Below are 72,089 nucleotides of genomic sequence, written 5' to 3'. Positions count from 1 at the left end.
ATAGATTTGTTTAATAAGGAGCTCACGGCTTCAAACAATTTTGTCGTTAAAGTGCAATTCCATACATGAGAGCTCAATTATAATATAAGTAAAATGCTTGACTATTGAAATTGTGTTTAGTTTTTAACTTCTTTTTTATTAGTATTATGTCTTTGACTCTGTTATGGTGAAATTCTATTTATAGTTGTGTTTGTAATATAATGCTACAGCTTTATGATGGGTGAACCATCGTTACAAGAGCCGAATGAGAATGCTGTTGTAGATGAACCAAAACTTCAGCTTGGTCAGGAATTCGAATCAATAGAGGAGGTATATTACTTTTACAATGAGATATATGCAAAGACTGTTGGTTTTAGCGTGAGAATGGGTTCAACTAAGAGAAGTAAGGCGACTGGAGAGATTACTTGGAAACAATTTTTATGTTCCAAGGAAGGAAAAACATATGAGACTTATGAGAACTCAAAACGGCAACATTCATTGACCATGGAAGAAAGGAATTGCAGAATAAAGCGTGTGGGTTGTAAGGCAAGGTTGAACATCATCTTTAACAAGGCAAGCAAAAAATGGTGTATAAGTGACTTCGAGGAGGCTCATACACATGAACTTACAACCCCCAAAGAGTACATTTATTGCCATCACACCGCAAGCTTACAAAGGCAAAGAAGTGTCTTATGGAAAAGCTAAGTAGTGTTAATGTTCGAACAAGTCAGCAATTCAAAATAATGGAGACTGTGGCAGGTGGTATACAAAATGTTGGATGTATTGCCAAAGATTTGAGAAACTTTGAGAGAAATTCGAGGGAAGAACTGAAGGGACATGATGCAACTATGCTACTTGAGTACTTAAAGTCAGAAAAGGAAAAGAAGCCATCCTTTTATTTTGAAGTTGACCGAGATGAAGAAAATAGGTTGAATCGTTGCTTTTGGGCTTATCCTACCTAAAAAAAAAGCATATTATTTCTTTAATGATGTTGTTGGGTTTGATACCAAGTACAACACAAACAGATATCGCATGATCATCTTTGCTCCAATCACATGCATCAACCATCATGGCCAGACAATTATATTTGGTTGTGGACTTTTAAGTGATGAGAAAATTGAGTCTTTTATTTGGTTACTGGAACAATGGCTGAAAGCTATGCCTAGTGGTCCACCGAAAGTTATAATTACTGATCAAGATCCAACAATTGTAAAAGCCATCGCTCAAGTTCTTCCACTTACACTCCACTGTTTTTGTCTTTGGCATATCATGTTTAAATTTCGAGATAAACTTGGTCCTGTGATTGCTCAAAGTTATTATGGACTCTTCAAAGCCAGTATATATAACTCCGGGACTAAAGAAGAATTTGAAGCAAGTTGGAAGAATGTTGTGCAACAAAGCAAACAAGAAAATCATGTGTGGTTGAACACAATGTATGAACTACGAAGTAAATGGGTCCCTGCATTTTGCAATCACATCTTTCATGCAGGTATGCAAAGTAGTCAAAAAGTTGAAACTAACCACTCTGAAAATACCAAACAGAACAATATTGTACTATAATCAATAGAATTGCTTAACAATTAAATCACTATATCAATGAGGACACAGAAATTGCTAACGCAGTGTAAACCTCTCCACTGAGGAAACTTCACTTCGTGGCTTTTAACGTAGCCAACACGAAAGATCAATCCAATATGAATCAAATGTGTTTACAGTATACAAGTAGTGTTGTTCATAACAAACACATTCACTTAGCAACAAATGCTAACTTGATTTATAACTGATCTAACTTTTACTTAATCATCACTCTATCAACAAGAGCCAATCAACCAATCTTCCTTGATCTCAATGTCTCCCTGATCTTGAGAATGAATTATGAACGTGAGAGATTATGCAATAGAATACATGAAACGAGCAGAGAGAGTTTTCTGAAACTGATTTGAACAAAAACGACCAGTTCAAGAGAGGACAATTTTATGCATGAAAACCCCCCTTCTAACTTCAGTTTCGAAACCTTTTATAAGGGAGGAAAACTCCCCCTCAATCAAATCTTTTCTTAATTATCAAATAAGATAAATATGGAAAGATGTTAAAACTGAAATCAACACTTCCTATTTATCTGCCATGCATGTCAAAAATCTTTAATGCAAATGTGTATACCAAATCAATTTAAATCATCTAGCATGATATGAAATGAATACCACTTATACTCAAGATTAGTGAGAGTGATTCACGTAGATTTCCTCTTGATGATCCGATCTTGCAAACTTCTTTGATTTTTCTTTAAACCTCCGAACAAGTATGAGAGATACTCTCCTAGTGCTTTGCATTTTCTAATTTCCTTGTGGCTTTGGGAAAGTCATGTGTTGAATATGGATAGTCCAATGTACTTACAATCTCCCCCTTTGGGCATTCCCATTCAACACATGACTTTTTCATCTTTGAATCCTGCATGCATGTTAGATTTCACAGATAACCACTAATCAAGAACAAAAAGATGCAACTTGGATTAAGGAATCAGTTTCCATCCTTTTCCAAATCCAAGTTGTCAAAAACAGATATCAAATAAAATAGTGATAATAATAAGCATCCCAAATAGTTTGTGCTTATGCACTTACAACCCAAAACGCAAAAATAAAAATTGTCCAACAGAAATTAAAATGCAGAAACATAAATAACAAATAAAAAAATTGTTTACTTCTCCCCCTTTGAATGGGAAGGCCCAACGAACTCCTTCATAAGCTTGGTGACATTGTCCTGAAACCCCTCACTGTCCATTGAATCCGAGCTCTCCTCCGGTGCGACTTCTTCCGGGACTACGGCGGATGGACCGGGAGCGTCAAACCCCGGAGGGTGGCGCTGCAAGTTCCGGATCTCCTTGGTGAGGTTGGTCAGGGCATGATGAGTACGAACCAGAAGAGAGTGCATGTCGTCCATGTAGGTAGTGAGGCATGCAATCTGCCAGTCAGCCACCAGGATCTGGTCACGGAGACTATCCAGAGAAACAGGAGGATGAGGAACATCAGAAGGTACACCAGAAGAAGATGGGTGAAGAGGAGGACTCCGACTTCGTTCACGATGCACGCCGGGATGGAGAATGCCGGCTCTGGCAGCGGCCTGACAGCCCTCCTCTGGAGGAGGAAGGCGTCGATGTCCACCAAGACGAGTAGTTTGTTTTGTGCGAACCATGGCGAGAGAAATAGTATGTGAACAACCCTAGTAACTTAGACAAACCAGAGTGAAATCTGAAAGAGAGATCATGGGTTATATATAGCAAACCAGTAGGGTTAGAGAAAATCAAGAGACATATCGGTTGGAGATATCGTTTCCAAGAAGAGTAATTATGACAATATATGTTACCGAGATACCCGCATGCAAGTAACGTCTCCCCCTCAACTTAGGCTTAATTAGTAAGGAAGGTAAATGGAACCAGATGGCAATCAAAGAAGGAAACGAAGGGACAATAGATTCCCACAATCAGCAATTATAACACACAATCGTTTCCTTGGCTAAGTATCAAGGTAATGAATGCAGTTGTCATATCGAAAAGAGAAAATATAGCATAGTGGAAACCCAAAGAGCACTAATCAATTAATAAAAGGAACATATGTCAAGGTATCATCCACGATGTATTCCATCAACAAATAGAATTGGTACTCATTATAGACATGAAAGAGTAAACTGGTGAACAAAGTGAGTATGAGCAGTACATGGGGTTTAGAAACATGTTCAGTGAAAGGGAGAAGAAGTGAAGAAGAAGAACTTCACATATAGACTGAGCTCAGGAGATCTCCTAGGAGAAGTAGGAAACATTGTTCCCAGATACTTATTTTAGTTGAGTCATAGACTTCTTTATTTTGTAAATAAGAACTCATGTAACAAGACCCGTCTCAGTAACTCCCAGACCAGACGATCTTAGGGTACTAAGCATAACAAGGATGCTCCAAGAAGAGGGTCTCGAGTTGTTGTTTGAATTTTCACAATTTACGTACAAAAGTCACCTACCGACTCGTTTCTTGCAAACCTTGGAAAGTTCACCACAACCAAGACCTGATTACTTTGAGTGAAGGGATACATATATCCATTCTCGTTTCTTACAAATCCTTGAAAGTTCACCACAACAAGGACCTGATTACTTTGAGAAGAGGGAATGAACCATCTGAGCATATTAAGCAAGACTCCTACTTCACCTATTCTCCCTTGACAAGGAACACGAAACATGCCACCACATAAAGCTATAAGTGAGGTGCATAGCAAAGTTACGTGATTCAGTGGCTAAACATGAGTACACAATTTATTTGTCCAGAATAAGGCATGGTAATCAAGGATACATAGCTGAATACATGTGCATTTCACTAGTGACTGTGGTCAAAAATTACTAGGATCACAATTTTCTCAATCAACAGTGGACAGTCATTCTTGTGCCTTAATGCTTAGAACAGATTCCTAATGCATTTCTCAACATCTCAAACCTAGCAGTGTCAAGAGGCTTAGTGAACAAATCGGCAAGTTGACTTTCAGTGGGCACAAAGCTTAACTCAAGTAAATCTTGTTCAACTAAATCCCGAATGAAATGATATCGAAGATCTATGTGCTTAGTTCTAGAGTGTTGAACATGATTTTTGGTGATGTTAATAGCACTTGTGTTGTCACAAAAGATGGACAACTTACCTTGAGGAATACCATAATCCTTGAGCATTTGTTTCATCCAGAGCATTTCAGTGCAGCAGCGACATATTCAGCTTCAGCAGTAGATAGAGAAGTGCAATTTTGTTTCTTGCTGTGCCAAGCAACAAGATTGTTCCCAATGAAGAAACAGCCTCCAGAAGTGCTTTTTCTATCCTTTAAGTTTCCTCCCCAGTCAGCATCAGAATACCCTGCAATTTCCACGTTAGTGTTAAAGGTATAGAGAATGCCACCGTTAATTGTACCTGAGATATATCGGATGATTCTTTTGACAACTTCCAAGTGTGATTCTTTGGGATTTGCTTGAAATCGAGCACACACTCCCACACTGTATGAAATATTAGGTCGACTGGCAGTTAGATACAGCAAGCTTCCAATCATGCTTCTATATAGAGTGGAATCGATTGATTTTCCATATAGATCCTCGCTCAGCTTTGTAGTGGTGCTCATGGGATTGTTAACCACTTTCTTGGATTCAAGGCCAAATTTCTTGATGAGATTCTCAGCATATTTGGTTTGAGAGAGAAAAATACCTACATCAAGTTGCTTTACTTGCAGTCCAAGGAAAAAGGTTAGCTCACCACACATGCTCATTTCAAATTCACTTTCCATGACAGATTGAAATTCATTGACAAGATATTTAGATGTAGAGCCAAAAACAATGTCATCAACATACACCTGAGCTATGATAAGATCATTTTTCACATGTTTTACAAATAATGTTTTATCAATTGATCCTCTTGTGTACCCTTTTCCCACCAGATGAGTGGAAAGCCTTTCATACCAGGCTCGTGGAGCATGCTTCAATCCATACAAGGCTTTCTTGAGTCTATAAACATGATTCAGATTATGTGGATCTTTGAAACCTTGAGGTTGTTCCACATAGACTTCTTCCTACAACACCCCATTCAGAAAGGCAGTTTTGACATCCATTTGAAACAGTTTGAACCTTAGGTGACAAGCAACAGACAAAAGTAATCTTACTGATTCTAATCTTGCAACAGGGGCAAAAGTTTCATCAAAATCAAGACCTTCAACCTGTGACTAACCCTGTGCCACTAACCTAGCTTTGTTTCTGATTACATTCCCTTTTTCATCACTTTTATTTCTGAAGATCCACTTGGTGCCTATTACATTACAGTTTCTAGGTCTTGGTACCAAGTACCACACATCATTCCTAGTGAATTGATTTAATTCTTCCTGCATAGCACTAATCCAGTCATCATCTAGTAGGGCTTCCTTGATATTCTTTGGTTCAATTAGGGAAACAAACCCACACTGAGATATGACATTCATCATGATTTGATTTTCTGTGATAAAACAAAGTAAAGCATTACCTCGACTTACCTCATCTACACTTACATGTGGAGCAGCTTGGCTTCTTGTTTTGAGACCATCTGAGATTTGTCCAATAACATCTTGACGAGAGTGATCTTTTTGGACTTGCTTGAACCCTCTTTTCATTTGAGGAGCTGGCTCGAAGATGTTGTCAGCATTCTCTTCCAGTTCATCAGTAGCTGATGTGTCTTCTGATTCTGAGCTGAGAGGAGATGATGTATCTGTAAAAGCTTCCTCCTATCTAATGTAATCATCAATAGACACGTTAATAGATTCCATAACAATCCTAGTTCGTTTGTTATAAACTCTATATGCCCGACTATTAATAGAATATCCAAGGAAGATACCATCATCACTTCGTGCATCAAATTTTCCGAGTTGCTCTTGATCTCTCAATATATAGCAAGGGCTTCCAAACACACGAAGGTGGCCTATGTTTGGTTTCTTACCTTTCCACAGCTCATAAGCTGTTTGGTCAGTTCCAGGTCTCAAAAAGACTCTATTGATGGTGTAACATGCAGTACTGATTGCCTCAGCCCAGAAATTCGAGCTTAGACCAGCAGAATGCAACATTACTCTTGCCATGTCTAACAACACTCTATTTTTGCGCTCAACTATTCCATTTTGCTGTGGAGTGATAGGGGCTGAAAATTCATGGGAAACACCTAACTCATGGAAGTAGTTAGCAAAAGCAGCATTTTTAAATTCAGTTCCATTATCAGACCTTACTCTTACCGAGCACATATTTGTGGACTGTTTTTCAATTATCATTCTCTGGTTTAAACCCTTAAAAGATTCAAAAGTTTCAGCTTTGTCTTTTAGGAAATTAACCTAAGTGTACCTGGAGAAATCATCAACTATCACAAGCATGTATTTCTTACCTCCAATGCTCTCTGTTTGAGCTGGTCCCATAAGGTCCATATGCAGCAGTTCCAACACTCTTGTGGTAGTAGCAGAGTTTATTGTTTTATGAGGAGATCTGGTTTGCTTTCTAATTTTGCATCCTCCACATATCTTGTCGGTCTTACCACTTAGTGCTGGTAAACCTCTGACACACTGCTTGGTGGATAACTTGAGTAGATCCTGATAGTTTACATGTCCCAATCTTCTGTGCCATATTTCGAAGGTCTCTTCGGCAGATCTCACAGACAAGCAAGCCTGTATATTTAGAGGTTCATTAGATTGAATGTGATAACAATTATCTAATGATCTCTTACCTCCCATAATATTTTCACCCTTTTTATCAAGGACCACACATCTTTGCTTGTTGAACCAAACATCCTCATAATCATCAGCCAAGTGACTGACACTTATTAGATTGGCAGTTAAACCCTCAACATACAAAACATTTTTTAGATTAGGAATTCCAGGAGTATTGACTGTTCCTCGTGCAAGAATTTTGGCTTTCCTTCCATCACCAAAGGTAACTGAACCAATAGTGCTTTCATCTTCGAACGAGGTGAACCAAGCTTTATCCCCAGTCATGTGTCTGGAGCAACCACTGTCCACATACCAGAAATCCTTTCGCTTATCTGCCAATGCAGTGAGTGCTACCAGGCAAGTTGCCTCAATATGTGTTGGAGGATTATCTGTACTTACATTTGTCATGAGACAGATAGCATTAATAGAGTCAGTAGAATCAGTGTGATTAGAATGATGATTATTCAAATTCTTTCTAATCCAGACATGTTTATCTCTAGTTTGCATGTTTGCCTTAGTAATCAAGTTAGCCAATTTATTGATGAGTTCTTTCTGCTCTTTAAGTTCACAATGCAAAGATTTTACAGACAGCTCTTCCTCACCAGATGGGATTGATTTATGTTTCTCATTACATCTAGGTCTAATATGTCCCAGTTTACCACAGTAATGACATGTAGGAATAAAAGACGTAAAAGTTGAGTACCTGTTATGATCAGTTGGAATCCTCTGATTCATCCTTACCTGAGTGACATTCTTAGAAGGTTTTGGTTCCTTGTCAACCCTCGTGATAGTGTCCTTGATGACCTTGGTGATTGGATCACTTTTCTCCACTTCTGGATTGGATTCTCTCACAAAGCGTGTACCTTTGGAGCTTTCTCCAGAATATCCAAGTCCGAATGTATCATGGTGGGCTTTTCCAGAGCTGAATAACCTAGATGCAGTTCCAGAACTTATCTCAAACTTTGTGAACTTCTCTTGAGTGGACTTCAGTTCTTCCTGCAATGATTCATTTTCAATTAGCAGGTTTAAGTTTAGAGCATGTTGTCCTTTTACCTCAAGTTCAAGAATCTTGATTTTGTTTTTCAGTTCAGCACATTCTATCTTCCAAGTCTGGGGACTTTTGTCACTCTGTGAGTTATGTAGCTCGTCAGTGAGCTTGTTTCTTTCTTGTTGCCAAGTGTTTTGAGAAGTCCTCCACAAAAGCTCCAACTTCTCATTCTTAGCCTTCAGCATCGCAATTTCATCTTCCAAACCTGCATTTTTGAGTAATGTGGCTTTTGATGCTTTATAGAGTTGTTTGCAGCGGACAGTAGTCTCGTCATCTGAGAATCCTTCATCACTTTCAGACTCGAGTGAAAGAGATGACACGAAGGCTACATTTTCAACCTCTTGATGTTCATCATCACTCCATGTCGAGAGAAGGGATTTGTTGTTGCTATTTCCATGCTTCCTGTTACCACAATCAGTAGAAATATGGCCCTAGCCACCACATTCATAGCATTTTATTTTTCCAGACTTATTTGCTCTAAAATTTCCTTTAACGTTGTTATCATTGTTAACAAAAATTTTCTTGGGAGCATTGAAATTTTGAGAAGAGGACTTATTTCTAAGGAACTTTTTGAACTCTTTAGTCAGAAGAGCAAGATCAAGTGATTCATCTTCCTCTTCTGTCCCTTTCACAGCCTTGAAGGCCACACCTTTGGATTTCTTTTCAGGTTTTAGCCTTAGTTCATAAGTTTTTAGATTTCCAATGAGTTCATCCAAAGGGTATTCATCAATGTCAAAAGAATCCTCAATACTAGTGACTTTAGAGTGAAACTTTTCGGGTAAGGCTCTAAGAATTTTCTTGACAACCTTATCTTCATCAAAAGGGGCACCTAGACTACGACATTGACCTGTAATCTTTAGAATTCTACCATGAAAGTCATCCACAGTTTCATCATCTCCCATGGTCATAGTTTCAAATTCATAGATCAGACCTTGTAGTTTTTGTGCACGTACCATTTTGTTTCCTTCATATGTAGTCTGTAGCAGATCCTAAGCTTGTTTTGCAGTGTCGCAGTGACTAATTCTCAGCTTTTCACGTTCAGAGAGAGCAGTGAAAATGCTATTTTTTGCTTTGAAATCAGCTTGAAGATTGCGTACCTCCACATCAGTCCAGTCCTTCCGTGGCTTAGGAATAGAGACTGATGAGCCCTCACCTTTAGCTAGAATTATAGGTGTCTTCCAGCCATTTTCCACAATGTTCAATACATGTTCATCTTGCGCATACAAGTATGATTTCATGTATATCTTCCATTGAGTGTACTTTTCACATCCTCCATCAAACCATGGAGGACTATTAACAGATCCACCAGCAGCCCTATCTCGATATTGTTCCATCGTCCCTGCGATCTACTAGAATATTCTAGAACCTGCTCTGATGCCAAATGAAAATACCAAACAGAACAATATTGTACTATAATCAATAGAATTGTTTAACAATTAAATCACTATATCAATGAGGACACAGAAATTGCTAACGCAGTGTAAACCTCTCCACTGAGGAAACTTCACTGCGTGGCTTTTAACGTAGCCAACACGAAAGATCAGTCCAATATTAATCAAATGTGTTTACAGTATACAAGTAGTGTTGTTCATAACAAACACATTCACTTAGCAACAAATGCTAACTTGATTTATAACTGATCTAACTTTTACTTAATCATCACTCTATCAACAAGAGCCAATCAACCAATCTTCCTTGATCTCAATGTCTCCCTGATCTTGAGAATGAATTATGAACGTGAGAGATTATGCAATAGAATACATGAAACAAGCAGAGAGAGTTTTCTGAAACTGATTTGAACAAAAACGACCGGTTCAAGAGAGGACAATTTTATGCATGAAAACCCCACTTCTAACTTCAGTTTCGAAACCTTTTATAAGGGAGGAAAACTCCCCCTCAATCAAATCTTTTCTTAATTATCAAATAAGATAAATATGGAAAGATGTTAAAACTGAAATCAACACTTCCTATTTATCTGCCATGCATGTCAAAAATCTTTAATGCAAATATGTATACCAAATCAATTTAAATCATCTAGCATGATATGAAATGAATACCACTTATACTCAAGATCAGTGAGAGTGATTCACGTAGATTTCCTCTTGATGATCCGATCTTGCAAACTTCTTTGATTTTTCTTTAAACCTCCGAACAAGTATGAGAGATACTCTCCTAGTGCTTTGCATTTTCTGATTTCCTTGTGGCTTTGGAAAAGTCATGTGTTGAATAGGGATAGTCCAATGTACTTACACACTCATTCTTCATATCATTTGTTTCAGTGAACAATTCTTTATTGGATTTTGCTACAAGGATTAAAAGGCGACTTAGACAACAAAGGCATGAAGAACTGATTCGTGATCATGTTGATAGTAATGAAATTCCAAAGACAAGGACTTACTATCCCATAGAAAAGCAAATGCGTGAGGTGTACACAAAAGAAATATTTTTGAGGTTCCAAGATGAGGTTGTCAAGAGTACTGCTTACTTTTTTTTTTTTTTATTCTTAAAAAAAAAAGGATCAAAGGGTTTCACTCCTGCCCCCATGGTGACTCGAACCCATCACTTTGTACATAGGTAGTGGGTGATCTAACCACTGAGCTAACACCACTTTGTCAAGAGTACTGCTTACTTGAAATGTGAAACTTTGAAGGGGATGAAAATGAATGAGTGTATACTATTTTAAGGGCTGCAGATGATGAACAAAGCTAGAAATTGCGACAAATTGTTCATGACAAAGTATCTGGTTTTGCCAAGTGTACTTGTGGAGGCTTTGAGGTTGAAGGAATTGCATGTAGGCATATCATTTTCTTTTTTCGAAGTATGAATATGGTACATTTGCCAAGTGAATACATCTTGGATAGGTGGACAAAAAATGCAAAAGTTGGAAGAGTTTGGGATGATGATGGTGTCGAAGTGAAAGATGATGGTGATAAGTCATTGATGATGAGATATATTCAATTATCTCAACTTTCACAAGCTGTAATTGATGAGGCGTCTCTTTCACCAGAAACAACAAAATATTTCACAGATGGACTCCATTCGCTTCGCCTTGGTATTAAAGAACTTCTCTCAAGTCTGGGTGTTGAGGAACTTCCATCCACAAAGAAAAGAATACCTCAGCAAATACTCATTGAAGAACCATCTCAATCAAAGGCTAAAGGAAGTGGGAAGAGGTTGAAGTCATCCAAAGAAATTGCAATGAATAAGCAGAGAAACTGTGGAAAATGTGGTAAAAGTAGGCATAACATAAAAACATGTGACAAGCACAATAATGACAATACTAATGGGTAATAACTTTATTTACTACTAACACTTGCTTTTATTTCCCTATGTGGTTTATTTCATGCTTATTAATATATCATTGATATTGTATATGATCAGGTCAAGTATACAAATCAACCCCACTGAGCAATCAAATGAAGCACCACTTAGCATGTAAAGGATGAAGTTGATCTTTCTTCTATTTTGTTTCAGCATAATCGCAAGCTTTTTTATATGTAATGGATTGTAATATGCATCAGTTGGGTTGTCATTCAATGAATGTTTTTTCATTCATCCACTGACCATAACATGTGTATCTTCTTTTGCATTATGATTATAACTTGTGATTGTGAATTGGGATGTCTATTACATGTTTCAATTTTTATTCAGCATAGTATACTGCACAAGGATTCTATAATTGAGCTAATTGAATCATCAGCCACCCATTTTTCTGGATCTTTCAATTGATAATTTAATGCAAGGTCGAGAAATAATGTCCAACTTGGTACTATTATTTTCACTGCAGAATAAGGAGGTAAGCTCTGTTTAGTAATGATGCAGCAAAAGACTTTAGCTTAGTGTTATTGGCCTGTAGCAGAAGTCTTAACAATTCCGATACTAAACACCCGAGTAAATAACACATATAGTAAATACAATGGTAAATATCATTCCGGTACTAATAACAATCTCCATAAATCAGGATAAGACAATCAATTTAACAAGAATTTCAAATTTCCCGACAAGTACATCCAACACAAATATCAGAAAAGAATTTAAGCTAACTAATCAATTTGTTCAAGTAACTGGTTGAATCACTATCTCTCAAATTTTTACGGTCAAGAGAGAAATCGCAGCTACACTTGGCTGTCCTTTCTGACTCCGATTAATCTCAGCCTTCATTTGCAGCACTTGTTGTTGATAATAAACGCAATGCAGTTGAGAAGGATGCTAGCAACTAGAATCAAATGAAGAGTTCCCTGCATAACAATATACCAAGATTCAAATTCTATCTAAACAATTCTCATCTGTGGAAAAACAATCATGAGATATAGAACAAAGTGAAACTAGACAGCTCATTCAACACGGTGCAATATGGCCTCTCTCATTCTCCTCAACACCAAAACTTTGCCTCAAAGATTTTGACTTTGATCACTTCACCAAAGGATGAAGGAAAAGAAACAAACCTGTAAAAAGCCAGGACCAAAACCAGCTCGCTTCATGTTCTTCCCAAATGTATAGCATGGACGGCTGCAGCATCAATCACACTTTTAGTAATAAAGTAGTCAAACAATTATCAAAACAAAACAAAAATGGTGAAACCAATTCCACAGAGTCTAACCACTTAATCAAGTTGGTCAATTAGGCTTCCTATTCAATGATTCAATCCATTCCATGGACAAAAGTATTGACCTTTTTTCAATTTCTTTTGACCCAACTCTATATCCCAGCAATTAAAAATAGAAACACTTTCAAATCCCAAAACAAACATAACAAATCCAGTCAATCGAATTTTGAGCAGGAATCCAAATCCGAAAACTAAACTAATTTCCATTTGCAACAAAAATCAATACTTCCACAGGAACACCCAAAATTTCGACAATGAAATCAGAACACCAGCAATGAAATCATCAAACAAAATACAATGGCTCCATGATCCACCAAACTGAAAAGAAAAGAAAAATAAGAAAACCCTAAAATCGAGAGAGAGTAAAATCTAAGAAAAATACCTTCAAGATAGACCAGTCTTATGGTGATGAGGATGAATCAAAAGTGGTATAGGGGAGGCTTTGAGGGATCGTAGATGGATTGAGAGTTGAGACGAGGGAGGAGGAAGATAAATAGGCTAAGCGTGGAGTCTTAGCAGAGTAGCGAGACGGGATTGAGTAATGCATCAAAGAAATTTTAATTTAATGGTTTACTATTCTATCTCTTGATCAATTCAATTAAGATCTAACAGCTGGGATGATTTCGTCCCATTTTGTCCCTTTATTTTCGTCCTACAGGTGAGCGGGCCTGTGATACATACATACGAGAGTTTTATCATTAGCTATAGAACAGACCTTTTATGTTCTAGATAAAAAGTTCAATCCATATACCTTTTTATGTTCTAGTCTCAATGAGATTCTACGGCTTTAAATATGTTATTTATTCAACAAACCTTGAAAAAGAAGAATATAAAAATCCAATAAATTTTGAAAAAACATTTCTCTACCTAAACTTTTCTTTGCTAGGCCTTGAATCACAAGCACCAGCGGCGACTTCTTGAGGTTTTGACCGCAACATGAGTTCTCTACATCATCTCTTAGTTTGGCTAAGGGTCGTCAACTCAAGCTCTCTCTTTCGTTTCGATTTTGCGGATCTTAGGGATGCGCTCCCCGCTTCAAATTCAGGTTGGAGATTTCTTCTTCCTCTCGATTTCCTTCATGGTGGTTCCTCGGATTTCTCCCTTTGACCCTTTCATTTGGTTGTTCAGTGTTTAAAGGAGAAACTCCTTTCTATTTGGTGGTGCAGAGTGGAGACAACTGATTGTTTATGGTTGGTGTCTTTTGGCCCAATACGGGTGGTGCTTCAATTGCTTTGATGACCTTGGTTTATGGAACTATGGATGTGGTGTTTCACTTTTTGATCGGGTTTGGATCTGGATTTCTGCTCAAATTTGTCTTTTTTATTGTTGGGAATTCGTCAAAGGAGACAAATGGGTAGCTTTGAGGCTTTCTGCATATGTGGGGATGTGTTTCCAGTTTAGTGTGGGCTTCTCGGTAGCATGTTTTAGCAGCATAGGAGGCAGCTTTGGCCATTATGGGTTCCTATGTCTCCTCACTCCACATCAAAGGAAGAGGACGTTGTTGTGCCGAAGGTTTTAAATATCGGTATCTTCATATCTATCGGTACTTTGAAAAAGGGAGATATCGGAAATATCGGGGATACAGGGTACGAAAATATCGTTTTTGAAAAAAGTCAATTTATTAGAAATTTAGAACTACATATAAATACATATGAATGTCAACTTCATCTACATCCAAAAAGAGACTCTACGCGGTTGAAAAGCCGCTCGCTGGTCTACGAAAATGCAATAATCAGACCAAGATATATGACCCATATAGTGCGAATTGTAGTGATGAACATGATAGTTATAGATCTCTTTAGAGCTGCCGACTGTTTCCCCTATAAGGGGATAATAAGGATAAACCCAACTGGATGACTGATCATATACTTCTCCATATTGATTATATCCATAAGCATCATAACCAAATTGATTGTTGCCTTCATGAGATTCATTTGAGATCTCACTGCGCTCTGTGCCTAAACTGATAGAGTCAAAACTTAAGGCAATTGAAGAAACATCAGATAGGGTACTTTGATCATCAGTTGCACCTCTAGTCCTCCTCCCATATCGGGTCTTCTCTTGAGCACCATGACCAGCTGTTCTCACTCTCTGGTCTTCATCTTGGGTGGCATGATCAAAATTACCTTCACAGGTAAATTGGAATCCTCCATCCACAGAAGATTGTCCATATTCATATCTTTCACCTCCACCACCTGTTCCGCTTCCACCCTCTCCACCATCATCAGAACTATCTGGAGTTGCTGTACCACCCCACGCATCATCACTATCTGAATTATCTTATGGGTTGTTAACAACTTCTTCAGATAAGACTCTCTCTACATTGATTCCAGCATTAGTTGCAGTTTCTACAACTTGTGGAAGAGGTCTTCCAGCTTCATCATCGAGGTGTGCAGGCATAATCCAATCATGAAGTGGATCAATGCCATTATCAAGCGGCTCGCTTGCAACATGAAATAGATCTATATAGTTGTTTTCATTGACCACATTATTCTTTGCCTGTTTATCTCGCAGCCGCAGCTTCATGTTGTAGTAGCAGTATACAAGCTTTTCCAACTTCTGATATGCCAAACGGTTCCTTTGCTTGATATGAATAATAGCAAATGTACTCCAATTTCTCTCACACGCAGAAGAAGAAGCCGTTTGTGCCAAAATACGCATTGCAATTTTCTGCATGTTTGGTGCAGAATACCCACATTGTGTCCACCAATCAGCTGTAAAGCTACTACAATGAGTTACTGCTATAGTAGATCAACATTTTGTATTAAAGAAATTATATGTGTGTGTGTGTGTGTGTTTTAATATATACATATACGGATATACCACAAACCTGTATTTCTGGTTTCTCTTGTTTTTCTTGCTATGGTTGACCCAAATAATTCCTTTGCATCTCTAAAGCATACAATCTGCATTAACCATTTGAAAATTGGTCATTTCTAATCCCAAAATTTTTTAAGGTTGTCATCAATAAGAAGTTACCTCATCCACAAATGTATCCACAATTTCTCCATTTATGTTAAATTGTTCGACAACTGTTGCCAGAGAGTTTGTGAAACGTGAGCTATAACCAACATCAAGTTGATAATGAAAATTTGGGTTTAAGAAATGTGCTACAAACAAGAAACCAAAAAGTTATATAATATAGATCTAACTAAGTAATTATCAAGATACAAACGTATTTCGAGATAGAGAAATAATACATGATGCATGCAATGGTTGACTTAATGTGTTATCCCATCGATCATTGATGATTTTAAGCACCCATTTCTTTCCTCTCATATGTGAGATTTGTTGTTTCACTCTTTCAAACATATCATATAATATGGGCATGGTTGGCTGAATTTTTGTGTCAACAATTCGAAAAATCTTATACAATGGCTTATAAATTTTATGGACTGCTTCCATGCCATCCAAAAATGTCCCATCGAGGACTTTTTTTCTATCCTTTTGTCATCTCTGGTCCTGCTCGCTGCATTCTCATTCCATGCGCTACTTGTAAACAATTTTCTCAAATCAGATTTCTTCTTCAAGATACTGTCGATGGCAATGTGATTTGTCGCAAATCGAGTTTTACCCGGTCAAATCAAATGTCCCTTCGTGATGCTCCTCATTTCAGCCAGTACCCAACCATGATTATAGATGTAGTTAGTTACACTTTGAGCCCATTTGACGACAGTGGAAACAGTCTCTTGCTTCCCAATATCTTCAAATATCAAATCGATGCAGTGGGCAGCACACGGGATCCAGAACAGCGGATATTTTTTCTGTAGTTCCCTTCCGGCCTTTTTAAATGCTGATGCATTGTCAGTGACAATCTGGACAACATTTTCTGGTCCAACATCTTGGATAATCTCATCTAACAATAGTTCTATGTACTGATCATTTTTTTTCATATGTGAAGCATCTACATACTTCAAAAACACAGTTGAACCTTTTGAATACACCATGAAATTTAGAATAGACATTTTGGTTGGGCCAGTCCATCCATCACACATGATAGTGCATCCATATATTTTCCAGGTTTCTCTGTGAGTATCCACATACCTTTTCATTTCTGTGTACTCATTCTCTAAGTAACAAGTCTGAATTTCATAGGAGATAGGAAGCTTTACACCAGGACCTAAACAAGAAAATTATTTATTTTATAGGAATGTTCATTATATAAATTCTACTTAACATAATTGTCCATGAAGAAATATGTAAATACAATATAATTTACCTAGATTTCCAGCTGTAGTCAACATGTTTTGAAAATGTGGAGAATCAACTTTGTTAAAAGGGACAGCATCATATATGTGGTATTTGGACACCATTGTTGCCAATAGTTCTCTACCACCTTTTAGTAATGATTTAATTGTGCTTTGTTTTGATCGACTATCTTTTGATGGCATTGCTACTGGAGGCTCAGGAAATGAGTACCGATAGGTTTTTGATCGATCAACTTGTTGCGGTTGTTGACTGCTACTACCGCCTCTTGATTGTTTTGGAAATTGAAATCTTGCACTTCTACTAAACTGAGAGTTCTTATCACGATCTACGGTTGATCGTCTTACTGCAGCACAATAATCTTGTCGTTCTGCAGGGTGCATGTCTAGTGGATACTGAAATCCATCATCATCATTGTCGTCATCGTCATTGTACAGACTTGTTTGATTGCCAAGATAATCATTGCGGAGTTCTTCTCTAATATCATCTTGAACAGCTGTCTTTTCTTGCTTAATAGAATCTTTTCTCTTTATCCATGCTATCACCTCTGTTTTGATCTCCGGTGGCACCTTATCACATTTCTTTACACTCTTGTGAGGATCATAACCCGATAAATGACTCTTCAATCTTGTAATACCTCCACTTTTAAAAGTGGCAAAACAAAATATACATGTTGTACCATTTCGATTTCCTTCGACGGGAGTTGCGTACTTCCATGCTGGACCATTTCCACCTTTACCGCTGCTTGCCATTTTTAATCTAGCATATAAAAATGTACTAAAACAAGTAAATATTTATTGTAACTTGCAGATTAGATCTAAAACATAATGTGTAATATTAAGAAGAACTATTTATACCAGAAATGTAGAACTTCTTTTCTTTAAAACGACTGCAAGACTGCTTCGATGTGTAAATTGAAGTATATGATAAACTCTTATATAGATTCCTCGATCACTTCTTTAAGATGCATAGTCACTCTGTTTTTCATTAATATATTGTTTCTTTTGCAAACTCACTCAGCCTCTTTTGAAATAATTGAACTTGGTCTCTTTTCAAATAATTAAACTTGGCCACTTTTGAATAATTGACTGCCTGCTCTGAGTCTCTTTATGCATGTTATTCACCTATTCCATTTGATAGTTACTTTAGCATTTGAACTTTTAGCTTCTTTATACTATTCAACTACAGACTATACACTCACAGACTACACATAACACCTATTCCATTTGATAGTTACTTTAGCATTTGAACTTTTAGCTTCTTTATACTATTCAACCACAGACTATACACTCACATACTACACAGTAGCTTCATTATTCCTCACTTTTTCAAGATGCATAGACAAAATTTAATACTCCGTGCTTTGCACTCTCTTCTCATCATGTCATCCATATATGGTTCCTTGACTTCCTTCTGCAATGTCATTTGGCCTCATTTGAATAATTGAACATTTATGGCTTTATCTTCTTTCTATTATTCAACTACAAAGTTACAAACATAGTTATAGACTATATAGTACCAAATCTCTCCTCACACAAATTATTCAACTACAAAGTTACAAACATAGTTATAGACTATATAGTACCAAATCTCTCCTCACACAAATTTGCATTTAGACTTTTAGAGAATTACTTATCACCTAAAATCGCCTTGAGGGTATTTCTCCAGGGTAAAGATTCGCCTTGAGGGGATTTTTTTCCTCACCTAGATTCGCCTTGAAGGGATTTTCTACTCACCTAGATTCACCTTGAGGGTATTTCTCCTCACTCAGATAGTCAGATTTGCCTTTAGGAGATCTCTCTTCACACATATTTTCATTTAGAGAATTACCGAGTTTTTTATATATTTTTACCTCAAATTTTACAGATATTTCTTCACTTTATCGGGGATATATCGCAAATATCTAATATATAGGGGATATTTGACAATGTAGGAGAAATTTCGCAGAAACGGTAAAAGATAAGATATTTACCCCCTAGATATATCGGTCCGTCGAAAAAAAGAGATATCGGGAGATATATCGGAAATATCGCAGAGATTTAAAACCTTGACTTGTGCCTCCTCCGAGGTGTGGCTAGGTTTAGGTTTTGGACTTTTGGGCTATTAACTCTTTTTATAACTAAAATGACGTAGAAAACTCTGGACCCTGAGTTCTAAGGGTTGGTTCTGGTTGTGTTAGAAAACAGCTAAAGTTACCACTTAAACGATGTCTTTTATTGTTGTACCTCAAAAGGGGTGTGAAAACATGTATAATCTTTGGTCTTAATATATTATCGTCAAAATTCTGATATATATATATATATATATATATATATATATATATATATATTGTCGTCGAAACAGAAGAAGAAAAAAATAAGAAACTTTTTGTAATCTTAGGCAACTCCAGGCAAGCTCTACACTTTTACAGTAGTTTTACTAATAAGGGGGGCGGAGCTTGAGACCATGGTAGCCCTGGAATTGGAAAGCATTGCCCAAGTCCTATCCTTTGTCAATAGGCCCGCCCATAAGGTCGAGCTGGACTGACCCATGGCCTTACAAAACAGGGCTGGACTATAGCATGCCCATCAACCTTGGGTGCTTTCATAGGCCTACTGATGTACCACCATGGATCAAACCAATATCAAGAACCACTACACCCTCTTCCACACCATGTATCAGAACAACCAGACCCCGTGGAATGAAGTTCACCGTTCGAAGAGGAATTAGCATGGTATTCTCGAGCTTTATATTTTCTTTTTGGATGCTTTGGTAATAATTCTGCCATTAGCAAAACTTATCCCGTGCTTCTCTAGGTACACTACTATTACTTTTTACAGAATTCAACTCCAGATCGACCGCCAAGAGCCAAGTATGATCACTATGATGTGTACGTACAGTTTAACTACTCACGTGACATACAAAATCACCACTTGTTTCAATGTCTTCAACTTCAGCATCCAAATCATCAAGATCCATGCTGCCTTCGATGAGATGCGTAACTGCGTTTGGGGACTGTACTGATTTTCTTGCCTCTTGAATTATGGACATAACTTCTTCAGTGCTTTGAGATGGAATATTTACATCATTGCTCTGCCAACTTCCTCCTTCCATCAGTTCCATGGGTAAGTTCTTTAAGAACCAAGGGTGGTTTTTAATTCCTGCGATTGTTATTCTCTGCGAGCAAAGACCACAATGAGAAAGCTAACTTGAACCTATAAATTTAAACTCAAAACATGTAAACAAAACCAGATATTTTCAATAATCAGAAGGAAAAAGAAAATAAATTAAATTATGACCCTCACTCACTCCTCAGGTTAGCAGCATACAAAAGTAATTGGTCAGGAATGGAACTGTTCTGAGTATCAATTGGTTGCGAGACTACTACCAATCTAGCAGCTAACCTAGTTAATTGGGTCAGGAATGTAATTGTTCTGTTATAAGACGCATGATTTTTCTTTTCCTCGTAGGGGATTAAATAACCCTAATGGTTAACTCTAATTGTCTAGTAGCTTCAACACCAAAACAGAAGCCACATAATTACCTTTTCGGGTTTTTCCACAAATATCTGAGATAAAAGATGTTTACATTCAATGGAAACTTGAACATGATCTGGAATTGAGTACTGTACGCCAAGGATCCGCTGCATGAGACAATATGTTAACCATAGCTCTAGAAATTAAGTACTCAGTTTTGATATAAGCAATGTTTTCCAATATACACAGCATGTTCAATTTTATTGGTGAAAAGGTAGTAATGCCACTAACATCAATTGTTTTTCTGAAGTTGTTAGGATCATCAGGATCTTCAAAAGGATAAGCTCCAACTAGCATCACATATAAGGTGACTCCACAAGACCAAACATCTGCAATCTATAATGTGAAGATTAGCTACAAAAGATGCTGAACCCATAACAATTTATGATGTCAATGAAAAGGCACAGGAATTGGAACTTACTTTTCCATCATATTGCTTTTTAGATAGGACCTCAGGAGCAATATAGGCTGGTGTTCCTACAGTTGATTTTGGCTGAGACTGCAGTAGTGACTACAAAAACGAAGTGAAAAAAATAATTACTCAACGTCTCATTAACCTGAACCCCTAATGCAGATTCCTTACTCTAGAGTTTGTGGAATACCTTTGAGTATCCAAAATCACATATTTTGACATGAGGTGCTGTGCTGCCATCTAAGAGTGTATTTTCAAGCTTAAGGTCTCTGTGACATATTTGCTGCCACAAATGAACTATTTGCTTACTACAATGAATATTATCAAATATCAAGAACAAAAAATAAAATAAAAAATAAATCAACGATATACCACACACCGGAAGAGTTCCAATTAACATACCATTGAATGACAGTAACTGACTCCAGATATCAATTGCTGGAAGAAAAACCTTGCCTGATGCAGAAGAACAATAGAATTGCAGAAGGATGTCAGTTATAGTAATATCATGACTGATATATAAGTAAAAGTGCGTGTAATTCTTTTTATTGATTTCATTTTCAGGGGAAAATGAAAAACCCCATATTCTGACGAACAAAAGTTTTCCTTGAAACTCGCCCCCTCGTTAACTACTTTACCTCATTCTCACTAAATCTACCAGCATTGCATATTCTCCCAAAGAGTTCTCCTCCAGCAGCATACTCCATTACTATGGCTAGATGAGTTGGTGTCAGAAGAACCTGCAAGGAAGACACCCAATATTCCATCACTATAGCTAGAAGAGTCAATCAGAAAGGCCACGGTAAAGAAAGTTTCTGCTGAACATTCTAAAAAAGTTACAGGAAGTAAACTAATTCATGCACACTAGAGGCATAAATTAGCATGTTCTGTCTTAACTCCAACCTCAACAGATGCTGATGCAAAGCAAGCCTATACAAAACTGAATCTGAAAGACAACATGCCATAAAAAGGAACAAGCTGCTTATGTGTAGGAGACATGCTATAAGCTTAGGGATTATTCATTCTCAGTTTTTTTTTAGAAAGATCATAATTACCCCAAAATATAATGTCTTTATTCAACAAAACAGGGCATTGGCCAATCCTATATGAATTGATGGTTGAGGAATATTATCATTTATGGATGAATATTGACCTAAGTACCTAACTCATCACTAATCACTTACCTCTTTGAATTGAACAATATTGGGATGCTTCAACGATCTGTGGTTCATGATTTCCCTTTGCACATGTTCATCTATCTGCAACACCAAAAGAAACCCAATACCAGAAAAATTCAGAAAATTCAGAAAGAAAAAAAATGGTAGAAGTAAAAGGAGTGAAGAAGATGAAGTCTGACCTTCTGGCCTCTCTCAATGAACTTAACAGCGAAGAGTTCTCTGGTCCACTTATCTCTGACCAACCTTGCCACCCCAAAATTCCCAGACCCAATATCTTTCACAATCTCATACCTCTCCATAGTATACCAAATCACAACTTGATCATCAAACACCAACTTGCAAGAATGATCCAACGGCAAAAGGGTTTACAGGTACACAGACACCAAATCTTTTCTCTGTAGGTTTAAGACAAGTGTGGAGGAGGGTTGGTGGGTGGTCTGGTACAGAAGACTTTAAACAAAGGCAAAAGAAGCCACAGTGACACTTTGACCCCAAAAGGATGAGTACCAGGAGTCAAGTGTAGGACGGTGTAAGAAATTTCCTTGTGTTTTTCGTGATGAGGAAAAGTTTGGAGTTAACAGACAAAAGACAGCGGAGCATTTCGACCGAGTAAAGTGTGAGTAACGTGTGCTCTGATTCGTACGTATTTTGTGCCTCCTTTTTGTGGAAGGAACAAGTAAACAAAGTAACAGTGTGCTACAGGCCCACAGCGAACTTTTTCTTTTGGATACCAATGGGTAATGGCGGATCATTGTTCTTCGTGAAAGACGTGAACGATGAAGACGCTCCGACAGAAATTTTTGGTTTTCATGACTTTGAAAAACGTGGAAAAACTTATGTCATGGTGAGCCTAAATTATCTTAAGGGGTAATTCCCGCATACCCAAAAATCCTTGGTATTTTTCCCAACTGCCCAACACTTTGGTATTTCACTATTGACAATAGACAAAGACTAACATGGATAGTTTTAACAAACAAATGCCCTCTGTATCCTATGTTGACCTTAGATTCTTCTACCGTGCTATTCAGTCAAAAGGAAACAATAAAAAACATTAAAACAAAAACAAGACTAGCCTTCAACATGCCACATTTCGCCTAACGACTTCCTGTCTAAACGGCTACTCACAGGGCGGAATCACTGCTGCTTGTCCTAATTTTTCTGTTTTAAAACTGATTCTTTTGGCTGAACAGTAAGGCTTAGAACTTTAGCTTTCCATGGGATGCATGCATTCGAATGTTCAAACTTTGACATAGTAAACTATGCATGATAAAGATGATTACAATATGTAAAGATAATGACATAAACATTTTATAAATTAAAGAAGTGGGTGAACATCCATCTGAATTTATTTATTCAAATATACATATAAAACTTTAAACAATCAGAGCCTCATTCTCAGGTAAACAGCAAAAGCTGTTTAGCTATCCATAAGAATGAGAACAGTTACTTACTTGTATTGGAAGCACATTACTTCACACCTAAACAGGAAAGGAAGCACACTGCTATTCTACTATTTTTATTATCAGAGGAGTTTTCTGATCTAATTTTCTCATCTCCTTTTCCAATTCCTTCTAAGAGAAGCTGAAGCTCCTTATATAGGGAGCGGAACTCAAACTAGAATTCAAAATGCGAAAATCTACAGGACAACTCCGTGACTTCTGCTTTTCGTAGTGCTCCTGCTGGTGGAGGTCGGTCAGGGAAAAGCAAAAGGAAAAGTGAAATGTTTTTCACTTAACCTTTTCTTTTGAAAAGGAAAAAGCAAAAGTAGCTTTAGAAAAGTCTAAAGTTCTACAGTTGCTATTTTGGTGCTGATTCTTCACCTGTAGCTTCACATGTTCTCGTCCGTTTCAGAATGGTGGCCAAAGACAAAGGAGTTGTTGTCTGTCTGGGCCATGCGAGTTGTTGTTGCATTATCCTCGACGTCTGTATCAACATACATCTTGTAGTGGTTGTCATTTTCAAGCTTTTCCACCCAACGCATGCATGCCATTGTCGAGTCTATCTCTTTTCTGGTTAGAGATAGGAATATATCGCTGCTGACTACGTCAGGATGATCGTAAGCAGTGATAATTGTCTTTTCTCCTGCTGCCAGGAATGTGTTGTTGATGTCTTCAGAGATGATCTTTTTGATGTAGTCAAGAGCCATGGCCTTCATCCAGGGAATGCTAGAATTCGGTTGGCCGTTGTATGCTACACAGGCTGGTTGAAGATATCTTCTTTGAATAATTCTCACATAATGATATGGAGGAATATATTCAACTTCACCATCTGTCTTCTGGATCCATTCAGGAGGTGTGGATCTGAACTTCAGACGAAGCATACAGTTGTCTTTTCTGATGTTCTTGACCGTGTTGACAATAATAGGCGGCAAGCCTCTCAGATCATCATTAGTTTTAGTCCATAAATTATGGACAAAACCATTTTCAACAAGCCATAGCTTGTGTTCTTGAGGATGTTCACTCTGAACATTTACCAGGTATCTTCCAACATATGGTCCTGAGACAATAAAGAGGGTTGGAGGAACTAGGTTTTCAGGATTGTGCCTTCCTATCAGATTATGGAATTCATACCAATCTGATTCATTGAGTGCTATGATAGGGACCCTAGCACTTTCTGGACTTTCAAGGAAGGATAGTTTTTCTTTCCTTACAGCACTCTGCTGTGTATGAAGCTCTTCACCTTGTGGTCTACCATTCTCGTAGAGTTCTTCAGCTAATGCAAACAGAGCTGGGAACATTAATCCACTGCTTCTTTCTTGAAAGGCAAATAAGAGATTGTCCAGGATTGCCTTCTGGTGATACGCTAGTCTCCTGCCAGTTCTGAACACAGGAGTATCAAAAGTTCTTAATTCGTAATTAAAAACATTTATAACTCCACTAGGAGTTGGTCTGCTTTTTGGCAAAGCAGCAGCCGTCAACGGTCTTGATGTGCCTTTACCGTCTGCCGTTTGAGACGGGCTAGCCAATCCTTTACCCTGGGATTGATCAGTTGAGGCCAAGCCTTTTGAGCTTAGCAGAAACCTTTTAAGGATTTTCTCCTTGGTTTCTTTTGGATCTTCTTCAGATTCCTGTTCTTTCCCAGTCCTTCTGCTTCTGGGATTACGACCTTCGTCGTCTTCTCTTTGGCTGAACATTGCCAGTTCTCTGGTCAATGCGTCTGGAAGATAGTTCTTGTTTCCTGCAATTAATTCAACAGTGTAATCATATTGGTTAAGAAACAATTGCCAGTTGGCTAATCTTCCTCTATCAGCAGCTTTGTCAAGTTTAAAATTTTTAAAATTCTTTACTCTAGCACAATCGGTGCGGACAGTAAAGGTTTTTCTCAGATAAGCTGGAGAATTTAAAATTGTTTTCTTGACAGCTAAAATCTCTTTTTCCCCTGTGGGATAATTCAGTTCTGCAGGGCTGAACTTGCCACTACAAAATTTGCAGATCTTTTCAATGTTAGTTCCAGGCGCTCTCGCCAGAACAACACCGGACCAGTAATTATCACTCGCATCTGTCTGGAGGATAATTTCATCATTCTCTTCTGGTTGTTGAAGAGGAGGGAGGTTCTTGCAGAGGTTTTTTATCTGCTTCACGATCTTTTCATCGTCTTCTGTGAAGTTCCATTTCCTTTTGGAACTTGTCTTGGGGGATAATATTGCTGTTAATCCTGAGATTCTAGGGATGAAATCTCTCCCATAATTTATGACACCAAGGAATCTCTCTAGACTCTTAGCATCAGGAATTTTGTCTGGGAACTTCCAGATCTTTTCAAGGATGTGAGGTTGGAGCTTTATGACTCCATTCTTGATGTTTATTCCTAGGAAATCAACTTCATCGAGGATAAAGAAGATTTTCTTCTCACCTAGGATAATTCCATGCTGGACTATCAGCTTTGCTACCTCGTAGAGGTGCTTCATGTGTTCTTCTCTGTTTTTGGAGAAGACCAGGATGTCATCTATATAGACGACGCAGAACTCCGCTACATGCTTGAAGATGTTGTCCATCTTTCTTTGAAAGATTGAGGGAGCTTGTTTGAGACCAAAAGGCATTACCAGCCACTCGTAATGACCTTGTGGTGTTCCAAATGCAGTGAGAGGTACACTCTCAGGATGCATCCTGACCTGCCAGAAACCCGACTTTGCATCGAATTTCGAAAAGACTTTAGCTCCTCTGAGCTGGTTGATCAGGACTCTGACTTGAGCGATCTGATATCCGTCTTTGACAGTCTTCTTATTGACATCTCTATAGTCAATAACCATTCTAGCTTTTCCTCTTAGATTCTCTGCATGATTTCTCACGTAGAATGCTGGAGCATGATGAGGGCTAGTGGAAGGTTGAATTAATCTCTTCTTCAGGAGATCTTCAATATCACTTCTGAATTCTTTTTGATCTTCCTCTTTGTACTGAGGAATGGCTTTGACATGGCAGATAGCATTCATGTCATGCAATCTTAATTCACAGACCACTGGGTCTTTTTCCCAAAACTTCTGAGGATTTGTATCCACATTCTGCTCGAGTAGTTTCTTGATTTTGTCAAGAGTGGGAGTTTGTTGAGACTCAAGCTTGTTCTGAAAGTGCTTGAGGTTGTGCTCATGGATGAAACTAGCTTCTTCATCTTCACTAGCTTCTTCTTCTTCTTCTGAAGATTCTTCAACAAGCAGTTCTTCTTGTTGTTTGATTTGGAGTATGGGTTGAAATTTGGGTTTGTAGGGGGTAAGATCACCACTATTCTGTTGCGATCTCTGATGCTGAGTAGTAAAACCGGGACCGGCCACACTGTATGCCTGTGTGAGGCGGTCAGCCCAGAACACCCGTTCTCCTTTTCTGAAGCCTATCGCTTCTTCATCCTGAATGAATCGTTGTTGGAGAATAAAATCATTGCCCAACAAGAAATCAGATCCTTGGCCTTCAGATTGCCAAACATTCTGGATGATAAATGTTCCTCCACCAATGGTGATATGAACATTTTTTGCTACTTTCTTCATGGTGAGATGGCTTCCATCGAATGTAACACCAGTAGCTGACTTTTTCTTGTCTTCGTTCCAGAGTTCTTCTGGAATTGCAAATCTCTTTGCAACAGTAAAGCCTGATCCATTATCTACAAAAGCATGTAGATGATATTTCCTGTGATCAGGGAACTTGAGTCCGATCTCTATGTAGTTGCTGTATCTACTTGTAGAGACGGCTTTCGATTGGTGAGGCTCATTTTCTTGAGCTTGTTCCGTTGGAATGAACGGTTTACATTCTTCTGGAACATTTTCCTGAGTGGGTGATTTGTCATCATCATCCCAATCTGTAGGAGTTATCTTCTTGCTGTCTGGATTACTGAACCAGGGGGGAGGATCATATCTGACTTTGTAGTCAAACTTGCCGGAAGGTTGGCCAAGTAGATCCCATGTACCAGTATCCGCAGCTATCTCTTGTCTTTCTAAGAGATGGACATTTTCTGGTATTTCAACCAGTTCAATATCTTCATCGATTGTTTTTTCACCGATGATTTCTTCCTTTATTTCTGAGGAAGATGGTTGTTCCATAGTCGTTTCTTGGACTACAGTTGCTGCAACATTCTTTGTTTGTTCCATGGTTTCCTGGAACAGAGTTTCAACTTCTTTCGCTTTTTTCTCAGCGAAATACTCTTCATATTCTTGCTCAACCCATTGGCTGACAAGACCATTCTTGGTTTTTCTTCTTGCTTCAGCTATGAAGCATTCTTTGTGATACGTCTTCTTAGACTCTTCGCAGAACATAGGGAGACCATTCTTCTCGTGACATAAGCAGTAGTCACAGACGAATGAACCAGGGTTGACCTGATAAGAAGACATGAAGGATTCTGTCTTGCTTTCTTCCCAGTTTTTGACTTTCAACACGTTCATTTGTCTGGATTCGAAGTACTCTACTTCAGAATCTATCTCAGACTCTTCTGATGAACTTTCTTCTTCTTCGGACCAGGCAGAATAGACTGACCTGTCGTCATCTTCATCATCAGAATAGGCTATTTCGTAGCCTTTCATGTTTGCTACTTCTACTATTTGCTCATATTCTTCAAAGAGAGCTTTAGTAGATCTGTTACCCTTTTCCGGGCATTCATTGGCATAGTGCCCTTCAGCTTTACACAACCAACATCTGCAAGCTTTCTTGCTAGGTTGTTTATGCTGCTGAGTATTCTTCTTTTTCTTGAAGAATTTCTTTTTTGGATCTTCATCCTGTTGCTTCTTGTAATTGGAGCTTTTCTTGAATCTCCAATTCTTTCTCTGATTACTCTTTTTGAATTTTTTCGAGTAATATTTTTCTTTTTTCTTCTTTCTGTGGAATTTGGATTCATGACATCCCCAGTTTGTGGGCATATCCAGTATTCCGTAACAGAAATTTTCAACTCCTTTGAGTTGCTTCTTGGCCATCTTAGCTCTAAGATTGGCTTTGCATTGCTCCTTCAGTAGTTGCCGGATTCTGTCGGCAATTCCTCCAACTGAAAATCGTTCAATTGGTTTTTCAGCTATGCTTTCTCTCACAGCTGTTCTCCATGGTTCAGGGAGCTTTCTGTGCAACAGATTAACTAGATCAGTATTCTCTAGTTCACCAATTGTACAGTAATATTCCTGAAATTCATTCAGGTATTCTTCGAAATATCTCATGTCACAGATCTTGAGAGCATAGATATTCGACTTTGCCGTTTCTTTGGCTTTCTCACTCAGATTTGAGAGATCTCCACAGAATTGATCGTACAGGGGTACTGCAAAATCATACGGAGACTTTGAATTTTTTATCTCTTCAAGCCAGTCTCTTCCTCTGGTAGTTTCCTTGAAAGATAGGTAGTACTTTTTTGCCACTCCAGTGAGAGTAGTTTCATAGTACACCTGCAAATCTGGTGCTTCAAATTTGCCAAGGGTAAGTGCAGAGGCCATCATCAGGCTGTCTACCCATTGGTCAATAGTTTTTCTTTTGTCTAGACTCTTGTCTAGATTCAACCAGATTCCGTAATTGGTAATAGGAACTCTGGGTAGATTGTCCTCTGGGACAAATCTTTGAGAATTTCTTTCTCCTTTTTTACCCGTGGGGGCTTTCTGAACTGGGAGTTTCATTTCCCTTGTTTCTTTTTTGATGAAAGTTCTGGAGCTTCCTCCTTCTTCCATTTCAACATCTTGGTAAGGAAAGACTTTTCTTGTCTTTCTGTATTTGAATTCTTTCATTTCCTCGATTAGTTTTTCTAATCGTTCAGGACTTTCACAATTCTCAGCTTCTTTGTAAAGATCATAGAGCTTCTCAGCTCTGAGCATATGGACTGGTCTGCATAGATCAGCTTCCAGATCTTCTTCTGATATTGGTTCGTCAATAGTGGGTTTTGTACCACTGACACCGGCTTCTCTGGTGCTGTAGCTTCTTCTCAGAAGACTGCTGTTTATCCTGATGTTTTCAGGACATACATCACTTTTCCTGTGATCTTCAAAGTTGAGGCTGATTTCTCCAGTGCGTCTACTCTCGTAGATCCTTGCTTTTGCTCTTTCCGGCAGCTTTTTTGGACCGGACAGTTTCCATTCAAGAGGAAAAGTTACTTCATTCCAAGCAACCTTGTGAATCTGCTGTGAATGGTTCTTCTGGTTGGTGAGGAATCCAGTAGTGAGACCAGGGATGTTGGAGATCCTTGTCTTTGGTTCCACTGTGGTGCTCATCAGTTTGTAGTATACTCTGTATACTATTGCCAATTCTTGCATTTCTTCTTTCATTGAGATCCCGTCTGTCTTGACTCTCAGTCTGAGGCAGTGGGCTGCATCTTTCAAGCTGGTTGAAAAGTTGGGGAAGCAGTTGAAATATGCTACCTGGTTGCATAGTGATGCTTCTAGAGTCCCAAACAGACTAGCTTGGAAGTCTGTCAGTCTGTTGTCTTGCAGGACACATAGGACTGAACAGTTGATGCCTTCTCTTGCCAATAGTTTTATGCCGACTTGGACTGCTCCAATGTGCATAAATTGGTATTGCTTTGCTTGTGCTCTGGCAACTTCAGCAGGGGTGATCATCAAGAGATCTGTTTCTCCTGTTGTTGAGGGGGTTGTGAATTCAAGTATTTTGAAATGATGGCTGTCCATCAGGTCAAATGTTCCCCTTCGGTAGATCTGTTTGAAATCTAGCTTTGGAATTGAGGCGTTTTTTACCTCATGCTCGATTTCATTGTATTCAAATTCTTCAGAATTTAGGAGTTGAACTCCTTTCTTTTTTCCAAAGATGCTTAACATCTTCAGTTCTCTTTTTTCTGTATTCTCCGGATTTTCATACCGGATACTAGTCTGACTAGTAGATGGTTCCAGAAAAATCATGTTAGGAACACGATTTGAGTCTGGTTTCTCTAATGGTTTGAACCCATTAGTCTTCTTTTTTACTGTAGGCAATTTCTTGTCCTTCAGTATAGTTTCCAGCGTTTTTTGCTGTTCTTTGATTTTTCTACTGACACTTGTCAGTCTTTCTTCTTCCGTTTTTGGAAGATCTTTGATATAATCCAGTTTGTTTTCCAATCTTTCTAATTGGTGGATTATAGCAGGTATTGTTTCTAGTGTCGACTGACATCTAGATATTTCTAGTAACATCTTCTGATATTTCTCATCAGAAGCTTTTAGTAGAGAATTTATTTTCTCTAGTAACAATTCTGACATTGTCCCCATTAAGGAGGGGTTCTCCTTTGAGCCTTTTACAAGCTCTGATACCAGTGAGGTGCGGATCTAACCAATGCTCAAATAATTCAGAGGTTTTTGTTCCTCTTCCAGAACATATAGGAGATTTTCTATCTCTTCTTCTATCTTATAGATTCTAGTCTGAAGTCTATAAATAATATCCCAGTAATTGGGAGATTCTCTATCAAGGCTGTCCCGATAGGTTTTTAATTTTCTCAGTTTTTCTCTCTCTTTCTGCAGTTCTTTAGTAGTATGTTTGCATATAGCAACAAGCTCAAGTCTGTCTACAATTGAAATTATGAATAGTAAATTGTACCGTTTACCTTTCGAATTAGAGGATGACTGTCAGCTTCATACATATATTCAAATGAAACAAACTCTGATGGGCCCACCACGTTTCTAAAACGACATATATAAATTTATGAAAGAGACATTTGCAGATGCAGATTCTAACAAACCAAAACAACAAAGGGGTACTAATGGTAGGGATTTTGAAAAGACAGGTAGGTAGGAAAGAAAGTGAGAAAAAGTTGTGTAAAAGGGAACAAAAATAATACACTGGGGTGTATGAGAAGTATTTTCCCAAATTTGGGGTGTATGAGCATTAACCCTTATCTTTAATTTGCTTTTTGGTGGTTCTAGTTAGACTTCTAAATAGTAATTTTTGGTTTTCATGACTTTGAAAAACGTGGAAAAACTTATGTCATGGTGAGCCTAAATTATCTTTATCTTTAATTTGCTCTTGGGTGGTTTAAGTTAGACCTCCAAATTTACTATTTGGACCTCCTATATTTAGTATACATCTAATTTACTTTTTATAGTACTTGAAAAGCTAAGTGGATCTCCTTATTTTTACCAAAACACATTTGAACATGAGATAAATAATCTCTTACTCTACTTTTTATCTCTATATTCAACCATGAGAAAAAGAATGAATTAAAATCACATGATATTGTTCTCTTATGAGTAGATCTCTCCTCCACCAAAATTAATCAGAGGGTTGGTTCTCGATCTTGATATGTTCCCGGAATTCCTTTGAATTTGCTAAAAGAATGATTTCATGGGTTTTGGGTTGAAAGATCGAGTAATAACAATATCATAATATTCAATGAATATAATTTAAGGAAATTTCAAATCAGATTGTTTTGAATTTACTTTTATATTAATTGTAGGCCATGTATAAAAATTATTATTTTTACTTAATTGTTTTAAGTAAATTTTAAAACTATATGAAAGTATAAGGAAATTTCAGGAAAAAAAATTTAATTAAATGTTATATTTTGGGAAGGTAAGAAGAGTTTTTTTTTTTTTTTTTCATTTTTCTAACTTTGTCCTTATTTGTCTTTTCATATGACTTGACAAAATCTATTAATAATTGAAAAAAATTAGAGGTCCAAATATCAAATTTGGAGGTCCAACTAGAACCACTCTTTGCTCTTAGAGCAAGTTCACCCGTAGTCAAGAAAAGACAAAGTCGAGAAGTCAAGAATTCGACCGGTCAAGTTACTATTCACTGCCACTGGACATGGGTTTACACCCATTGTTTTTCTTGCCCGGTCAACACTGTTCACTTTTGTACTGTTCACCCAAATTTCACTGTTCACCCGTGGGTTTCACTGTTTAACTTTACTGTTCATGTTTTTTTTAAAAAAAATATTTAATGTTAATAATGAATATTTATGGATAATTAATGTCATAATTATGCAATTTACTTTTTTTCAAAAAAAAATTTCGGTGGACAAATTATGAGCCACCGACATTTTATCTTGAAATGAGTGAAAGCACAATGGACAAATTATGAGCCACCGACAATTTATCTTGAAATAAGTGAAAGCACGGACAAATTATGAGCCACCGACAATTTATCCTGAAATAAGTGAAGGCACAACGGACAAATTTCCTTGAAATGAGTGAAGGCACAACCGACAATTTTTGAACGGACCAGATCATTTGCATACTATTCAATCTAATGGTTATTGTTGATGTAATCTTATCTAAAATTTCAGATCAGATTACGTCGAACCAGAAGTGGACACGTGTCCTCGAAGTCTGATCACGTTTTATGTGAAAATTGTAAATAAATTGAGCAAGAGGCAGCACACCATTCCTCACAAGCTGATATTCACAAATCTCATTCGTTTTCATGTTCTCCAGATCCAACACATTTCCTCTCCTTCCCTCATTTCAATGAAGAGATTGTGGGCTAAGTATCGACAATCTCGAGATGAAGATCTTGAAGAGCTGTGTACGACTAATGCTCTTGTGGTAGCAGCAGTCGCTGAAGCTGAAGCTTCCTCCGGATCACGACGACGGGGTTCTCAATCGGGGCGTTCACCGAATGAGGAGCGATTTAGGGAATCAAGAGGGAAAAACATGATGGGAGATTACTTTGTGGAGCGTCCAGTTTTCAGTGAAGAGATATTCCGGACAAGGTACAGGATGAGTCATAATGTGTTCAACCGCATCTCCAGTGATCTTTGTGGTAGCGACCCGTACTTTGTCCAGAAATCAGATGCTGCAGGCAAAGTCGGACTACTTCCCCAGCAGAAGCTGACATGTTCCTTAAGAATGCTTGCTTATGGTGCCGGGGCAGATCAATGTGCTGAGTATTGTCGGATGGCAAAATCTACCTCCATTGAGGCTCTGAAACGATTTACAAGAGGAATCGTTAATCTGTACTCGGCAGAATACCTTCGGGCTCCCAATCCGGCCGACCTCAGAAGACTTCTCACCAAAGCTGAGAGAAGGGGCTTTCCTGGGATGATTGGAAGCATCGACTGCATGCACTGGCAATGGAAGAATTGCCCAACAGGTTGGGTTGGAGAATACAGCGGTCGAAAACGTGTGCCAACTATCATCCTCGAAGCAGTCGCTTCTTATGACACATGGATATGGCATGCCTTCTTTGGAATGCCTGGATCATGCAACGACCTCAACGTCCTTGCTAAGTCCCCGTTGTTTGACGAGCTCACTGCTGGTCGAGCCCCTCGGATCCAATTTCAAGCGAATAACAGGATTCACAATTTAGGGTACTATCTCGCTAATGGTATCTATCCGCAATGGGCGACTTTCGTAAAATCAATTCCAAGGCCTACACGACCCAAGGATCTGAAGTTTTCCCAGGCTCAAGAGGGGTACAGGAAAGATGTCGAAAGATGTTTCGGCATTTTACAGTCGCGCTTTAGTATTGTTCGAGGAGCGGCTCGTGGCTGGGAAAGAGAAGACCTTCGATGCATCATGCTGACTTGTATTATATTACACAACATGATAATCGAGGATGAAAGACCAGATGACAGCGATGAGGATTTGGAGTCCGATGAAGAAGAGGATAACAATATGAGGCCCAGGTTGGCCCAGGTTTGGGAAGGACCCACTGGTGATGACTTCGATCCTGTTGGTAGAGATGGTTATTACTTCAACGGATTCATGGATCGATACGATGCCATTAGATGTGCAAACAGTCACTCAAACCTTCAAGAAGATCTGATAGAGCATTTCTGGAACGTTCAATGCAACATGGAGATCTAGATCATAAATGAAAAAAATTTGGAATAATTGGCTAATATCTATGTTTTGTTATGTTTGTGTGCTTTGAATTTGGCTTGTATTATGTTTTGGAAAGTTCGTGTGCTTTTAATTTGGCCAATGTCTATGTTTTTTATGTCAATGTGATTTGAATTTGGCTTGTATCATGTTTATTATGTGCTATGATTTTGAATATAAGGTGTGTGCTTTAATAAGGGGAATTGTCGCTTAAAGTGTGTGCTTTATTTCCTTAAATTGTCGCTTACATAAATAAAAAACTAGGAATAAGTACAATACAATTACAAACATGCATAATAACCTAATTATTCAAATCATAATCATCATCCTCTCTAGAAATCCAATTTGTGTTTGATGGCTCATCATTAGGGTTAGGGTTGGTGGAATCACCCGTAGGGAAATGTGAAAATTGTGGTTGTGTAGGATATCCCCCGGGGTAAGGTGGTTGCGGATAGTATCCACCGGGGTAAGGGGGTTTTGGGAATCCACCGATGAAGGGAGGTGGTGGGAATCCACCGGTTAAAGGAGGTTGTGGGAATGCATCAGGGTAAGGTGGTTGTGGGTATGCACCGGGGTAAGGAGGTTGTGGGTATGCACCACCAAAATTTGGTTGTGGGAATGCACCACCAAAATTGGGTTGCGGATAGTATCCACCCATAGAAGGTGGCGGCTGCTCGTCAAGATCTTCTTTCTCCGCTATGTTCTTTTGTTTTCTTGACCAATAACGCTTTTTATTTGGCGTCATTTTACTTGTATCAATCTCCATAATACGCTCTTCCCTCTCTTTATTTCGCTCTTCCCTCTCTTTTATTCGATCTTGCATTTCTTGAAATAGGAGTTGCTCTTTTCGTATTTCGATTTGCAAGAGGATACATGCTCTTTTCTCTTCCTCTTGGAGACTTCGAGCGAATTCGTCATCAAGTTTTTTCTTGCCCTTGGTTGCCTCTATTTGGTTGTTCGCTATACTCTCCAGACTGCTTGACAAAGGACTTTGATCTTTCGCTGCCTTCTTTCCTTTCCGTATTGCTTCTTTTGCAGCCTTCCTTCCTTGAGGCCTCACATTAGGATCTACAGTTTGACCTACAATTACCTCATCTACATCCATGTCCAAGTTGATGGGGGAATTTTCAGCAATTGGTTGTGTGTGCGTATGTTGACTTCCTACATTTGATGGTCCTCCGGATGTATGGCTAGGGATGTCTTTAAATTGTGCAAACCCCTCCACAACAGCGTAACTATCAAAGCTCTGAAAATTGTGTCTTTTGTCCTTCCCAGTTTTTCTCTTCATCCCGGCATGCCACAATTTATGTGCTTCATCTTGCTACGTAATTAAAAAATAAAAAATAAAAAATTCAATTAGTACAAATATAAACACTATTATGAAGGGTCATCTATTATAAAGCTCATAATTTTAAATGATTTAATTATCTCACCGTTTTGCGTTAAAAATCAGTAAGTACAAATATAAAGGTCATAATTTTAATAAGAAAGTATCTCACCATTTTACAATAAAAATAAATAAGTACAAATTAAATATCGTTGTAATTACATCATTATTTATCAACTAATTATTTTAATTATAACGAAAAAAAATTATTACAATTAAAACGATATTATAATTACTACATTATTTATCAAGACATATTTTACTATAATGTATCAACAAATTAAATGATTTATCAAAAAATATAAAGTTCATAATTTTAATAAAAATGTATCTCACCGTTTTACAATAAAACTCAATAAGTACAAATATAAATAGAGGGGTAATTACAACATTTTTATCAACTAATTATTTTAATTATAACGAAAAATAATTATTACAATTAAAACGATATTATAATTACTACATTATTTATCATGTAATATTTTACTATAATGTATCAACAAATACATACCTCATCAACCGCATTCGAACCGCTCTTGTACTAATTTTTCGCTTGTCTTAATGCACAATGTCACTCAAAGAGTTCAATCTTCAAAATTTTCCACCTTCTCTGCAAAGATTGGGCTGATCGGCTCTTGGTCCAATTTGCGTCGAAGTGTCGCTTCACGCGCAACCATAATTCGAGTTTTTTCTGATTTGTGCCCACAGCCGGACATCGGCTTACAACTTTCCAAGACTTGCATAATTGAACATCTTCCTCATCCGTCCATCTCCTTTTATCTTGGGTATCTTCACTTTGATCTCCCTCTTGTCCGGCCACTGGACGTGTGTTTCCCCTTTGTTCGGCCATAGTGGATAATGAAAAATATGGATGATGAGAGCTATATGAAGAGGAGGAATGTGTAACTATGAACTCTAGTATTTTGGGTGTGAGATGTTAGAAAAAATTGTAGGTATTTATAGAGAAATTTTTTGTATGATTTTTAGAATTTTTTACATAATTTTTTCTGCCCGTTTTCTTACCGTTACCTTAATTACATTCATATTAATTCCTAGCCGTCAAATCCATTGGTACTGTTGGATTGGTCGGCCCAGATTTGTTGACCGTTGGGTTCAAATTCCCAAAGCAGCCAACGGCTAGTTGCCACGTGCCCCCACTATCAGACTTAATTGTCGCTACGCGACAAAAAACTGATTCACACGTCCACCCGCAATGACGCTCCCCCATTCGTCCGTGGAGAACACGCCCTCTCTCTTCCGCGTCTCTCTCTGCGTAGCCCCTGTGACGTCACCCACGTTCGACTTCTCTCCAAACTCGCAACCGCCCAAGCCTGGGCAAGAAAAAAGGCATGGCCATGGAATTTTGCTTGCCCTTGGTCAAAGAAAGGCAGAGTTTGCCTGGTTGAAAAACCACCGGTGGAAGGGAAAATTGATTGTTGCCTGGTCACCACATCATCATTCCATGGTTTTGCCCGGTCATGAATGAACCGCTGCACTTGCTCTTAGTTTGTGTTTTGTTTTTGCTTGGGTCTTTTAGGTCCCATTTGTAACCAAAATAAAAATTATCTTTCATTTGGATAAAGTTTTGCAACTTAACTCCATAATTGGAAACGTTTCAAAAAACCTCCATAATTGGAATCATTCGTCTTTTAAATTAATATTTAAATATCATTTTCCTAACAAATTATATAAACATATATCATTTATTCATGTAATTTATGTAGTGTCCGATTGGTTATGAGAATGTTCACATTTACTTAAATTGAGAACAACCATGCTCACTTATCTTCAATTTCACCCCAAAAAAAAAAATCAATTAAACTGTTCATTTGTTTCATATAGTTGGATTAGTTATCATTTTTTTGGGGGTGGGGGGTATTAATTCCTTGATGGAAAAACTTATGTCATGTGAGCCTAAATTATCTTCTTCTTTTTTTGAGGTAGAAGAGGTTAGCCTTTATTGAAAAATGAAAAATTACATATGATAACAGTCAGTTGCAATAGCAGCTAATAAGAATGAAGGAGGAGAAAAATAAAAACATTCCTGTACTAGAGAACTAGAGTGCGCAGCCATTAGGTGTGCGACCTTGTTGGCATCTCTTCTAGTGTGAGTAATCTGCAAATTGGGATTTGAAGCCAATATGGAGGTCAGATCCTCATAGATACGACCCAGAAAGGAAGTGTTAGACCCTTCCGAGCTAGATAGTTGTTGTTGCACCATCTCAAAATCAGTCTCTAATACAGCAGGTAACAAATTCTAATCTAAGGCAAACTCAATTGCCATTTTACATGCCAAAACATCTGCATGCTCTGACGAAATTAAACCCGCCAACGGACTCCCACTAGGCCACCACCACCAACCAAACTGCCATATTCATCACGAACCACAAACCCAGCACTTCCCACTCGTGAGACATGGTGAAAAGAACCATCCACATTTATTTTCAACAAGCCAGATGAGGGAGCTTTTCATCAAGCAATTCTATTAAGACCACGCCCTTGAGTAATCAGTCTGGTATTATGAAATTGAAACTCATGCAATCTTGTAGTAGACTTAAGAAGCACATCAACAGCATGGCACCTTTTATTGTCCCAAACTCTGTTATTTCTCTCCTTCCAAATTCCCCATAAAAGGTAGATAAATTCCCCCAAATTCAGTAATGAAAGGTCATGGACACATAAACTTAACCAATGCAACAAATCACAAGATATTGCATAAGAACTTAAACATACTTGGGCCAACACTCCTCTACTTTGGAGAATATGTCTTGTAAAAGGGCAATCACGAGTGATATGTAATGTAGTCTCCAATACACTATCACACAAAACACATACCTGTGACTCCAACACCACCCTTTTAGAACCGAGTCTCTCCATGGATGGAAGAATATTATGGCACACTTTCCACTTGTGAATCTTTGCCGAACTAGGAATCTTCACTTTCCACAATTTTTTCCAAAATCAATGTTAACCGATAGCTCAAAGGGTACACAAGCAGGAGAATGAGAGAAGGAGAACCTGTACGCCGTTTTAACAGAATATTTCCCATCCCGTTCTAATTTCCTGACCAATCTATCATCAGCCCTTCTCAAACTTAGAGGCACACTTAAAATGGCCTCCACTTCTGCTGAAGAAAACAATCTAACAATCATATCATAATTCCAAGCACCATTAGTAGTGCGCAAATCAGAAACCTGAGCCATTTTAGCAAGACCTGCTGCATTCTCATGAGGCCGACCACTAGGCAAACTTGGCAACCAATTATCATTCCAAATATTGACCTCTATCCCAGAACCAATCTGCCAATATGTACTTTGCTTCAATAGATCCCTTGTAGAGAAAATACTGCTCCAAGAATATGAAGGAAAAGAATGATTATCTGCCAACCAAAATGAGCTTGTAAGGTAATATTTTGCCTTAAACATTCAAGCAACCAAGGAATTAGGGTTAGAAATAACCCTCCAAGCTTGTTTAGCAAGCATCGCCGAATTAAAGCTAGCCAAGCTACAAAACCCTAATCCCCCTTCTTCTTTCGGATTACACAACGCATTCCATGTTTTCCAAAGAATCTTTCGTTTATCCATTATAGACCCCCACCAAAACCGAGCACAAAGCTGTTCCAAATCTTCACAGAAACTCTTTGTCAATTGGAAGACACTCATAGCATAGGTAGGTAACGCTTGAGCTACTACCCTGATCAAAATGTCCTTTCCAGCACCACTAAATAACTTCCCTTGCCAATTAGAAAGCTTCATAGCCAAATTTTCCTTAATGTACTTAAAGGTTGCAGTTTTCTTTCTCCCTACATAAGTAGGTAATCCCAAGTATTTTTAATGGGAGTCAACAATTTCTACTCCCAACAAACTGGATATTTCTTCTTGCAGCATAGCAAAGTCCACATTTTTATTGAATACCACTGAACTTTTGTCAAAGTTAACCAATTGTCTTAAGGCCCTCCCGTAGGTTTCAATGACTTCCTGAATCTGGTAACAATCTTCCAAAGAAGTATGAGCATATAACATACTATCGTTAGAGAATAAAAGATGATTGACAGAAGGGCCTCCATCACAGACCTTAATACCTTAAAGCAAACCTAACTCTTGTTTCTGACTCAATAAACCAGAGAAACCTTCTGCTCCAATTAAGAATAAATATGGAGACAAAGGATCCCCTTGTCTCAATCCTCTACTAGGAATCACAAGCCCCCGAGGCTTTCCATGGACTAAAAATGAATATAGGACGGTACTAATACATTGCATCACCAACTCAATCCATGAAAAAGCAAAACCAAATCTGTCTAGAACTTTTTTCAAAAAGCTCCATTCCATGCTATCATAAGCCTTGCTTAGATCCAACTTCAAAGTCATAAAACCTTCATTACCCTCCCTCTTGTTATGAACAAAGTAAGCAGTTTCATTGGCCACAAGGATATTGTCAGTAATCAATCTCCCCGGAACAAAAGCACTTTGATAAGGAGAAATCACCTCAGGCAAGATCAACTTTAATCTGTTGGCTATTACTTTAAAGCAAATCTTGTAAATAACATTGCATAACACAATAGGCCTCAACTCCAACATATTTTCCGGATTATCGACTTTGGGAATTAAGCAGATATGAGTAAAATTAATTTCACGAAGAAGTTGACCTGAATGGAGAAAACTCTGAACTGCTTCAGTAATGTCTGCACCAATAGTGTCCCAATAATGTTGGAAAAAGAGTGGAGGCATACCATCTGGTCCCAGGGATTTAGTGGGATACATTTGAAACAAAGCATTCTGCACCCCCTCTTGTGTACAAGTTGCACACAATTGTACATTCATTGCCTGTGTTACACACGGTTGTATAGCTGCTAAAGTGTCATTCACTGCCTCAAAATCTATACTGGAAGCAGTAAACATCTTTCAAAAATAAGTTGAGATAACTCTTTCCAGACCTGCGTCCTTATCACACCAATTCCCATTTTCGTCATAAAGACCATGAATGAAGTTTTTCCTCTTTCTATTGGCAGCCTTTCGATGAAAAAAGCTTGTGTTTCTATCCCCCTCCTTCAACCATGTCACTTTGTACCATTGCTTCCAGAAGGATTCTTCTTGTGAAAGAAGACTCCGCAATTTGCTCATCAGCTCTTTCTTTTCATTCTGCACGTCCACCGACACAAGAACATCTAGTAACTCCTCAAGACGAGCCCGCACCCCCAGCATCTGTTGTTGCCTAGTCTTGAGAGCTATCTTCTGCCAATCATCAAGCTGTATCCTTGTGAATTCAATCTTCTTGGCTGCACAGTACATAAGACTTCCAGTCACGTCTGTCGTCCACACTTGCTTCACAACCTCATCACAATCATTATGTTGAAGCCAGTAAGCTTCAAATTTGAACTGGTGCACTCTTGGTCTTTTGACCAAAGGAACAGAGATAGCTTGTAAGAGTATCGGAACATGGTTAGAATCACTGGGAGCTAGATGACGCACTCGTGCATGCCCGTAGATATCCCAGCAACACCTCCTTTGAGTGTAGAAATCCAACAGCCCGATGCATTTTACGGAAGTCAGCAAGAGTACTGATCTTCGTCTCACAAAGAAAAATGATTTGAGGATGATTATGGGAAACTAAATCCTTCAGCGCCCTCTTTGTCGTGGCATTGCAGATCCCCCGGCAATTCCAACTAAGTATCTCCATATCCATGGTAGATCAGATCTTGCTTTCTAGAACCCTAGAAAGTAAACCCTAGCAGAGGAGACTAGGTCTTGTTGTAACTAAACTTCTTAGGAGACCAATTTGGTTCTTACTTCTTAGTCTTTTTCCAGCCTAAATTATCTTTAATTTGCTCTAAATTTGTGTTTTGTTTTCGCTTGGGTCTTTTAGTTCCCGTTTGTAACCAAAATAAAAAATGTCTTCCATTTGGATAAATTTTGCAATTTAAACTCCATAATTGGAATCATTTGTCTTTTAAATTAATATTTAAATGTCATTTCTTTAAAAAATTACATAAATAAATGTTTGACTGGTTATGAGAATGTTCAGATTTACTTAAATTGAGAACATCCATGCTTACTTATCTTCAATTTCACCCAAAAAAAAAAAAACACTAAACTAAACTGTTCTTTTTTCTTTTTCTTTTTTTAATAAAGGGCTGGTGCGGCAGCCTTCAAACCTTGATTAATGAAATTGTCGAATACAAGGGGGGGACATTAAGCCTAAACCTCTTATTACAATAAGCAGCTAGAGAACGTCCTGAAATAGTATCATGTGTCTCTACTAAATAATTGTATTCAACAAGACACCAAGTAGCAAAGAGCACACTACTGGCTACTCTATTTGTTTTGACATAGCGGTGACATAACGGAAAGATAACTCAATATGTAACCCGATTACAACGTACCATAATTACCATACGCACAGCTTTCCTACTATGTTGCTGCCGGAGGATAAATCCGACGACATTTAGTCTCACCCTGCCACTAGGAGGCAGCGACCATTTGACGAAGCAAGGAACTCGCCGCATACCTAGAGTAGACAGGGCACATTGAGTGCATACACAAGCATCTAGCCCGACTAGCCCTACATGAAAACTGTAGGGACTTATTGCTCGCAAAAAGCGCAACCATATTAAACAACATAAAACAAATAACAACATTAAAGTAAAAATAAAAAACTGCCAGGTCAAAAACCAAGAGATGAGCCCAACCCCACAGACTAGCCCTGATTGGGCCCAAATTCTGAACTCATGCCCAAATCCGAGCACAAGCCATTCTGCCAAGGAGGTGAGAAGACCACAGCCCACCATCGAAGCCTGTCTCCAACCCAGCACGGCCACCCCTGACCTGCCATCCTCTCCACCGCACGACCACCTCAGCCAGATCAAATCCAGACCGTGCCAGATCCTTCCCCAGATTAGAACCTTTCTCAGATCAAAACTAATTCCAACCCATATTGCGCCACCAGGAGTACTCCAGATCGGACACCAAAGAGATCGGATCAACCAAGGCCGCCGGTCCAAACCTAGCCACTCCTCTACGCCACGCCACCACCCCCGATAGCCGCTGTGATCTCTCTCATTCCTCACCTCACACACCGCCGTAATCTCCTCAATTCAGACGATCAATCGAGGAGGCCTGCCTCACACCCACGCAGGGAAGACAAAGACCCGTCCGACCACGGTGAAAAGACTCGCTGTCGGACAGGGAGTTAGGGAATTAATAAATTCCTTGATTGAAAACCATACAACTGTATGAGGTAAAGCTAGGAGTACTACATTCACTAGAAATGAGACTTCTTTATAGTATTGAAACCACATTAGGCCAGACCAAAAACTTTCCTAGCAAGTAATACTCAATACAACAATAGATGCACACTTTATTCAAATGATTACAAAGTTAAAAGCAGACCAATAAAATAAAACTTAGGATCCTTGACCCAAAACACCAAAATGAACAAAAGTTATCCTACTTACCCCACTAACAGATTTTTATTCTCACTAACCCAATTTAAAATAAAATGACAATTCTGCCCTCCACCTAATTAAAGAACTACTTTATGCCACTCTCCTTTTTCCTTCGATCTCTCTCTGTCCTATCTATCTCTCTCTTCCCTCTCTCTCTCTCTGTGAACTGTTTCTGCAAAGGATGAGAAATCGGAGTTTGAGCCAGAGCCGCATCGGAAGCGATTTCGCTCACCTCTCTCTCTCTCTCTCTCTCTCTCTCTCTCTCTCTCTCTCTCTCTCTCTCTCCAAAATCAAATCCCGATTTCTCAATCCTCCGATCTCCGCCGGCCGTACAAACGGTGGCAACTCTCAGACTAGCAGAGGCGGGTTAGGATTGCAACGATCAGAGTTCCGCCGAGGTCGAGGAGGAAGGCAGCGTAGGGGACGAGCGCGACATCGACTCTTGCTCTTCCTCCCTCGAGATCGTCTTTGCCGGCGTCCATTAGACGTTTGCCCAGATTCTGTTGCAACACCCCCAAGCTCGGCTGACGATGACAACAACGACCATACGCGTCTTCGATGGCCTCCTGGACGCCTCGCAGTCTCCTTGGCGTCGCCTATGGCTTCCTGGACGCCGCTGGTGCTCGACCTAGGCTATAGCAGAGTAGATTGGTGATTGGGTGCCTAAATCAATTTCTAGCTTTTTTTTTTTTTTTTAAGTAACGAGGCAGAAGGAAAGAAAAAAAAGTTTTGAATGTCTATTGCCCCCTAATAGACGTCTATTACCCCTCTATTGGAGGGCAATAGACGGATATTAGGAGGCAATAGACGTTTTGAATTGATGTAATCTTCTTGTTTTTTTTTCTGTAATCAAAGTTTTATTTGTCTAAATTTAGGGAGATAAGTTCTCATTCTGGCAACTGAAAGTCCTATTGGGCGGCAATAGACGTCTATTGGAGGGCAATACATAGCTGATAGTCGTCTATTGGGGGGCAATAGACCTCTACTGCCCTTATATTATGGGGTAATAGATGTCTATTGGGGGCAAAAAAACTTGCCGGTGGGATTTTTAGCAAATTCTGGTGAAAGTTTGGGTATTAGGGAGAAGACTTCCTTAGAGTGTTTTGGGTAAGGGGGAATTAAAAAAAACTTAATGGGGTAGGTGGGAAAAAAACTCTGAAAATGGAGTAAATGGACAAAAACCCTAAAACTTAACCTAATTAAGTCGGACTCGTTCCCAACTTGAACTAAATTAAGTTGCCTATGAACATAATGTCGTAATGTCGTATGTCGGCTTGAAGCCAATAAGGAAAGGCCATCACAAGACAAATAGAGATCAGGATTGGTGTTCAATACTAGGTTTAATGATCCTGCCACATACGACTTTAAAAGCCCAAGGGATACCACCAGCCCAGTCCCAGCCCAAAATACGTACACGGATGATTAGGATTTGAGCCCAAAGGCCCAAGCCCAACAATCCCTTCTCTACATCTTAAAAGGAAGATGGCCATCACCACAGACCCGAATCATTGTCGCATAGTCAAAGATTTGTTTACCAACCCAGATTACCACAGTAGCTGCCACCGTCGAGATCAGCATGGCCTCACTAAAACACAAGATTATTGTCGGAATGCTGCACAGCAATCCTGACCATAGTTATTATTCTGTATATGTATATAGTGTCTTCACCATTTCTAATATTTATATTGGATTGAGACACCATTTTTAGACCATATATCTTTTGTTATTATTATTACGCAACATTTGGCGAGTGTTTTTAATTTTTATATGAGAGACTTGTGTGCTAAATTAAATGGTCATAAGAGATTTAGAGTACTTTTTTTTTTCAAAGAATGTGTGGTGTGACGGTTTTCAAGTCTTGATTGATAATGAACTGTAGAATATAATGGAGAACATAGTGCCTAAACTTCATATTACATTAACCATCAAAATGATCATAACACATCAAAAATGGTGGAAAATATAGAAAATAAAAACCTTGTTTAAGGATATCTCTATTTGTGTTTAATCCAAACTCTAGGTTACTTGACCTAGTGGTAATAGGGTTCAATTAGAAGAATCTAGAGATTTTCTTTCCTTGTATGATTCTATCTCTATGCATTGTAATCCTCTATATAAAGAGGCCCCTATTATCAATGAGAATACACAGCGATTATCTCTCAATTTTCTGATTCCCTAAAACACGTTATCAGCACGAGCCCTAACCCTGAAACCCTAAATTCGTAACCTTCGAATATCAGAAACCACCGCCGCCTACCTTGAAGCTCTCAATCCCAGGAACCCAGAACCGGCGGCATCACCCCCAAAACCGGCCGGAATCAACCTGAACCGGCCACCGGAAGTGTTCAAACGGGCCTCCCAAGAAAAATCCAACGATCTCCTATGCGGTTCGCCATCTTCCCGTCCACCCTTCACGGCCACCTTTTGTCAGTAGCTGCACCTCGTCCCCAGAATCCGGAATCTGAAAAATCACCACCGGAACCGGCCAAAATTCAACCGAACCGGCCACCTGAATCCACTTGCAGAAGAACCGGCAGAAAGAAAAAAAAAAAAAAAAAAACCTGTGCAGCCCAAGCCCAACTGCTGTAGCCCACAGTCAAGCCCAACTGCTGAAACCCACAGTCGAGCCCACTTGCAGCAGGCCCCAGCGGAGCCCACGTGAATCAGCCGAGCCGCCAAGCCTCAAAACGTCCCTGCCACGTCAGCATACACGCAGGCGTCTAGTCAGCTGCCACGTCATCATCCAGACTGCCATGTCAGCACCGGCCGCCACGTCAGCACCCCGGTCAACTGTCAGTCAACGGCCGGTCAACACTTTTCCGGCCATTTTCCAACAACTTTTCAGTCATCCACAGTAACTTTTCCGGCAGCTACAGTAACTTCCCGACGACATTTTTCCGGCCAGCTTTTCCGGTCAAGATTTCCGGCAACTTTTTCAAGGTAAACTTTTCTAAAAGTTCCCGTTTTTGAAGTTTTTCAATTTCTTCTTCTTTTCTCGGGGACTTCCATCATCCCTTCTCCTACCCCCCTTTCTTCTTCATAGGGGAGGCCAAAAGCCGAACTGTGGGGGTTCGTGCTCACTCCAAACTTGGAGCTTGTAGAGTCCTCCAAACTTAGAGTTTGTTGAGAAGAGAAACGATCGACCACATACATCATTGTTTCGATCTAATCCAAAACCCCTCTTGGAATCGGATTTTCTTGGAAGCAACTACGCTCAGAAAATCCCTAATTTCTTGGAAGCGACTACGCTCAGAAATTTAATAGTTTTTCGTGGTAGCCTTTTTCGCTCCGAAACTAACCCTAATCTTGTGTTGTTTTTCAGGATGAGTAACCTGAACAAGTTGAACTTCGTTCCACTAGAGACAACTGGTGGGTCCGAGATGTGCGCCAACATCTTAAGGCTGATGGACTTCTGGGAGCCATCCAAGAGCCTGGTCAGAACGTGCTCTCCATTGAGCAAGCTACTGCTTTCGAAGCAAAACAAGCTAAAGCCATAATTCTCATGACAAGGCACATGAATGACGTGCTCCAAAATGAATACCTCAATGAGGAAGACCCAAGAAAGCTATGGGTAGAACTTGAGCAGCGATTTGGCAACTTTCGTGACTCCCTGCTTCCTGATTTAGAAGCGCGATGGCATAGCCTCCGCTTTTGTGATTTCAAGTCTGTGCTTGATTATAACTCAGAAGCTCTTCGTATCAAGTCTCTGATGGAGTTTTGTGGCCAAGCCATAACTGATACGATGTTAATCGAGAAGACTCTCTCTACCTTCCCCATCTCTGCACTGATGATTTCAAAGAATTATCGGATTGATGTAAATGCAGGACGTATCACAAGGTTTCATGAGCTCATTGGCGCCATGAACGTAGCTGAAAAGCACGACAATATTCTTGTGAAGAACTATAATGCTAGACCCGTGGGAACTAAGCCTATTCCGGAGTCTAACAATGGTCGCGCCCCTAATGGAGGACGCAAGGAGCGAAACCCTAAGAGTAGGGACAATTCTGGACATTCTGGTCCATATGTTCGCCCTAAAGAGGAAGGAAATCGCCAAGAGAGGCGTGCACGGAACCGTGGAGGTCAACGTGTGAAGAGAGAGAGAGGCGGAGCCTCCGACCATGGTAGTAACGCCACCAAGAGCATAGGTCGTCCAAATCGCGCCCCAAAGGCGCCTCGATCAAGGGAGCCTGACCATAATGATGTTTGTTTTCGATGTGGATCAACTGAACATTGGGCCAAAGCATGTACAGCACCCCAGAATGTTGCAAACGCATACAAGACGTATCGTGAAGCAAGGGAAGCAAATTACATGGAACAAGAAGATCAAGATGGAGATCTCGATCTAAGGGTGGAAGACTATAAGGATCAAGACCCAGAAACTGGCGATTTTGATTAAGTCTTTTTATTTTTCCAAGAGATATAGGCGATTGCCATATTACTTTTGTAGTAGATGCCAATGATATTAGTCCTTCTTCAAAGTAGGCATACTCAATGCAAGTGTGATGTCTAGGAAGGTTTTGAGATAAGTGGTACTTAAGCGAGCTTTGCTCCACCGACATCTCTCTACTCACCTGGTCACATTTACATTGGAAATACCGAAAGGAGTTAGACGACTACCATTGTTTTGCATTAACTAGTTTATTGGATTAGACTTTCTTTGATCAAAGAAACAATGATGTACTCCATTGGCTTATGAATAAAATTTCGAGTTCTTTTCATTATGACTCAATTCTGAGCATATTACTTTGTGACTACGATGGCTGGGCCATCAATATTAATTCAAGGACATGGAATAGCCCAAGTTCCACTAGCCAAATGGCACCTTAATTACTGTCACAGAAACTCTCTACGCTCTTAAGGCAAATTGTCCTATGAATAGCCAATGGATTCCATGCGAAAACGCATGTAGAGAACGGAGATGAATTCCTTTGCAAATACCTCTAACGATTGCAAACAAAGGCGCATCTTAGAGAAGTTTATGTGTCTCTCTAGTGGACTCTATGTCACTATTCGAGCTATTAAATCCAATAAAGTTATGAGAGAAGATCTCTTGGATTTAGACACATATTGGTTTTGTCACGACAGGATAGGTCATCCTGGTCATGATATGATGATCATTGGTCGCTTCTAAGGCCTCTCGCTCATTTTGCAAAGCCAGTTCCTTCGGGAAATTAGGACTAAGACCGTCCTATTCAAAGGATATGAAAATACTCATTCTGTTCTTACATCAAATCCATGGGGATTCTATGGACTGATTCAACCAACTTGCGGACGTTTAAATATCTCATGATGTTGGTTGACACGCAAACACGCTGGTCACGTGTCGTGCCATTGTCCACTTGTAATGCTGCTTATGCTACACTCCTAGCACATATCATATGACAACGGGCTCACTCCCCAAATCATCATATTCAGTCAATTGGATTTGACTATGCTAGTGAGTCTACATCGAAGATTTTCGATGGTTATTGCATTGGGACTGATGTTGGACATCATATTCCCTGTACACACCCAATTGGTCTCGCGGAAACGACTACGATGGTAGTCCGAACATTGGTAATGCGCACCAATCTTCTTACATCCGCTTGGGGTGATGCAATATCGCATGCAGCTATGCTAATTCGTCTACGACCTACCGCCACTCAATGTACCTCTGCGTTACAGCTAGTGACTGGGTACACGTATTTTGTACTTACGCACATTTGAGTGAGCCATTTATGTGCCCATTGCGCTGCCACAGCGCACTATGATAGGTCCTTATAGCCGAATGGGCCACTCAGTTGGATTTGAGACTCCAACAATCGTCCGCCACTTAATGCCCTTGCAAGGCGATCTCATTATCGCTAGATTTGCGGGTTGTCACTTTGATGAGACAGTCTTCCTGTCGTTAGGGGGAGATAAGAACACGGATGTTCAGCAGGAACGACAGAAATTGTCGTGACCTGTCCCCACTATGTCTCATCTCGATCCCTATTAAAGTGACGAGATCACACAAATATGCTGCAAACATGCCTGCAAGGAAGGACGTCCCTACGAGAGGACATAGCGCCACCCTACACGGAGGTAGGCATGGTGCCAAACGCCAAAGAGAGTGGCACTCTGGCGTTATAGGCCATGACCCCAGATATGATGCATGGGAGGCCCGTGGGTTCGAAGGATACATTGGCACAAACCAATCCTTGAATCATCGACACTCAAAATCAGTCTCATGAGAATCTTCCAGGTTATGGTTATCATTGGGGGACGCCTCAACGTCAAAACCTATTCCTGAGAATATAGAGCTCTATGAAACTTACACTAGTGTACATGAGACGTGGGATAGAAACTCCATCATAATTGATGATGTAGTCACGCACTTCGTTGCACATGAGTTTGTTGAGTCAGATGATATCGAACCACACTCCGTTGATGAATGAATGCCAACGTAGAGAGATTTGGCCTAAATGGAAAGATGCGATCCAGGTTAGATGGATTCTCTAACGAAGAGGAAGGTTTTCGAGCTAGATATGCTAACACCTCCTGACATAAAACCTATTGACTAATGGGTCTTCGTTAGAAAGCGTGATGAGAAAAGGAGATGGTAATCTCACCTTATGGCGCAAGGCTTCTCACAAAACGCCCTGGAATCGACTACGATGAGACATATTCTCTCGTAATGGATGTCATTGCACTCCACTACCTTGTCAGTTTGGTAGTTTCCGAATAACTGAACATGCAGCTTACAAATGTGGTCACTACGTATCTCTATGGGGATCTACATACGGAATATACATGAAGGTTCATGGTGAACTTCATTTACCCAAGTCAAGAGGCTCTAGACCACGGAGCGCATTTACAATAAGATTGAAACGCTCACTAAAGTGACTACTTGATTGGGAAGGGATATGCCCACGCGTTTCTATGACAAGTTTTCGGATTCTATCGCGGTTCATGTTGGACATGATCTTCATTAGAAGCCCTTAAAGAGTTAAGGGAAACCGCTGAACACTTGAAATCTGAGTTTGAGATGAAGGATTTTGGGAGAACACGATTATGTCTCGGTTTAGAACTCAAGCATCGTGTCGATAGATGCTTAGGCATTTTGACAAGGTCAAGCCTTCAAGCACCCCCATGATCGTCCGTAGTCTTGATCCTGAAAAGGATCCTCTTCATTCGAAGGATGATAATGAAGATGTGTTAGAGGCATGAGTGCCTTACTTGAGTACAATAGGCACATTATTGTACTTAGCTAAATGCACAAGACCGGACATCTCATTTACCATCAACTTGTTAGCTAAGATATAGCTCTGCGCCAACGCGACGCCATTAGATTGGTGTAAAAGATATCCTTCAGTACTTGAGATGTACGATTGATATGGCCTTGTTCTATCCCTACAAAGAGATGATGGATTCGGACCCATCACACACCAGGAACGCCACCAACACTGGCCTGCGTTCTCTATCCCCATCCCAAAACGATATAAGTGTTTTGGAAGGTTTTGCTGATGTTGGGTATCTCTCTGACCCACACAAAGGTCATTCCCAATCCGGTCAAGTGTTCACCATGGGAAAAGACCGTGACATCTTGGAGGTCTACAAAATAGACCCTAATCGCTATATCTTCGAACAATGCAGAGATCATTGCTCTTCACGAAGTGGTTCGTGAATGTATATGGATTGGATTCATAATTATGCAAGTTCGAACAATTGTGGTTTGAAGTCTATCACATATGAGCCTACGAGCATTTAGGATAATGCTGCTTGTTTTGAACAAATGAGGCAAGGCTACATCAAAAGCGATAACACCAAGCATAATCAACAACAACAGACACTCCTCAAGATCAAAGTGAACTAGGTTCGATCTGAGGACAATGAGGCAGACTTGTTTACTAAGTCATTGCCCAAATCCACGTTCGAGAAACATGTGGCAAGAATTGACTTGCGGAAATTATCTGAACTCCCATGATCGTAGTCATCAGGGGGAGGCACAGACATCAGGGGGAGATGTCTACATGTTCGTCTCGAATCGTGAAGGGTGTGTTGTGCTCTTTTTCCCCTTCGACCGAGGTTATTTTTGTCCCACTGGGTTTTTGTTACTCGGCAAGGTTTTTAACGAGGCAACGAGAGAAGCACCGCGTTTGGACAACACAAGAGGGAGTGTTTAAGGATATCTCTATTTGTGTTTAATCCAAACTCTAGGTTACTTGACCTAGTGGTAATAGGGTTCAATTAGAAGAATCTAGAGATTCTCTTTCCTTGTATGATTCTATCTCTATGCATTGTAATCCTCTATATAAAGAGGCCCCTATTATCAATGAGAATACACAGCGATTATCTCTCAATTTTCTGATTCCCTAAAACAAACCTAAAATTCTTTGCAACAATTATAAAAAAAAAAAATTTAAAATAATAATAATAAAATTATTATTATTATTAGTATAATAAAAAAAACCAGTATTACTCCATTAGTTTTTACATTTCTCTATACCTTTGTACTTGAGAAGTGAGATGGATCCGATCGAACATTTTAGCAAGTACTCTTTCCTTTGGCAATTCAAACTGTGTTTTAACTCCCTAGCTATAGATTGATGCAACTAATTATGCATAATCATTTACCCTACAATTCTATGAAACAAATAATCCACATTGGTCAACAATGGTCGTTGTCATCATCATCAGCTTCAATAGGAGGGCCAAGATATGGTGCTCCTTCAACTACTAGGTCATCCGGTAGGTCTCGTTCCTCAAGGATCGTATAGCCTGAAGTACATAAATAGATTTTTTTAGAAAACTACTCATAAATAAGTATTTTCTTAAATAGTTAGATAATTGACTTTTTGTATATATGTATCGATCTAATAAGATGAGATCAATATATGAGTCAAGAGATAGGTCGAGAATATTCTATAAAAAAAAGATATAGGTCGAGAAGTTAAATATATGCTCGATTACCTCATGTACCACATCTCAACTTGATCCCAACTATGTATCGATACATCGTTTGTATAAATCATAGGTTGTAGTTACCTGGCAAGGAAGGAATAGGAAATTCCATGAAGTAAGTAGAAGGCCTCCCAAGCTCCTCAGAATATGGTGGAGTCAATACATCCAAGATCGCACAAGGAGTTAACGCAGTAAAAGCGTGAATATTTCCACCACTTTTTGGAAATAGAACAGAAGTTTCACATGGAACACTCATTAAGCCATCCAAAACCTTGCCTCCTAATCCAACTGCACCCATTGATTTTAACCGAAATTTCCACGTTAATCCACATCTTCTTCTTTTTTAAGGTAAACATGATAAAGGAATGGTAATTAACTATTTGGAGGTCGTAGATTCTTACATGTTGGGAAGCCAGTAGAACTCTCGACCTTCACCCAATCGTAAGCTTTAACATAACAAGAACCATAAAGGAGTTTGCTAAACACGGTCATTCCAGGGTGATCATGAAGCGGAAGCATCCCTCCCGCCGGAAAACAAAACACGCCGATCTGTATAAACAAATGCGGTCTAGTCACGATGCGACAACATAACAAATCTAATGTAGTGCTTGACAATAACACACCGATCTATCTACTTACAGAGAATTGTTCACATTCATAAACATGAATGTAAGTGATCTGGGAGATGCCTTGTCCACAAATCAATCCCTTATCACTCTTTGGAGTAGAAGATGGAGATCCACACAAGCCATGTTCATCGATTCCAAAATCTATTGCTTCAAATGTGCCTGCATTGAATTCAATATTGAGTTCCATAGATTCTAACATAAACATAACATATTTATATTATATATATATAAGATAGTGAACAAGAAATCACACCCAGGAAATCTTTGAGCCAGTGAATTTCTTTGAAAGTTGGAAGCTCTTTCTGAGAAAATATAACCCTACAGGCTTCGTATAGCATTTGTATTTTGGTTTTCTTTATTGTACCTGACTCCATCGCTCTTTGTGGTAGAATTTCTTACCTCTTGGGTGATGAGTTGATGACTAATAAATAAACAGGTGGAAGATAAGAGAGACTTTTTTTTTTTTTTTTTGAGAAGATAAGAGAAGAGACTTTGAACCCAAACCAAGAGACTTTGAACCCAAACTAACTGCCGTAAACTAAAACTGGGGTTGTGCGAATAGACTTTTTGGTTTCAATGGGCTGCCTCATTTCATGCTTTTTCTAGTTGGGGGTTATTGCATTCCCAAGTCATCGAGAAGGCTTGAATAAAGCAAAATGTACACACAGCATTGCCCTATGTATAGGATTAAATATGGGCGGAATTTCAACTGGGATTTTGCTTAAAACCTACATTAACATATAGTGGTATTTTTCATTCTCAAAAAAAGATATAGTGGTATTTTTATAATAAATAAACAAATAAAAAGTGAAATGTCATATTTGTTAATAAATTTATTCTTCGTTGTTGGATTTTGATGATCAAATAAAGCCCCAAGTCCCCAACCATGCGTATTCACTTCAAAGCCAACATAATTGTGTAACTCCACCCTACTTTCAAGGTGTTGAAAGGAATAGTAGATGGGTAGAGAGACCATGGAAAATCCCAAAAGTACCATAGAAAACTCAAAGTGTCGTGAGCCTCCCAAGGCATGTACGCCTACATTTGCAATTTATGACACAATAAGGCACCACTCCAGAATATTCCCATGATTTCAATGAGAGACGTAAATTCAAAACGACGACAAGAAAATTAAAATTAGTAAAAATTGGTCTTGAATATGAATTTTTTCTACTACAAGGTAGTTGATATCTCAAATTTTTTGCATATTGAAGTCTTGAACCTTGTTTTTTTCTTTTTACCTTTAATAAAAAAAATTATTAAAAAAAAAATTATTAAAAAAAAAAAACAACCCAACTTCTCTAGCATATTAGGCTATGAGAATGCATGCGACTTCTCTACCTTATTTGAAAATGCATGTGTATGGGTCTTGTAGGCTTACAAAGATGAAAGATCAGACTTCATTTGGGTTACGCTATATACACAAATCACCTTCATTCTCCATCGCAGCAAGTGCCTAAGTGGATGTAGGAATCATAGGCCTCATCCATTTGTCACTTGATCTATAATCGATATAATCCTTTCGGCGTCACACTATGCCTTTTTCTTTAGCTCCTTTTGTAAATACACACATACCACCCAAAAGAAAAGGTTGATGAAGAAGTCTGAACGAATTGATTAGAAAGTTGAAGATAGTGATCCGACATTATAAACATGCTTATTCTCAGGAAGAAAAACAAGTAGATAAGAGAGAGATATTTGAAGTTGACTCTTCAAGGTAAATAGTGAACACCCACTTTCTAAACTGTTTGAAGCTTAGATGTTGTGATGAGTTATGACTATGACCAAAAAAAAAAAGACGATGTGATGACGCCAAATTCAAAATCATTTATTTCCCCAAATTGGATGGAGAAATCTTTGATACGGATGTTCTCAATTTTCCCTAGTTGAGATTAATGACAAACAACATATATGTTTTTGTTTTTGCCCAGAAAACGTCCCAACCTCTCCGATCAAGTAGATTTAATACAGCAAATTATTACCAAGCAAAACCAAATTTGCAGAGGAAGAGCAGACCCATGACGGCAGGGGAAGAGCCGCCAACGACGTCGGCGGTCGACTACCATAACTCCATAACTCCGTGTCTCCATTCATAAAAAAGAAGCAAAGACCAAGTGCCTAGCAAACCACAGAGTTGACAGAGCGCAGTGTAGGTGATGTTTGCTTCTAAAGTTGAGCTCGAAATTGTCCCAATATGCATGGTAGTGACAGCCCTAGCAGTCGTAGTTCGTTCAAGAGAAAAGTCGTGTTCTTTGTGCCAGACCAAAATTAAGCATGTGACCCATAGCCCCTTTTATACGAACCAAAATAGCAAAAACTTGATAAAGAGCTCAAATATAACTGAATTCACCTAATCCCCTAGCAAAGCATCATGTTTAACCACAAAGCAATCACATTACAGGGTGGGATTGTGGGAATGAGTTCCACATGTAACACGATTTGTATGAAACAATTAACGAACATTCAAACATTTCCAGATTCCCAAACTTGACGCTATTTAGGGATGACTTCAAAATGGGCCAGGCCTAAGGTGAGTCGGGTGAGGTGGAGCCCTCAATAGGGATGGCAATGGGGAGGGTAGGGTAAGGGGATTAAATTACCATCTCCATACCCGACTTCATTCTTCATCCCCATACCCTCCCCAATCCCCGTAATAAGATACTGGGGATTCCCCGTCCCCGTCCCCATTGGGGATTAGGTCCCCATACCCGCCCCAATCCCCATTAACAATATTACCAATTTATTATATAAAAATTTATACAAACAATTATGAATTGTAAAATATGAAGTTAAAATTGAATATCAAAATAAAATAAATTTCTTATTTCAATCAAGGAAAATTAACATGTTGATAAAAATCTTTTATTAAAAGAATCTTCCTTTTTTTGAACATATTTATTAACAGAATTTAAATATTGACAAAAAGATTAAGTTTACATAAATATTTATTTATAAATAATATCAAAAATATATATATAATAAATATATATATGTATTTCTTATAATTCTTATTGGGTGGGTATGGGGATGGGGATCAAAATACCATCCCCGCCCCGTACCCGATTTCAAAATTCGAATACTGGGGATCCCCATCCCCGTTACCCGATTTTCCCCGAATTTCTCCCCATTAGGGTCGAATACCCTATGGGTACCCTACCCGATGGGGATTTTTGCCATCCCTAGCCCTCAAGCCCCGATTTTCAAATAAAAAATTCATGATTTTTGAGACCAATCGGTAAATAAATATATATAAAAAAAAATCATAAATTTAGATAAGTTGCAGGACGGTCTAGAAATAATAAGGGATATAACCTCATGAAAGTTAGCTCGACTCATATATGTTGTAGTTTTATTGTTTTTTGTTTAATCTTTTTGCAAAAGTTACCCAGGAGTTGCAAGATTAGAAATTCTTACTGTTAGGTCGTATATGGCGTAGACAATATGAAGAGGGTAAAGGTGACGTTCGGTACATACCAGTATTTTTAATTTTAGAAAATGAAAATATTTTGAAAATGGGTTTGGTGATCTATTTTTCAAAATGTGCAAAATTAAATTAAAAATATTTTTAACTTTTATTCTAAGAAATTGAAAACAACAATTTGAAGTTATCACTTTTTTCTTCTCCCAATTTAGAAAATATGAAAAATATTTTCTAACTCTAAAATATCAAACACAATTTCAAATTTGAAAAATACAATCTCATTTTCGTTCTTAAAATAGTTTTTTTTTAATCATTTTTAAAACGACCAGACCTGAATGTTTTAGCATATGTATTACTCTAGCATTGATCTAACACGGTCATATGATTTTAACACAATAGTCAAGACAAACATGTGTATGTTACTCTCTCTGAGAGAGAGGTGGTGGTCGTGGCCTTCAAGCGGTGGTTATAAATATTTGACTCGAGGAGATGGGATTTCCTTCTCTTCTGGTCACTGGGAAGACGAGGGCGGTAGGACTCTTTGTCGTCGGGTTCTCTAAATTTTTCTGGGAACCTGATTCCAACTATTTCTATTTGCTTCCTTGCTCAGAATTGCGTACTTGGATTTGAGAGTGGATCTTTGAGGTGGCTGCGGGGGGTATGGTTTCTGCCAAACTGGATCCGGTGGATGCTAGTAACCAGGTTGCGAGGTGGAGTGCAAGACAGTGGCCTGTCTCGGGTTATCGATTTTTGCAGGGTTGCTGATTGCTGGTTGCTGACGGCGGTCGAGGATTGTGGTGGTCCCGGTGAGGTGCTATCGAAGTGCTGTGGGACTAAATAGGGGTTGAGAGCTAATCAACTTGGCTCAGGGCAGTGGCTAGGATAGAGGTTGACGGGTGCAAACCTTGCTGAAAACTAGGGCTGGATTCGGTACTAAACCGATCCAGATTTGGTCAAACCATCTGCCGAACAGATAGAGGTCGGTATCTCAAATCTAATACTGTTACCGATCCGAATAATCGGTTTACCGACTAGTCGGTAACCGTGAACTCTGTATAGTATCGGTCGGTAACCTCTAGTCAACCCACCATGAAAGTTTATGGTTCAAAAGTTGATCTCCAGATATAGTTGCAGATCTAAGGAGAAGAAAGAAGATGAAAAACAAAGAAAAGAGAAGAAATCGTTGATATCGGCGAGAATTCGGAGGAAGTCGCCAGATCTAGAGTATGAATATGATGACTGAGATAATGCAAATCCAATGATTAATCATATCTACATGATTACATCTGATGAAGTGCAAATTCAATGATGGAGATGATAAGAACTAGAGAAAAATGTAAGGAGATGAATGAAAAAGAAGAAAGAATAGGAGGATGAAAAAACTTGATGAAAGAGGAGGAAGAGGAAGAACTCGGAGGCTTCTGCTATTAGATGAAAGAGGAGGAGAAGAATTGGGAATCTAGATAGGATGATAGAGAAAAGTCAAAAAATAATGAACTAAATGGAGACTTTTTTGACTTCTATCTGCTGGAGGTTTAAATTTAGCTTGTGTACATTATATGTCACACCCCGAATTTTGAAATAAGGATTCAAATCCGGAACATGACTAATAACAATACAAATAACGTTCTGAATTTTTCTCTCAGAAACAACCACACCTTACACCTCTTAATATTACATAAACCAAATCCTCAAGCTACTCATTACAGCACACTCTCATCAAATCAAATTGTAAGCTCAAATGAGTATAATTCTCCTCACAAAACAAATGCTGTAAATCTAACACTAATACTCTAAACCGCACGATCACCGCCCTGATTCTCCTGACCTACAGGATTTCCCGCTACACAATGTAAATCGTGTACCGGGATTGCAACAACACCAAACCCGGTAAGCCATGACAGCCCGTATGAGTAAACAAGAAAGAACTGTTGATTTATTTAATTACAATTATTATAACTCAAGTAAACAATCAACACACTCACAAGATAACTCCAAAAATCATATAAACATAAAAGTAGGTATTTTTCGATACTCTCTTTTAAAACTCAATCAGCAAATATTGCATCATTAATATGTGAAATAACATTAAAGCAATGCATGCTTGATTTTCTTTTTACCAACACCCTCACATATTCAAAATATATCATGGATAGATATTTGATCAATTTCACATATTTCAAATATATCATGGATAGATATTTGATCAATTTCACATAACACCTTCACATATTTCAAATATATCATGGATAGATATTTGATCAATTTCACATATTTCAAATATATCATGGATAGATATTTGATCAATTTCACATAACACCTTCACATATTTCAAATATATCATGGATAGATATTTGATCAACATAACATAAGTCTTTTTAGTGAATTTTCAGATTAACTGGTATCAGATCATAAATCCACGTGTTAGGGTCCATAATACCAAAACACGGGAAAACCAGGTTGACTGGTATCAAATCATAAATCCACGTGCTAGGGCCATAATCCCAAAGCACGGGTAAGCCGCAGCATACCAAGGCCACCACCAAGGCATGTATACTCAAAGTAAGCACCCTTCCTAAGAGTATAATAGTGCACTATCTGAAGGGACTAGAGCCCACAGCTTAACAACCACGCAGCACCCCCACGAAGCATAACCACGCAGCACCCCCACGAAGCATAACCACGAAGCACATTTACCAGTAATTCACTTAAGCACGGGGTTGTTGTAATCACCCGGCTTCATAATTATATTTTTCAGACATAATCAATTTCACAACATACAATCTTTATAAATTTTAGATTGTAAATATGCATATGTACACCCACATAAGAGACATATTATTTCAAGACAAATCTTTACTTCTTAAAATAATTTCCACATATTCACAATTTGGCATATGAAATAGCTTTCACATCACATGATCAACATTTCATTATTCAACAATTAAATGGGAGATTAATAGCTTGAATAATATCCAATCAATTCTCAATCATTTCATCATGCCAATCACACATCAACCAAAATATATATTCCACGTAAATATATATATACGTAATCATCCGCTCAGGAATGACCACTAATACCAACTATAGTTCAAGTATAAAAACCGTGAAATTCATTTGTATAATAAAATCATTTTACTTACCTATGGACCGTAGTTGATCAAGTCCATATGATTTAAAACAAATATTTATTCCATAAATATTTTCACATAATTGCGATATTTTCACACAATTGCGACAAAAATAAAGTAATTAAATTTATTCGGTTCGTAATATGAACCATGTGAGGTTTACTCACCTCTAATCCAGCTGCGTCTTCTAAAAAGTCGAATATATCAATATTCCGAACGCTCGTCAACTCAAACCGTCAAGTACCTAATCAAGTATGGTCTTTGCTTAGTAAACGAAACACGAAATAACCTTAAACGACGATCCAACGGTCGGATTCGAAAATAAAGGTGATCCAACGGTCGGATCTGAAAATAAAGACGATCCAACGGTCGGATCCGAAAATAAAGGTGATCCAACGTTCGGATCTGAAAATAAAGACGATCCAACGGTCGGATCCTCACGGATCGCCCTTAGGATCATCCTCCAAAAATATCACGAAGATCCAACGGTCGGATCTTCCTGAATCGTCCTTATAAACATCTCCACAAAATTTCATGAAAATCCGACGGTCGGATTCTCACGAATCGCCTTCCTAATTACTATTTCACAATTATACGAAGATCCAACGGTCGGATCTTCGCCCGTGACCTCACAAAGTCACCGGGACAGTCATACGATCATCATATTTAAAATTTGAAGTAAAACCGATGGTCTGATCTTCACAGATCGCAAACCGAAGATAAAAAGTAAAAACGTTAAATAGTAACGTCAAAACGTAAATCCACTATTTATCAACTTTTTCTAAAATAATCATATAATATATCAAAACGCTCGTATGGATGCATAGATGAATAAACTGAAAACAGAACACAAAAATACGGCCGGACGCGCCGCCACGCGCCGCCACAAGCGGCGGTCAAACCTGCGGTCAACGCCGGGCCAACCACCTCCGATGCAAAAGTCGTCAACTACAAACTTCTTCAAAATAAAAGGGTGATCAACTTTAATACCTGGAGCTAAGCGAGATTCGGTCTAGATCGCCCTAGATCAAGCTTTGAAGTTTGGATTAATCTGGAGCGTCTGATCCAAACCCAGATTCAATCAGAACCGTCGAAAAAGTCAAACCATGATCTAGCGTTCTATACACAAAATCGTGATGAAAGACTTACATGGGGATGATCAGGGGGAGGAGGAGATCACGAAAATGGGAAGGATCGGCCGAGGGGACGCCGGAAAAGTGGAGGTCCGGTCGGGTCACCGATCGGAGGCTGGGTGGCTTCGATCCGGGGATAGGGACAGCGGCGGAGTAAATCGACACCACAGGGAGGCTCGTCGTAGAGCGGCGATCACGGGGATGGCCGGGTCGTGGCCGGAAGACGCCGGGAAGTGGCCTTTCCGGCCGGGTCGGGTCGAGCGAAATCCGCCGGGTCTGAAGGTCGAGAGAGAGAGTTCGGAGGGACTGTTCCGCAAAAACTCAAGTTTTTCGTCCTTAATGAAAAATCAGAAATTTTCCTCTATTTATAGAAAATTCCCAAATTTCAAATATTCATAACTTATTCATACGAACTCCGAATATTGCGTTCCACATATGCACGCGATCGTATCGACGAGCTCTACAACTTTCATGAAGGAAATTTTCTCAAATTCGGTACGCATAAAAAGTCACTTTTTGAGACCCCCCCTAAATAACGTTCGATTTCGAAATAAAACCGTTCGAATTACTTCCACAACTTCTCCAAGCTTCGTACTCGCTCCTAATACCGCGAAATCAAATATAAAAATCCACGGAATTTAATTTGGATTTTTCGGGGTATTACATTATATAATAAGGAGAGTTTGTGGTCTAGTAGTTTGATATCACGCTTTCTATGTAAGAGGTGAGAGTTTCGAGTCTCACTTCTTGCAAAGCTGGAACCATTTTGCATAATGGTTTAGTCAGATTATACGGTATGTTGGTATACATGTATTTCGGTCGGTACGTTATACCAACGGTATACAAAATCGAGTACCGTAGCCGAGCCGAATGCAGCCAAACGGTATGGCTCAGCTGAGCCGAAAGTCGGCAGGCCGAGTTTTCTGCCCAAATCGGTTCGAGCCGGTTCGAAATCTGCTGGTTCGGTTGCTTCGGCCCAAATTGCCAGCCACAAGTGTAGTGCGGTGGTGGCAGGTCTTATTGTCCCGCGACGTCAACTAGATGTGGCCTGGTGGCCCATTGCAATTGGCTAGGGTGGCCTGAGCAGTTCCAGCTGGGCTTGGAACCCTGATGGCCCCTCATCTGCTAGGGTTTCCCACATTTAGGGCGTTAAGACTGCTTAGATGGGCCTGGACTTGGGTTTGTTGGGCCTGGACTGGTGTTGGGCTTTATATTTTACTTTTATTTGTTATTATGTAAAAACTCCCTCTCTTATGGGGAAAGAGTTGGTAGGATCTCTTTGAGATATGTTGCCAAAGGTACCCACATCATCCTTGCCTTTGATTCCCTTGGATGTTTGCAGAGTAGTTTTGGCTGAGTTTCATATTCTTTTAAAATGTTAAATTTCTTAGATAATGAAACCTTTGACGGCAAGTCATTATGTGTAATTTTGCTAATCAATGATATGAGTTAACATTTTCCTTAAAAAAACATGATCAAATGATACCTAATACAAAAATTTATTCATCACTTCCTTAAAGAAAAGTAAAAACAACTATAGCTAAGAAAAAAATAGTATAATGCGATATCTCACAGATTAGGTGACGGGAAAAATACTATTTTACCGTGGTAATTCAAAATTAGGGCTGGCATTTCCAGCCGAAACAAATCAACCAGCCGAGTTCGAGTCGAGTCAAAGAAGTCGGCAACCGACATTTTCGGTAACCGAACTATTGGTACGGTAGTACCGAACCAAGAGAGAGATGATGGTACAGTATTGGTTTTGATTTTTAGAAAATTACGGTATACCGTACCAAACCGTATATAAAATATATTATTTATTTATTTATATATTTTTTATATCTATTGATCTGAACCGTTGATTGTTAATAGTTTTATTGCATATTAAATCATAACCGTTTAATTAAACTTAAACTTTCCAAACCCTAAGGGTAGAATTCAGAAACATCATTCAGTCCCTCGAACCGAGCCTTCTGGAATCTCTCTCAGACTTAAACCTTCTCCACCTCTTATTGACTCGATCTCTCCTTCGAAGCCCGAACTATCCAAGAATCAAACCCAGAAAGTGTTAATCTGTTCATTCAAATCGTGTCTACGGCCGGTGAGTCTTCTATTTTGGTTAATTTTTGTTTTAATTTTAGTTAGAAGCTCTTGGATTCATTCAATTCATGTTCTATGTTGAGTGATTTCTAATCTTTTTGTTGTTTTGCATCTTGCTGTTGTTGAATCTCAAGTGGAGTCGATCTCTGTTGCAGTGTTGCCATTAATCTCAAGTGAAATCGAATCGGTCTCTTTCAAGTGAAAATTTTATCTGTGAGTTTTGAACCCATTACTTTGTTTTTTTGTTGGAATCGATCTTTGCAGGGTCTCTCAATTATGTAATGTTCTAGGTTTTTAGGTTTTGGTGATTAACTAATTCTGGGTTTTGTTTTTTGTTTCGGTCTTTGCTTTTGGAGATCGAGTCCCGTTTGGCATTGCTTTTAGATATTTGGAAAGCTGAAAGCTTATCATTATTATAGAGGTGAGGTGAGGTCTAGTTTGTGACTTTGTTACTTTGTTTGATAATTGATTGTTTCTGTCATTTTGTGGGTCTTGATATATGATATAGAGCTCTTACTTTTGTTTGATTTTTTCTGTGGTCCAGTTTGAATGTTTTATTAGGTTGCATTTTTGTGGTCCAGTTTTAACGTAATGTTTGATTAGGTTGTAATGTAATGATTATGTGGTCTAGTTTTAATTCGTAATGTTTCATACTATTAATCAGGCATTTTTAAACTTAACAGTTCATGCTTCCATCATCATTCATCGAAGGTTAGTCAAACTAAGGAAACTTCCTTAGTTTTGATTCTTTTTTTTTTTTTGATTACAAGGATGCCCGAAGGCTAAGGGTAAAACCTAGATCACAATTAATCTTGGCTTAGACAAGCCCAATAGATCAGCTTCCAAAAGAGGCACGACATCAGTAGGAGGGGAGCTAAAGAATCTGCAGCCTGGCTCATAGCCATGCCCAATATTTGCTAACAAATCAGCCACTGAATTACACTCTCTGTAAACATGGGTAAGGGACACATTCCAATCCCTACTCAAAAACTCTTGACAACTTGCCACAATACTATAAAGAGGATGGAGATGATCAATAGGAGAGAGAACCAACTTGACCGCAACAAGCGAATCCATTTCTATTTTCAACCGTCGACAACCATTCTGCCAAGCCATTTCCATTCCTCTCAGAAGCCCCAAAGTCCAGCTTCAACAACTTGACCACTGCCCAACTTGGCAGAAAACCCATTCATCCATTCACCCTTATCCATTCATCCATTCACCCTATCTATTTATCTTTGCATATTGTTGCTGTGAATTCTGTAATCAGAAAACAGTCAATGACAAGTCTTTTGTTTTATTTTTTTTTCCAATATGTTCTTTTTTTAATGTGTCTCTTACTCTATTTTTTTTCTCTTTCCAATCTCAAGCATTGAAGGCTTCAAGCTCGAGCAGAATAGGAGCATTGGAGCAAAAATTTGGAGCACGAGGTCAATTTATGTACCAAACTATGGAAGGATGTGATATGTTATATATGCTAGTGCTAGTGCTAAGAATTAGACAATTTGTGAACTGTTTTTGACCTTTTTGTTATATATGGAAGGGTGTTACATGTTATAATGTTATATATGCTAGTGAACTGTTTTTGACCTTTTTGTTGAATTAGATCAATTAGTGAACAAATTTGTGAAGCTTTGATACTATGTGAAGTGTGAACTGTTGTTGGGTTTTGTCAATTTATGGTTTTTGTTTTCTTTCTTTTTCTGTAGCTATGGGTACACAAAGTGGAAATTTGAGTCAAACCAGTAGCTCAAGCCCTTCTATTAGTTATGCCATGCATATAGAGTATACTGCAGCTTTAGGGCAATCTCCTCTAGGACCAACCACTCAAACACTCCCACCTTCAGCTATAGGTTCAGGTTCATGTGTTGAATTTGAACCTGGCAGTGACAACATACATCCTCTTTTTTGTTCTTTTGCATAAAACGTTTTTAATCAGGGAATTGATGCATCAATTAACAATACCACTTTTGTTCAAACTGATGCCTAGCAGCCTACAAGTGCTTGTAAGATATGCAGCTATCTAATTCCATCTCTAACTAGCTTGTTTTAATTATTCTATGTTTGTGAAGTTAAAATAGTTGTTTGACTTGCTTCAAACCTAATGGTCGAGATTATAGCTTATAAGTGATGCAGTTTTCTCGTTTAAGTGTTATTAGATTTTGGTTCATTATTGAGCAGTTGAGCTTCATTGACACTAAATTTGATGTGTTTGGCAGCATTGCAAATTTTTGGTTCAACTGCTACTGTCTATTTTTTTTTTTAATTCTCTTGTTTCTTCATATGAACTTTCAGTTTAGTTATTCAGATTATTGTACATTTGTATGAACTTTCAGTTCAGTGATTTTATGAACTAAGAATTGGAAGTTCTGAATTTGTATGAAATATGAAGTATGAACAATTAAGTGATGAAATGAAGCAATGAAGTTGATGTATCATGAATGAGAGTTATATACTTATTTTTCTGATTTTTTTCATTTACTTATTGGTATGGGTTTTTTTAAAAAAAATTACAGATGGGTCACATTGGAATTTTGGCCCAATCATAAACTCGGTTGGAGGCCCAACCAACCGATACCAACCAAGTCTCTCGGTATATCGACTTCGGTGCCTGGTAGTAGTTCTCCATTTTATGTACCAAACTAGGCCGGTATGGTACATGGTTTTGGGCCTGCGGCTACCAGCCCAGCCCTATTCAAAATATAATCCATACTATAATTAAGAGCACCCATTTTGTTAGCCAAATTAGGTGTGAAATACCACAAATATCCTAGACTTTAAGTTAATTTAAAATAATATTTAATATATGAAGGATATTATGGTAAATAGAAAAATAAGAAATGAAAATATAAATTCAGAAAAAGAAGGAAGCTGTCAAGAATATCTTCTTAGCCCATGTTATGCAGATATAACTTTCCAATCTCACTATCTCCATATATGATTTCTCAAGTTTTCACATCCTATCGGTATAATTACCTACATTTTTCTTCCAAAAAGTAAAATTAAAAATAGAACTATATTAAGAGAACCAATTTTATCAACCAAATTGAGTGTGACACAAATATCCTTAGACTATAAGTTAATTTAAAATAATAATTTTTTTGAATAAAAAATAATAATTTAATATATGAAAGATATTATGATAAATATCAAAATAATAAATATAAATAAAAATTCAGAAGAGAAAAAAAAAACTGCCAAGAATATATCCTCAGCCCACATTCTGTAAATTTAACTTCCCAATTTCACTATCTCTACATATAATTTCCTTTCTCAAATTCTCATGTCCTACCGATATAACTCTCTACTTTCTTCCTCAAAAAAACAAAAATAGAAATAAAAAGAGAACTGTGTCACACACTCACACATGCATTTCATGTGCCAATAAAAACTAATTTATCTTTATCATAACAAACGGTCGGTGTTGGATAATAAAATTAAAAAATTGTTCGAAGGTTAGACACGTTGCAAGTACATCTCCTGGAACCTGAGAGGGGCAAAAGCCGGCAGCCCAGTCCGTAAAAAAAAACAATATCCAGCCCATTTTTTCAAATATTCAAAATTCAAAGGCCAGCCAGCGTCTGGCATTCAAAATTAAAAGCGCAAACCTTTTTCCAGCTCAAAACCGTGCTTGCCAGCTGCTCCTACCAAACAGTCCCTTAATCCCAGATCCAACGGCCCACCTCCTTCCTCCCTTCAACGCAACTCTCGGTCCACAAACCCCTCCACTCCATTCCTATTAGTTTTCTTTCCTTCTCTCTCTTCAGATCCATTCCCACCAATCCCCCTCTCTCTCCTTCTTCTTCTTCAACCCCTCTCTCTCTCCCCTTCTCTTACCAATCTCCAATCTCACCAACAATGGCCGCCCCCACGCCGCGCGAGGAGAACGTCTACATGGCCAAGCTCGCCGAGCAGGCCGAGCGCTACGAGGAGATGGTCGAGTTCGTCGAGAAGGTCTCCGCCTCCGCCGACAAGGAGGAGCTCACCGTCGAGGAGCGCAATCTTCTCTCCGTTGCTTACAAGAACGTCATCGGAGCCCGCCGCGCCAGCTGGCGCATCATTTCCTCGATCGAGCAGAAGGAGGAGAGCCGCGGCAACGACGACCACGTCAGCATGATCCGCGAGTACCGATCCAAGATCGAGACCGAGCTCTCCAAAATCTGCGACGGGATTCTCAAGCTGCTCGACTCGCGCCTCATTCCGTCGGCGTTTTCCGGCGACTCCAAGGTGTTTTATCTGAAAATGAAGGGAGATTACCACCGTTACCTGGCTGAGTTCAAGACCGGCGCCGAGCGCAAGGAGGCCGCTGAGAGCACCCTCACTGCCTACAAGGCTGCTCAGGTATAATCTATCTGCTTTTTTGCGCTTTTGATTTTGATTTTGGTTTCGGTTTCGGTTAGGGTTTCGTTTACATTTGAATCTGATGAATTTGGATGTAGACAATTACGGATCTGAAGATTCTTTGGTTTTAATTATGACTACTCGATTTGCAGGATATTGCCAATGCTGAACTGGCACCAACACATCCCATCCGCCTTGGACTTGCCCTCAACTTCTCTGTGTTTTACTATGAGATTCTTAACTCTCCTGACCGTGCTTGCAATCTCGCCAAGCAGGTAACATTTGATCCAATTTCGACATCAATTACTGAACCCGATCCTTGATTTTGCATAAATCTGATCAATTGTTTTGTTTTGGGGGGGATTTTCAGGCTTTTGATGAAGCAATTGCAGAGTTGGACACACTGGGCGAGGAGTCGTACAAGGACAGCACTTTGATCATGCAACTGCTCCGTGATAACCTCACTCTCTGGACCTCTGACATGCAGGTATAGATGCACACATTCTCGCCCTCTATTCGATATCTTTTGCAGTTTCAAAAGTATGCAGTTGTGAATTATAACTGCTTTGTTTGCAGGATGATGGTGCTGATGAGATTAAAGAAGCACCCAAGCCCACTGAGGAAGCAAAGCAGTGATCACCATTCTTCACTGCAGATTATGGATTCACTTCTCCTCTATATGTTTTTAATAGGAGAAGGTAATCCTTTGCTAATTTTCGGTCCCATTCCGAGCTTCTAGACATGATTGTTGTCTTTGCAATTAAAATGTTGACGAACTCAGTCTTAATTTTCCTTTATATTTTCCCCCTTTTTTTTTGTTAAAATAGTTTGTTTGGATCAATTCTGTGTTTCTGGAATGGTAATTGCTCAAACATATTGAAGGTTTTGTACCTCCGATTGGGAAAAATATCTAGCTTGAATATCTCTCCTGCTTGATTCAAAGGCGGACCATCAATATAGTGATAAATCACTAAAATTTTCATGATTCGCGGTCCGGTCTTTATCAACTTTTAGAAAGTTGCATGTGGGAAGATGAATGTGAGAGAACTTCCATAAAGTGAAAATGGTCTTCTTTGATTGGGTACAAATTTTGCAGTACATGTGAATATGTGATCACTTTTCTTGATTGATACATTTTGACTGTGTGCTCCACTTTTTGGAGCATATAATCCTAGTTGTTATTTTTAATTTAGGCTTTCATGGAAAAAAAACCATGAAGCTTATCCTCGTGGAGAATGCTGGAAATTTGCTGGCAATTCTTATCTTCATATCTCTAAATGTCCTAGTAGTTGGATAAAGACGGATGTTAACCCTTGGTGGGTAACCACGCTTTGCTTACGCGTAGGCCCGTAGTGAGGTGTTGATTAGGGGAGAATAATCATGATTACTTTGAATGTGTCTTGAGGATCAGTTAAGATATTAGGTGTGATACTTTTTATATATTTATTCAGTCATCGATTTAGGACTGATTCGGTATCTCAAATTAGGATTTCTTATGGAGTGAGTTGTGTTCGTCACTGATGAGGTCAAGCAAAATATTTAACTATAGGGTAGCCTTTTTTTTATATTTAATTTGAAGCATGCTGTGTAGAATCTGATATGAGCTTTACGGTAGTGGGTGGATCGGGACATGCTTTTGTGTTATCTTTGAAAGGGTCGGCTTATACATGTCATGGTCACCCACAGGGGGTCGGCCTGGCTGACCCTCTTGAATCCTAGTAGGTTCAGAATCACTCTGCCCAATCTGTTTCCATCACGCTGCCCAACCTGTTTCCATCACACGATAATGTCACGAAACTACCCCGCTCCTTGCATTCTGTACAGGTAATGTTTTACGTTAGTGTCGAACTGTCGATAGTAGTATGCTTGGGCTCTATCAGCTCATGGGGCTTTCACCTGTTCAACTCAGTTGGGCTCTACTATAGTCCCTCGACACTTAAAAGTTGAATTTGAACTCGGTCTGCTCTATTAAATTTGGTTTGGATAAATATCTTGAACACCGTATTATTTGTAATTGGATGGCAATCCTAGCTCGTTGCTCGAGCTTCTTTGTCAATCTATGACGCAGACCTCTCAAATAGCCGCCACTCTCAAGTTCCCTGCTCTCAGACCTTACCAAGAATCTGTTGTTGTCGTGTATACCGTGGAATTGGTGGTTGGGTTTCTCATTTGGCTTGCAACTGATGGGATCATATAAATGATGGTTGAAAGCCTCGACAGTAATATAGGTTAGAAATGCACTTCACATGAACAAATGGGAGCTCTCTTAATCAGAGTAACTTTAATGAGAACTAGTTGAAAATTTTTTAATCAACAGTTTGAGATACTCACTTTTCGATTACATTACAGCAAATTAACCGTTGAATGTTTATGCATGCATGAATAGATTACTTCTGAAAATTTTCTTCCAAATTGTTAATCGTTAAGGTACCAACTATATCAAATCAATGGATAAAACAAATCTGTCAAACATGAATCATTCATCTACATATCTAAATATCTAACGGTTGATTTGCAGAAGTGTGATCGAAAAGTGAATCTCGTAAAAAAAATCTTTAATAAGTCCTCGGTTCAGTTCCTCATTAAAAAGACTCCCATGAACAAATCTGGGTTACGATTTCAACGAGGGCTCCCATGAATAGATCTGGGTTACGATTAGTTGAGTCCTCCAAGGCAAGCATGAACAAATCTGGGTTACGATTAGTTGCGTACTCCAATGGGGAAGCACAAGAAACACGACTCGAAGACAAGAATTGTTCAATCACAGTTTATATTCAATAGGTAATCAAAGTAGGATTGGATGATATTTTGTATTCTATGACTATTTTGTATCGTATTGTGCCCGGGTCGATTCGAACAAAAAGAAAGAAAAAGGGCAAAACAAGAAGAAAAACAACACAACAGAACTCAGATGAGGATCCTGCCAAGTTATAATTTGTTTTTTTGGGTCAATGCAAAACTATTAGTTAAATTCACATCACAAACCTAAACATAAGCAAGCATGGTTCTTTGGCCCACTGTTTGTTTTTACCTATTCTGTCTACATATGAAAAGAGATTGCAAAGACGAAACAAACTGCTTGCTTTGAAGAAACCAATTGCCCAGATGCACTTTGTGAGTAAAAAACAATCAGATGCCTTTCGTAATAGTGTTCACATACTGTTAAGAACCCACGTGATTAGGAAAGAAATCAACTAAGAACCAATCAACCTTAAACTAAGGAACCAATCAAAAAACAAAACCTTTAACGAAATTTAATGGAGTACTTCCAGTGACTTACTAAACTAAGAACCACATTGACCTCTCAACAACTTTTCCCAGCAACAATGGCTACGATTCATTTTCCTCTCCATCTCTATTGCTGCTGAAGCATCCGTACTATCCATTTTCCTCACCAACAATAATTCATAGAATAGTCCACCATCAAACATCCTAGCTATGCTAGTATTACCCCTTCACAAATTTCTGCAATGAATCACATATGGGCATCGGAAACACCTTAATCCTCAAGCATGAGAGATCCCTAGAATCTCATTCAGTAAAATATATACTATTTGTTAATGGTTGGTACCAGATAGCAAGTATTGATCACAGAAACTAACAGTAGCTGGTCCGATACAATACATATAGGTGATCAAAGTAATTTCACAGAAGTAACAGATGCTAAAAAGTACAAATTAACAGATCCATGACGGCAATATGCTCAAGTAGTCAAGTATCTCCTCTATAAGTCTCCTCTATAACGTTCCAAGTCCTCAAAAGATATCAAAAAAAATTTGTCAAAAGATGTACATGATATAAAATCAGTTAACGAGGACAACGTCAATGCAAACTATGTCAGAGGTTGAAAGATCCAAGCAGAAGATTCATCTCTAACCAAGTGTGATGTCATAGACACCACATACCCTGCCGTGTTCTTCAAACTAGACAGTGAAAAAGATGTGGCACCAACGAGATCCATCAAAAGATCCATTTGCTTGGATTTACTGCTACCGTTGTCTTTTGTTTCCAGCCTTAGGTTCATTCAAAATAAGAATGATGTTAAAATTGTACATTACTATCTGGGAATGGTGATGAGATGAAACGTGAGAATGTTAAGCTCTTCTCTTCCTTCTCCCACCTAAATTCAGATTTCTTAATCCAAAAGCTAACCTGTATTATTATTGTTTTCTTATATAATTTATCTGTCTGATATAATTGAAGTGACATCACTAATTATAAGGGGATTGACAAAAGGTTGTTGAGGCTTGGTAAAGATAACCTTATAAATTAGAATTGAACTACTTGAATGACTTCAGTTGATAAGTACATGTCATCCATTATTGGTCAGTTATACCACATGATGTTTGCAGCCAATATTTCCCCAACAGTCAAAACCTCTGTGCAAGGCCACTAGACTCCAAACACAAAGGTGTGCACAAGCTTTTCCCCAACTTCACCTTTTGCATTTGATTAATTTCACCGCCTAAATGTTGTATATCAAAAAAGGGGAGGGGGGGAAAGCATTTAAAATCATTTTTAGCAGTTGAGGTTTAGTCGAATAACAATTTCGTTCCTTGTTACTAATTTGACAATTTTGGTAACTGATGCCCAATTCAGTCAAACTGCTCAATGAAAATCACACGTGAATAGAACCAAAGCTATGCTCAAATCGAGCAAGCCGTTGGGCTAAGGGGAAAACCCGAACGAACACCCCATATACATAAGATTCATGCAGTGGTAATGTAATGGAATGTGGCATCAATGCTAAGATACTGGGACGAAAAACAAGTGATTTTGTATTAAGGTACTTGCTATAAGCTATTCAATAGCCAAAAATATAGCATATCAAGTTCTAGTAATAAATAAAGCAATACAGGAAATGCCCCAAATCCAAGTCTGTTGATGAAATTGACAAACAAATTTGATCCATATAAAAAATGAAATAATTTAGAAACTCCAGTCTACATAGATAGAGAATTCAGAGCATAGAGAATTTCAGAAACTAAAATAAATTCAACGAAAGCATCCTTAAAAACACAAGTATATGTATAACATGTAATCTCATTAACCCCCAAATTTCCAATAAACAAAGAACAAACCTACATGTCTCACATTTCTCATATATCCCATTTACAGAACAAAGACAATACCCTAATTTTAAACCTGCGGCGGACCATTTCCGCCCGACCCCCAGCAATTGAATAAACCCCTGAACCCATAATGTACAAAGTTTCTGTGGAG

The 72,089-nt window shown here is 38.7% G+C and overlaps 6 protein-coding genes across 7 annotated transcripts in view; 3 read left to right on the top strand and 3 right to left on the bottom strand.

Annotated features, from left to right (window-relative positions):
• Positions 1-11,077: 11,077 nt before the first annotated feature.
• Positions 11,078-11,690, top strand: LOC112178480. The gene is made up of 2 exons (XM_024316621.1): positions 11,078-11,538; positions 11,633-11,690. Exons 1-2 carry the CDS (start codon positions 11,078-11,080, stop codon positions 11,688-11,690), a joined length of 519 nt encoding a protein of 172 aa, XP_024172389.1.
• Positions 11,691-19,417: 7,727 nt separating this feature from the next.
• LOC112177155 (serine/threonine-protein kinase SAPK2) lies at positions 19,418-22,722 on the bottom strand. 2 transcript variants are annotated; one of them, XM_024315375.2, is made up of 9 exons: positions 22,348-22,717; positions 22,175-22,249; positions 21,629-21,730; positions 21,393-21,446; positions 21,181-21,273; positions 21,000-21,089; positions 20,810-20,914; positions 20,587-20,685; positions 19,418-20,219 (listed from the first exon to the last, which is right to left on the bottom strand). In XM_024315375.2, the coding sequence occupies exons 1-9, from the start codon at positions 22,465-22,467 to the stop codon at positions 19,944-19,946; spliced, it is 1,014 nt and encodes a 337-aa protein (XP_024171143.1). In that variant the 5' UTR covers positions 22,468-22,717; the 3' UTR covers positions 19,418-19,943. The 2 variants fall into 2 exon arrangements, with proteins under 2 accessions (XP_024171143.1, XP_024171144.1); XM_024315376.2 differs by lacking the exon at positions 21,181-21,273 and having other exon boundaries at positions 22,348-22,722.
• Positions 22,723-33,002: 10,280 nt separating this feature from the next.
• LOC112178479 lies at positions 33,003-34,343 on the top strand. Its single transcript, XM_024316620.1, has one exon. The coding sequence runs from the start codon at positions 33,003-33,005 to the stop codon at positions 34,341-34,343; it is 1,341 nt and encodes a 446-aa protein (XP_024172388.1).
• Positions 34,344-51,589: 17,246 nt separating this feature from the next.
• Positions 51,590-53,150, bottom strand: LOC112180556 (plant cysteine oxidase 1). The gene is made up of 5 exons (XM_024319114.2): positions 52,991-53,150; positions 52,748-52,896; positions 52,510-52,657; positions 52,193-52,396; positions 51,590-51,925 (listed from the first exon to the last, which is right to left on the bottom strand). The coding sequence occupies exons 1-5, from the start codon at positions 53,109-53,111 to the stop codon at positions 51,816-51,818; spliced, it is 732 nt and encodes a 243-aa protein (XP_024174882.1). The 5' UTR covers positions 53,112-53,150; the 3' UTR covers positions 51,590-51,815.
• Positions 53,151-66,188: 13,038 nt separating this feature from the next.
• LOC112176046 (14-3-3-like protein) lies at positions 66,189-67,851 on the top strand. The gene is made up of 4 exons (XM_024313861.2): positions 66,189-66,866; positions 67,019-67,141; positions 67,237-67,353; positions 67,443-67,851. The coding sequence occupies exons 1-4, from the start codon at positions 66,384-66,386 to the stop codon at positions 67,500-67,502; spliced, it is 783 nt and encodes a 260-aa protein (XP_024169629.1). The 5' UTR covers positions 66,189-66,383; the 3' UTR covers positions 67,503-67,851.
• Positions 67,852-71,834: 3,983 nt separating this feature from the next.
• The window catches only part of LOC112176045 (VQ motif-containing protein 9), a 1,555-nt gene continuing 1,300 nt past the window's right edge, over positions 71,835-72,089 (bottom strand). Inside the window, exon 1 of the mRNA XM_024313860.2 lies at positions 71,835-72,089. This exon is cut by the window's right edge and continues 1,300 nt beyond it. The gene's annotated coding sequence lies outside the window, so the exon portion shown is untranslated.

This window comes from Rosa chinensis, chromosome 7 (assembly GCF_002994745.2).
Source record: "Rosa chinensis cultivar Old Blush chromosome 7, RchiOBHm-V2, whole genome shotgun sequence".
Classification (NCBI taxonomy): Eukaryota; Viridiplantae; Streptophyta; class Magnoliopsida; order Rosales; family Rosaceae; genus Rosa; species Rosa chinensis.
This window is presented reverse-complemented; position numbering and strand designations above follow the sequence as displayed.

Bases quoted from the DNA above. Each gene is read 5' to 3' on its own strand.
- LOC112178480 (XM_024316621.1), top strand. From the start codon at position 11,078: ATGGTACATTTGCCAAGTGAATACATCTTGGATAGGTGGACAAAAAAT. The intron at 11,539-11,632 runs GTAATAACTTTA...GTATATGATCAG, and splicing joins AATAATGACAATACTAATGG to GTCAAGTATACAAATCAACC.
- LOC112178479 (XM_024316620.1), top strand. From the start codon at position 33,003: ATGAAGAGATTGTGGGCTAAGTATCGACAATCTCGAGATGAAGATCTT.
- LOC112177155 (XM_024315375.2), bottom strand. From the start codon at position 22,467: ATGGAGAGGTATGAGATTGTGAAAGATATTGGGTCTGGGAATTTTGGG. The intron at 21,731-22,174 runs GTAAGTGATTAG...TCTTCCTTGCAG, and splicing joins ATATTGTTCAATTCAAAGAG to GTTCTTCTGACACCAACTCA. The intron at 20,915-20,999 runs GTAAGTTCCAAT...TTCACATTATAG, and splicing joins AAAAGCAATATGATGGAAAA to ATTGCAGATGTTTGGTCTTG.
- LOC112180556 (XM_024319114.2), bottom strand. From the start codon at position 53,111: ATGGAGTCAGGTACAATAAAGAAAACCAAAATACAAATGCTATACGAA. The intron at 52,897-52,990 runs GTGTGATTTCTT...AATTCAATGCAG, and splicing joins CTGGCTCAAAGATTTCCTGG to GCACATTTGAAGCAATAGAT. The intron at 52,658-52,747 runs GTAAGTAGATAG...TTGTTTATACAG, and splicing joins ATGAATGTGAACAATTCTCT to ATCGGCGTGTTTTGTTTTCC.
- LOC112176046 (XM_024313861.2), top strand. From the start codon at position 66,384: ATGGCCGCCCCCACGCCGCGCGAGGAGAACGTCTACATGGCCAAGCTC. The intron at 66,867-67,018 runs GTATAATCTATC...CTCGATTTGCAG, and splicing joins CTGCCTACAAGGCTGCTCAG to GATATTGCCAATGCTGAACT. The intron at 67,142-67,236 runs GTAACATTTGAT...GGGGATTTTCAG, and splicing joins CTTGCAATCTCGCCAAGCAG to GCTTTTGATGAAGCAATTGC.